The following is a 72089-nucleotide window of genomic DNA, read 5'->3' as shown; positions in this document are numbered from 1 at the left end:
GGCCGCTATACAGCAAAAACTACCGCATGAAATCGAACGAAATTTGGTAAACATATGTGCCCCTATGTGAACTTGTGCCCATTGGTTTTTGGCGCGAATTCCTCTAAGGAGGGTGGGTGGAGCAATGGGACGTTTTTTGAGTTACGCGTGCTTGCTATTCCTCAGGAAGTAACTGGCAGAATCAAACAAAATTTGGTCCATATGTTGTCATTAACAGGAACAGGTGCTGATTCAGTTTTGGTGTCAATAGCTCAAACGGGGGTTTAGCTATAGAATGTTTTTTGTCGTCAATTGTGACTGCTGTACCTCAAGAAATAATGAACGGAATGAAAGAAAAATTAATCGGCAAGTAGCCCTTAGTGGGTATAAGAGCTGATTCTATTTTGGTGTCAACAGCTAAAAAGGGGGTAGCGCAATCGCCCGTTCTTTTTTTTTCCATTGTGAGTGCCCTATCTCAAGAAGTAATGCTACGTTCTGGTTGAAATTTGGAATATATGTGAATCCATATGTAAACAGGCTTTGGTTCAATTTTGGCGCCAATCGCGCCAAGAGGTGCTGATTTATTTTTATTATCAGTATTTTTTAGCGAATAAAAATAGCTTTATTAATGCAACAATAAGAAAGATAAATCGTAATAGATTATCGTCTGCGTATTTCTCGTGATTTTAATTGTATGGAAATGATCGGAAATACTATCTCAATGATTTAAAATTTTTAACTGTTGTCATCTTATGTTTGTTAAAAAATAAAATATTTGTAATTAATTCAAGCAAGGCTTTTAAAATAACTTTCAATTTTCGCTCTTTGCTTTGCTTTTGCAATAATTCAGACATTGGGATTAGAGCCGCTATATAGACAGGCCGACGCATCAGCTTAAGTTTAGCCATTTTGGATCGGATTTTTCATTGTTGCACTTCTTGGGTTACCACAGCACAGTTTCGGATTTCGCCAAATTTGCAGAAAATAATATTTTATTTTATAAACAATTAACGTGCCACTAATAATTGCTTACAGTGAACAATCACCGACGCGATAACTCGCCAGAAAAGACAACCATTCAAACATGCGCTCCGATCCAAAAAGGCTGATCTTAAGCTGAAAGTGTCGGCTCGTCTATATAGGGACCTTAATTGGGATGGTCGTCAAGTTTTTGCATGTGTAATTTTGTTTTTGTTTGGAATATTGTTTCCTCGTCAAGCATGGGGAGGGTTCAGAAAAAAAAAGAAAGAAAAGAAAAATGTAGAAGAAAGTTTCATGATGGCCACAACATACTAGTTTTGCATTGAAAAGGGGTTTCTTTTAACCCCGAAACGTGCCAGTTTCTTTTAAAGTTGAGAATTTCAAACGTTTTTTAGGAAGGTTCGAAACGATTTTTTTGGGAAGTACATATATAAAAAATAAATAAATAGAACTAAATAAAAAATAGTAAAATACAATAAAATGAAGTCGAAATTACATCAAGTAAAAAAAAATATATCTTATGTTTGAGGATTTTTTTTTTTTTTAAACAGTTAATTTTTACAAAAATTTTTTCTTTTTTAATGAATTTTAAACAGATTTTTTTTCTTAATTTTTATAACTTTTGATGCAGTTTTTAGACACTGCAATTATGTTGCGTTGGAGTGCTTGACCACCCTAACCAAACTTCATCCACTTAAAATAACATTCTGCAGCTGTTAATGATATAAAGCCTAATAGGTGCGCCTCATCATGCATAGTTTCAATGGCTGTTTAACTGAAGCATCTTAGTTGCAAATCTTAAGAAATAGTTTACAAGACAATTAAATTGTAATTTATTCCTGAGCGATTTCTGGAAATTTTTATTGAGCGATACGTCTTAATTCAGAGAATTCACTTTCAAAGTGATACATTTTCTATTTGAATAGACAATGCCTAAAACCATCAATAACTGTCGAAGGCCGTTTTATTTATTTATGAGGAATCTCTATATTTTTTTTTTCTCTTCTCAAACAACGGAGAATCTACTCTACCAATCGGATCGATAGATTATTTCCCACAAGCTCCTACTCCCAAACTAAGAAAAAGATGAATCATTTTCACTAAAAAAAATTTTCTTTATGCATTTCCTAAAAGATTTCTCGGAAAAATAGTGGAAAAATTTTAAAATCTAAGACCAAAATTTTAAACAATTTACCTTTACTCAGCGAGATTTTACACAGCGTTTCCCCGTTTAACATCCAAGCCTTCTAATTTCGCAACAGGTAGTCCTAGATACATAATTCCAATCGCAAAAATGGTCAAACTAGGATTCATAGTTAAGATATTGAAAGTCTGAAGCGAAAAACAGATGAAATATGAAACTTAAACTTTTAATAGGCCCCCACATCCTTAGAGATACATTTAGAGAAATCACAATCAAAAAAAGAAAAAAAAACGATATTAACAAAATAAATTGAAGCATTTACGACCAAATTTCAAGGAGATTTCCGTTTAAAATTCTAACGGACCGCAAGAAAATGAGATGGGAATGTATCGCCCTAACAGAAAACCATGAATCATGCAATTGTTGAATTAAAAAAGCAGTAGGGGAGACCGGGACAAGATGACTATGCTAACAACTTTCGTGGTTTGTTAATTTATTTTTAAAGATAGTAAAATTAATTTTACATGAGCTGTTAGAGTAGTCCTTTGTAGTATTAAATATACAGTCGAGTCCCGACTTACGCGAGGGATGCGTTCCAAGACTCTTCGCGTAAGTCGAAATTTCGCGTTGTGGAAAAATGTTTGCATACAAATTTTTTAAAGCATACCAAATACTTATAAGCACACCTCAAACTGCTCTAAAGCATTCCTTATCCATACACTACAGTTTCTTGCATAAAGAACTGAACTTTTACTGTATTCAAAAAATAAAAAAACTGTTATTCAACATAAAATACTTTAAGATGAACAAAATGAATGACCAATGGGAATAAAAGACGTTAAATTAAAATGAAAAACTATAATGGTACAGCAGATACAGTAACAATATTTAAGAGTTAAAAAATGAAGATAGTGATGATTTATGCCCCATGATCAGATCGTTATTCTTATCTAATTCTACACTTTTAAATGCGTTTGCTTCACTTTTATATCGTTTCAATTTGTGGCAACATATCCTCTTCCTGATCTCTTTATTAATCCACAATACAAGAGCAGCTTCCATTTTCATATTCTTTACTTTGCTAGACTACTCTGCAAGCTTCAGTATTTAAACTAAGTTCTGAACTTTTACGGATATCTTTTAATTTTGAATTTTAATTGTACGTATGGAAGATTCACTCATACTTAATGTCGCGCTACCGTCGAAGTTTTGTAGTTGTTCAAGCATATCGAGAATTTTAGTGTTTATATATTTTTTATCAGAAATTTTCTTTTTCTTCCCATCTTCACAAACTTTAGATGAAGGTGCACTAAGGTGCTATTACATTTCAACAACTTTTATATTTGGAATGAAAAAAAAATAAATAAATGAAAGAAGCTGAGAGTGGTTATTTGATGCACTATACTACTTTCGTGTGAGAACTTTGGCTGTTAGTGATGCTGAAAGGGATGCATTAACATTCACAAACTCAATATTTAAAGTTGATACTTAGTAAGATGTAAAAACACATTTATCATTTTTAAAACTAGGTAACATATTCAAAACATAAATATGTTCAACCTTTTTCAACGTTGTCATCTTGCCCCTAGGTCAAAGTCATCTTGCCCCATTACTGGGGCAAGATGACGATTTGTTAAGGTTATGAAAAAATAAAAATATCATTCGTTATTTTTATTTGAAAAATTAAATGATAATACAATCGACTCCCGCTACAACGCGATTCGACTTACGCGAAATGGCTATAACGCGAATTTTTCAGGAGTAACGAATTTTTCGCCCACAACACGAATTTTTTTGGAAGAAAGTATCAACTTCGTTGTTGGGACTAAAATGCATTGTAGCATAATGTTCAAGTGTTAAATTGTGCAGCTAACAATAGACACAAAAAAAAAATACCATTTTCATGATTGGAACATTCCTCATGCCACCACTCTCGGCTTTTACAACTCTGGATCCATTCTTCTGTTGGAGAGTCACAAAACTCCACTTTCCAAGCAAGGCATCTGAGAACACTATTCTTTGAATTTGATGCAAATGCATTGCTTCGCATTAATACGGGCCCACAGTAATAAACTTGGGCCTACAGAAACTTGGTCTGAGTTTTTTTTACTCCCTTTTTAGCTTCACGAGCTTATCTTCCCTGTTTTTTTAAACAATTCTTTTTTTTTCTTCCGCTTTCCTCCTTGTTCTGACATTTCTTTGATGGGTGTGCTTGTAAGAATGTTTGAGTTTCAGTTTTTGTTTTCTCGCATTGTGTTGCTTTAGGCAATGCGTTGATATCAAAAACACTAACATGCTTCTTTGGTGTATCGGAATCAGTATTTTCCATAACTTCTGCTTCGTGTGGAGCAGTGGTTGGAAAAACTACATTTTTTTTGTAGCGAACTACAACTACTTTAGCACAAATGTAGTTAACTACAACCACAACTACTTTTTTCAAAATGTAGCAACTACAAACTACTTTTGAAATGTAGTCGCTATTTCGCTACTTTTTAAATTATAAATAAATAAATAACATACACATACACACTGTTTGCGGATTAAATAATAAAAATTCAAAAAATTGTTTGTATTGATATATAGGCTCATTTAAACATGGAATGTTACTATAAATTATTTATTTTTTCTTTCTTTTACTGAACCGATTCGTCAATCGAAACATTTTTTACGATTTGCAAGAATATTTCCCGCAAGAAAGGGTTTAAAAGTGAAAGGGAAAAGAACATATTTTAAACCTTCAAATTTTTAATCTTTTCCTGGCAAAAAATATTTCATTCAAGAAGTGTAACTCGGCTACTTGAAACTGAGATAAATGCAGTCATAATTTCTTTTAAATTTTACATAGACATACATATGCATAAAATATATTGAGAAGATGAAAAGCGTATTTTAAACAAAAGGGAAAAACTTTAATTTCCATTATATGAGTTAATTTTAAAGGAACTTATATTTCGTAGGAATTAATTGCTTTTGAGCTTCAAGCTAGGGAGGACGGACCTGGACGCCATCTCTTTTTATATGACCCCGATTAAATTAAATTAAAACCATTTTTCAATTTTACCGAATAACCTCAAAAACTCACAACATTCAATAATTGACTTTTAATATGTTAATATATCAACACTCAATCGGTAAAAAAGAAAAAATAAAGAAATAAGAAAAATATCCCAAACGGTACTACTAACTATCCGAAACATAACTAAAAATGCTTATTTTGTAGTAAGTTACCGCACTAAAGCCAGGGCTAAGGCTGAAATACTTAAAATACACCGCCAGCTCAGTTATTCCCGGTCGCTCATCTGGTTTGCTAATTCTGCATTAGCTACCAGTTTGTTTGGCTCTCTGGGCTCCCTTAAAAGATTTTTCGCCTCCAGCTCATGTGGTTCCGGGCTGTTGAGTGCTAAAAAGCACGAAACTGCAGTCCTCGGATGGAATAACTGAGCTGGCAGTGTATCTTAAGTAAAAATGCTTACTTTACTTCAAAGTGCCATTTTTAACAACAGTGGATTCGGGATGCAACGCAATTCGACTAACGTGAAATGGCTATATAGCGAGTTTTACTCGAGAAACGAATTTTGCAGCTGACGCGAATTCCTCACCCGCAACACGAAAATTTTCTTAGCGGAAATGCAGGGTTTCTACTACCTTCTTTCTTGGGTACCTACTAAATATTAGTTTCGTGAATGGAATTTCCCTTTAGCATCATTGAAAGCCAAAATTCCCATACCGTACTAGTCGAAACATCGGATTGTTAACGTACAAATCGCAGCGCTGCATCTTTTTCGTTCTAAATATGAAGTTGATGAAACATAATTTCACATAAGCGTGCTGTTTATCTGAAGTTTGAAAATGGAGGGGAAGACAAAAAATTTCTGACAAATGAAGAAATGCACACAGTTTCGATGTGCTTTGTAGAATAAAATTACTGTATCTACGGTACAACAGTGCTATTGTTGTGCTGCATTTTATTATTGCTACATAGTATACGTAACGTACGTACTGTTTCATTTTATTCCATTCTCTCCCGTTGCTTTTGTTCATCCTAATCGTATTTTTATTCAATAACACAGCTTTTTTTAAGAGTACAACGCGAAATATCAACCTAGAAGTTTTGAAACGATCCCTCGCGTAAGTTGAGATTCGACTGCATATGCATGTATGGCATTGATACTGAAAGCTTTTTTCTTAATGGGCAAAGCTTACATGAAACGGAAAAAATTCTTTTATTTCTTTCTAAGCCATGCACTATTCAAGGCGAATATTGGGAAAATGTGAAAGTTTCTATGCCAAAGAAACTAATAGCGTCAGACAGATAGAACGTATGGCGTCAAAATAATATGTCAGAGGTCAGCTCGTATTTTTCAGTCTTACGAATCGGATTGATGCAAGTTTTACTCGCGTAAGACTTGTACCAGTCAGATTCGTTTGAAAACTTTTTTTTTTTTTTTGAAACTTTATTCAAAAGTAGTTTCCAGCAATCGCTACAAACTACTTTTTTTTGTAGCGAACTACTCGCTACTCTACATTTTTATTTAAAGTAGTGCGCTACACTACAAACTACAAAAAAATGTAGCTACTACAGTAGCGTCGCTACTTGTAGCGCGCTACTTCCAACCACTGGTCTGGAGGGTTTATAATTGGTTTTCTACTCCCAAGGTCTGAAGATTAGCACTATTATTCTCAGTTTCAGAGTCGACAACGTCATAGTCCGCTAAAAACAAGAAAATTATGAGATTTGATACCTCATTCTTTAAACCCTTTATCGGCATTTAAAACTGTAGCTGCTTTGAAGTAAGCGGTGCTCAAAAGCTCACCAATATTTTTTTCCGTGATAGTTTGTCCTTGATGAATGATTATAAAGTTGTTACATGCTTGGCTATATTAGGTTTTTAATGGGCTGAAAAATGACGCATCAGGAGCTAGAGACGATGCGATGTGTGAAATGGCAACCCAACCATGATAATGTTTTTCACTGCAATATAAGACAGCCTGCAAAGCTATGTAAGATTTATGATTGTCAATAATCAGCAAAGCAGGAGATTCTTTGCTTGGTTTAATTCATTCAACCAGCCATTTGGTCAACTAGTGTATAAATAACCCCTGGTCACCCGCTTTCGAACGATGCCTCCCTTGATTCAATGCGTCCTTTAGCCCCAGAGGAGAAGCGCAAGGTCGCGTGGACAAACACACAGCGTTTACAGGAATTTAATAAGGTGGACAACATAATTAGTTTAATAAATTCCGAAACACGAGCAATAGGCAAGCTCGTCATCTTGCCCCGCATTGATATCCGTCATCTTGCCCCAGACTGCCTGTTTCAACGGATTCTTGTCCATTGCCATAAAAAAGGCGATTAATTGACATTCATTCATGGTAATAGGTAGTATTTAAACTAAGTTACTCATAAATACTCAAGAGACACGTTATATCCTATATGTATATGCAGCAGGGCTTATTTACACATGCATAAAAGTTATACCGTGGCAGCGGTAAACAATCAGAGCTTCCGAACTAACACAAATATGGCGACTTCAGCTTCTCTATGCTATTGCTGAACGAACAGCGGATAGGAGAACCAGTAGCATGCAGTTGATGCAGTTACCTAGTTTAAAACGGAAAAATTAAGTCATTCGTCATCTTGTCCGGCTCGTCATCTTGTCCCGGTCTCTCCTATATATTTATACCTTTCACTGCTATTAAAAAAAGGAAATATTACACTTTAATATCTAAAAACACTCTAGCATCATGGCATTCCATTTAGTATCCTGAAAGATGACGGAAAAATTAATTCAAATTTTCAAAATATTGCATTTAACGAAATTTTGATTTTTTTTAAAGATGAAAATGTCATACATTCTAAAAGTTAAAAGTTAATATATTGCCACTATTGCCTTTACTGTTAACGTATATTTCATTCCTCTAAGATGAATTTTACTCCTCTAAAATATCGCAAAAAGCTTTTCCGCACCTTGAAAAAAAGCTAGAAATATCTCTGAGTTCAGGTATAATGTTTCATCACAGTAGAAGTGTCATTAAATAAAGTAAAAACATAATATAATAGCCTAAAAATCCGGCACAAACTTTAAATAATTTTACGCTATGGAACAACATGCTGTTTCCATCTTAGGCTGACGGCGAAACTTTTTCAAAGAAATAAACTTGATTACAAAATGGGTCACACTTGCATATTATTAAGATTGAAGATTAATTAGAATTCGCTAAAGCTTGGTTGATTCTTTACGTTGAACACATGATTCCGTCTTAGAAAATCAATAGTTAATTTGAAAGGAGTACAAAAAAAAAAATGTTCTGGGCAGTTCCACAAAACATGGGAAGTTGCTGTTAAAAAAAATCTTGAAAAAATGCCCCAAATTTTTTTGTATGTTCTCTGTATTAACTGAAGTTTACAAATTAGGATCGGGTAACTAAAGATGAACGATTTTCTTTCCGTAAGAGGGCTTGTTTTATGAGCTTACATTCAAGTGAATTCTCTCTCTGCTACAAGCAATTTTAAACGGGCATGTTTTTATTGTTTTAGCTTGTTTCTGCCAACTATTTACCTTTTTCCTGAGAAATTCGTTTCATACGGAGCCAATTATTGTAGTAGGTTTTAAAATTTCTCCTTAAACTATTTAAAAGGAGTTGATTGTAAAATCATTGAATTATATGTAACGTGAATCACAAAATATTGAATTTTATAATATTTATAAATTTTATAGCTTGTAAATTAAAGCAATCTTACTGTTGCTTCTACTCATTTATGTAAATTATAAACCAATTTTAATTTTTTAATATTATATTTTGAAAATAAGCATATTTATCTTGTAACGTGAGTCACGCGCAATATGCGTCACAGACAATACAAGATAACATTAACTTCCAAATGGTATATTATGTACCCTAATGTTATTTTAGGGGCTAATGGGAGGTTAGCCTTTGTATACACACCTATATATAAGATTAATAATGCTACTTACATTACTTAAATAACATAATTTTAATCGGTCTATTGCTTCATAATGTTTTAATTATTTACGTCGAAGACTAAAGTTGGAAATATAACGTGAGTCACGAAACAGTGTAACGTGAGTCACACTCAAAATATTTATTAACATAATCAACAACTGTAGAATGGATGAAATTTTTGTGTACATCATAACTTAGAAATCTATTTTATTGCATGAAATAATTTTTCCAGACATTATTATTCTGAAAGAGCAAAAATTTTAAATTTTTAGTAATCCACAAAACTTTAGTTCCTTTTTTTTTGTAACGTGAGTTACGGTACTAAACTCAGGTTTAAATACCACCCGTTTGTATTTAAATTTCAAATAATAATATCCCTAGCTTTTTACTGTATCCCAAATGTCCGTAAATGCCTTTATTTAAGTCAGGTATGGTATTCCTTTAATATATATAGCATTTACTTTTGTAAAACTTCGTCAAACGGTAACGTGAGTCACGTGGAATTGCCCTTCTGCTATTTATTGGAGATGTTTTTCAACTGTGTCATTCGTCACTGATTTTCATTATTTAGTTTTAATAGTTTCTTCTGCTACTAACCCTCCGTATAAAAAAATTCCTACTAAAATATATATAGTATACTGCTAACGTAATTGGAACTCTTGTTGGTTGCTGGACTTCTGAGTAAAAAATCTATAGTTGTCAGAAACAGTTGTAGAAAAAGTACAGACATAAAAATATATTAATTTACCTTTCGAAGATAACAATTTCCCTTTTTGAATAGCCCACTGCATTCTTAGCTTATTTTTAGAAATGCCTTGAAACACAAACTTTTACTTTGAATCGTAAAATTAGTTTGCACCTAATTATATATTTAAAAAAAACAGTGAATTCGTAATTAAGGCTTAATACATTCATGCACACACACAAAAAAAAAGTGACCGTTCTGTTTCGAGGTATACGTGGGTGTACTTTAAGAACTTAGAAAAAAAGTTATGCTTTTAATTTTACAAGCGAATACTAGAACTTTTCGGGTGGGGGGGGGGGAATCTACAGAATTTTATTGAAAGCCGTATACGATTTCTAAAATGCTGTGATTAAGACAACATTTTAAATTAAACCTTTTGAAATCACCTTCTGCATAATATTTGCTTGATATTTTATAGTAGTATTGTTTTTGGGTTGCACTTTTTTTTTTTTTTTTTGACACTTAATCTAACGTAGGTTTTGAAAAAAAACGAATAACCAAACAAAACTGATTTGTCTACAACATCAAAAAGCTGTATTTAGAGAGAAAAACTCCATATTCCATTACATATTCCATTAATTCTACATTGTCTTCTATACATGTTTCGGTAGGATCAGAAAGATTTTTAAGCTTTAGAATGTTTGACCAAAAAAAGTAAACAGTGCTTTGAAAAAGGAAATCGATTTTACTTTTCCAAAGATAACAAAGGTTTTCTTTTTGCATACAGAAACAAATGTAGTTTTTCTGCATTACATGTATAAAAGCAATATTCTTAAGAAAAGCTCTCTTTCCAACAAAAGAATTTCGTTAAAAGCATGCTTTTCGCAAACTTTTGTAAACAGCCTACTGTTTAGATTTGCTCCTTACGTTAGAAATCACCAAACATATTTTGCCTAATTTACTTTTATTTGCAAATTACATTCAATTATATAAATTAGTGTCTTTGAGGCGTTGCAGATTAAACAAAGTGTTTTAGGCACAACGCTGGTAATATAAGTCACAATAAAAGGGTGCAGTACGCAAAAACAAAGCTGAATCCAGAAGTAAATACCACAATAAAAAAACAAAGAGTAAACGACTAGATGTTGGCATGTTCAAGGGTTCTTTTTACTTTCTCCTATATCTAATATATAGAAGAAAGTACTGGATTCGTGCAAATTTTCGAATTTCGAATTTTGACGGATTCGAACGTTTTGAGGTGTGCTGAGTCCATTTCGACTATTTTTGGAAAATGTCTGTCTGTGTGTGTGTGTGTCTGTGTGTATGTGTATGTGTGTCCGTGTGTGTGTCCGTGTGTGTGCCCGTGTGTGTGTCACGTCTGTGTGTGACCAGTTTTTTGTGCCAGCACTACAGCAAAAACTACCGCATGAAATCGAACGAAATTTGGTACACATATGTGCCCCTATGTGAACTTGTGCCCATTGGTTTTTTACGCGAATTTCTCCAAGGGGGGGGGGTGGAGCAATGGGACGTTTTTTTGCTTTACGCTTGCTTGCTATTCCCCAGGAAGTAACTGGCAGAATCAAACAAAATTTGGTCCATATTTTGCCATTAACAGGAACAGGCGCTGATTCAATTTTGGTGTCAATAACTCAAACGGCGGTTGAGCTATAGAATGTTTTTTTCGTCAATTGTGACTGCTGTACCTCAAGAAATAATGAACGGAATAAACGAAAAATTTATCGGCAAGTAGCCCTTAGTGGGTATAAGAGCTGATTCTATTTTGGTGTCAACAGCTAAAAAGAGGGCAGCGCAATCGCACGTTCTTTTTTTCCATTGTGAGTGCCCTACCTCAAGAAGTAATGCTACGTTCTGGTTGAAATTTGGAATATATGTGAATCCATAAGAAAATAGGCTTTGGTTCAATTTTGACGCCAATCGCTCCAAGAGGTGTTGATTTTTTTTTTTCGAATAAAAATAGCTTTATTAATGCAACAATAAGAAAGATAAATCGTAATAGATTGTCGTCCTCGTATTTCTCGTGATTTTACTTGTATGGAAATGATCTTAAATATCCATAGACTAATAAGAGTAGACCGAGCTTTCCCAGACTTGTCGATGAAAAAATTGGTTCATGGATATATCATGTGACTGGTGGGAGGCTTGGCGAAAACTTTGGCAGCATGGTTGCTAGATGGCAACATTATTTATAGTTTGACACTCGACATGTATTTTAAGACGTAATGTGTTTTCATTATAATTTTTTTCCAGGTGCAGAGATTGAACTGTTTTTCTTTTAGTTATGCATTATTTGACATTACTAATTAGTTTTTGATCACAATTTTCAGTAACTTTTATTTTATTTGGAACTGCTACGTCAGCGTTGGCGTGAACTCAATGGCGTAAACGTTTTGCGTTGACGCAAAAATGTACTAATCGGTATCTTAAATTGAAATTGCAGTTAAAAATCTTACCGTTTGCCGATTCTTTTTGGGCGCTTGCATCTTTAATTGTTTAGAGAGTTATTGAAATTGACTAAAGAAAATGCACAATATCATCTAAACGAAAAACTCACTATATTAACAAAATACTTACAACTTAGAATAACAAATTTACAAATCGGACTCCGTAAAAGATCATTCTTCCGTGTTCCATCAATTCTATTCATTTTATTTCTCGCGGGCGTTGATCGTCTGCTACGATAAACGCCCGCTGTTGCTAGGTTATCCACCAGTCACATGGTTTGGTTTATGAGTAGCAAAAGGGTTGCCATAGCTCGGTCTATTCTTATTATTAGTATATGTATTTCAATGATTTGAAATTTTTAACTGTTGCCATCTTATGTTTGTTAACAAATAATTAATTTAAGCAAGACTTTTAAAATAACTTTCAATTTTCGCTCTTTGCTTTGCTTTTGCAATAATTCAGACATTCGCAACTCCAACGAACTATAGGGGGCACTGAAGTCACTGTCTAATGGCGGACTTAAAAACTAAAACAAACGCACATAGTAACGAAGAAAATGCTAAAAGTGTTGTGATTTTTGTTCGTACGTATGATTTTTTCGCTTTATTCTTTTTAAATTAATTTTCAAAGTCTTGTGGATATTCTGGCCCACGTAGAAAGAAATGAGAATTAAGAAGCATTACTAAACGTCAAAGATTAATGCAAACTACGTAGTTCGTAGTTCTAAGCAGCTATTTCCACGATGTTGAATTCGATATTTATCAATTCTTGATAAAACTAAATAATAATTGTGGCCTGACAAGAATAACAATTAATGCTAGAAAATTCATTATGACATTACAAATTGTTATCGAAAGAAGATGATACTTTTTTGCCTTGCTTGGCTAGCGCTTATTGTTTTCCATTTGTAGCTGAGTTATTTCTCTCGAATTAACAAATCGGTTAATTTAAAAATTTTCTGTTTCGATTTTTCTAATTTCTGAGTTACGATTTAATTGTGTCATATTATGCAAATCATCAACAAAAATCTCACGGATATATGGTGGTAGTTTTCTTTTCAGTTGATTGACCATTATTTCTTTTCACTTATCGAATTCTGTAATCTTACTACCATTTTATTCCACTCATGATAAAAATTAAAAATGGTTTAACTAAAAACGCGAAATCTCGCCAAGGCTACTTTGCTCGCACTATACTAAAACTATAACCCTAAACAAATTTAGCGAAACCTTTCAGCTGAGAATAAAAGGAATAAAGTAAATTCTTTCTCGGTTAAACATTTTTCATTTTGTTCTACGATAATATATTCAAGAAAATATTTTGCATACTGTCCATTCCAACTAAATGCTGCTGTAAAATATGGTTAGTTTAATTAATTTAAGATTAAAAAAAAAAAACTATATTCTTACAAATTCATACAAAACAATAAAATTTTTTACCTTGTATAACGTTATCCAAGTTTGTTAATCCAGAATTTTCGCTTTCACCAACTATAAGGAAAACTAACATAATTTTGAGAAGCTCGAGAATACTACTAAGGGACGAATTAATTTCTGTAGCTGAAAGCAAACTAAGACACATCGATTGCGTTAATAAATACTCAGAACAAACTGCCTGTGTTTACGTCAACAGACACACGTATGGAACGCAACGTGGCAATGTTTTAGTTTCATTTGCAGTTTTGTAAATCACCGCAAGATAGCGTATTCGAGCGCTGTAGTTCCGAATTGGGACGGTCGTCAAGTTTTTGCACGTGTAATTTTGTTTTTGCTGGGAATATTGCTTCCTCGTCAAGCATGGGGAGGGATCAGAAAAAAAAAAGAAAGAAAAATATAGAAGAAAATTTCGTGATGACCACAACGTACTAGTTTAATTTTGGTGCAAATGTTGCAGTTTTTGTTCATGTAAAAAAAGAAAATAATTTTAATGGTGTTAGAACTTAGAAATTGTTCTTTTATATTTGTGATATTTTCATTGATTTTCAATCATGATGTATATATAATTTTCTGAAATAAATCGGAACTGACTGATTAGATCAGTTATGGTCCTGATCGCTTAGTTATTTTGGTCGTACCAAAAGCTAGTATTGGTCATGCAAGCTGAACTCAATTGTTTTCAGAAAAGGCCCAAAAAAGAGTATTCAATCATAAACGAGCCTACTTTCCCGTATACCAACATCGATTTTTACAGAATCTGGTGTCAATATTCTCTTCATTACCTAAAAGTGCAAATTATGTAAAACATACCGTTTAAATATTTCATGTTGATTTCTGAAACACATAATATACCTCTCTCATCTGATGAAATGGGTGCGTAAAAATTAAATAAACGAACAAATAAAATGCGGCTAGTATTTTTTTTTTTTTTTTTTTTTTGTTGACATTTTTAATATTTTTCTTGAATATACAATGATTTCGTTTTCTCTCTTTCGTGCACAACATCCAAAAATAAACCCTAAGATAAAAAAAAGTATCCACGATATATTCCACTCTGTAATGTCATATGATTCATATTTATTTATTGCGATATGATTTAAAATTTTGCGAAACGTGCAAAAGGAAGAATACAATATTTTTCGAATGAAATGCTTTCTATTTGATTATTTGAAAGATTTTTCATCAAAGGAATGAATAAATAAACGAACGAAAGAATAAATAAAGAAACAATAAATGAATAAATGAATCAATTTATCATTTAATATTTGAGAAAAAGTAAATGAGCAAATAAAATAGTGAATCAAAAAAAAAAAAAAAAAAAAAAAAAACGAAGTGAGTTAATGAATAAATAAGTGAATTAATAAATTAAGGAGTGTAAATGAATGAATGATTTAAATTATACGAAGACAATTTATTAAATGAGTGAATAAATAATATTTACAAAAACTTTACTTTATCGTTTTATACCAACAAAAAATGTTTTTGCTAAGCCACAACATGTGCATCAGTTTTCGAAAATGACTAATATTATAATTTGAGTTGAACTTTAGAGCTATTTCTTTTTTAACTGGATCAAACTATATGCTTAAGATTTTAGTTAAAATATTGGTAGAAAGGTGGCGCTGCAACTTTACCATTTTACTTTGCCTCGCCTATTTCCCTTTTACCAACACTTCCTTACATTAATTCATTAAACATCTTGTTTTGTTAATTAATTAAAACATCTTGAAGCAATCTTATCGTGCTTGTTACAGAAACATTTTGCGCATAAATTCATTTCGGAGACGCGTAATCCACTTTGGATCGCATTTATTATCGAAACTATTTGAACTTCCTTTGCATGGGCCATAAAATTTAGCCTCTACCATGAAGATCAATCGTAGTTTGAAAAATAACATATTTGAGATCAACCCTAAAGAAAGGATCGTTTATTTTATCGATTTTGTCCGCTTTATGAACCATTCCGCATTTTAATTTCCGGTGATTTTTTCTGCAGTGTATTTTCTATCATCTGCACGGTGTAAGAAAACATAAACATCTACCCAGAACACCGAACCAAAAAATATACTTATTTGTAATATGGATAATCAAATAAGTGTAGAATAAATAAATACTTTGATTTTACATTTAAAGCTAATGTATAAAACATATTTCTTGACAATTGGTTAAAAAAATTGAATATAAATAATGCCACGTTATACAAAAATAACTCATAGCACTGAGAACGTTTATTATATTCGAACCCATATTTATATTCTTCTGTTCCAATACTCTTTCTAGGTTCACCAATCCAAACTTGCTTGCTTGCTTGTAATAACAATAAAATCACAATACTTGTTTAAATGAACCGAATAAAACTTTCTACGAATAGCTCTGTTATATTCACTCGTAAACGACACTAGGTTGTTGAATTTTTTTTTCTTTTTTTTTCTGGAGGCGAAGAGTGATTTTTACATGATGAAAATCATACTTCGTAAAAAATGCAACCATCTAATGCTAAATACTTTTTATAATAACTTTAAAAAATAGCACTAATCTCTCTTAATCAAAATCGTTTGACAATCATACAGGTAAAAAGGAATCTTTGTTCCTGTAATCCCCAAAATAATATGTGAGGTTTTGATTGACAGTACTAATAATTTGATCAATACCAGTTTTTTTTATCTAAAATCTTTTAACTATTTAACATATGTTACAAAATATTTTATTTTACGGATATTAATGATTCTCTTTGTTTCCTGAACCTGGCACGTAAAAATGTTTCCAGAATCACAGTCTGTTTGAATTCCAAACTTGTATTAAACTAGAAAAACAATGCTTTTACAAAAATACCGTAATCTCTTTCCGATAATTTGAAATCAAAGTTTCGAAAACTATTTGCTTCAAATTTTCTTTTATCCCTCAAATCGGTTCCTTTCTTAATCTCAAGAAACATATTTACAGCAAGAAATGCTAAGCATTATTACCATTACCATTATAAATCTTACAAAACCCAAAGTATTTAAGAACCACAATAATTTTCTAATTACTCAATGTATTTGCACGGATATGGCATTCTTACGCATATAATTGCAATTTATTCTTGGAATTTCCAACTTTGGCTTTTAAGTGTGATGTATTCGAATATAAGGAGACATTTTGCCTCAAAATATGAAATATCAACACTCTAAAATATTGTGCTTGATGAAAAAAAAATCATTTGTACGAGATGTGGGCGTACCCGCACCGCGCCGCCAGACACAATTTCACAATTTCTTACACGCCTTATTTTTCAGTATTGAGAGATCACCAAACGAAATATTAAAATCAACATAGCTATAAACTTTATGCTTGTAAAATATTTTTTTAAATCATCATAGGAACAGCAAGTCAGACTTTGAGCACAGTTGGGTGAAAAGAAATAATCAAATTCTGATGTCATGAAACCTTATATGTGTTTGTAATATAGAAATTTGAACTACTGCTTGTAAAGCAATTTTTAAAAAAAGCGGCACATATCTGAGGAAAAAAAGTTGTATTTTTTATTACCGTAACTATGTTCGTTATTTTCACTATTATACCTTGCGTCCAGTAAATCCCTTTGGATGTGCATGCTTCATGCTTGTGAGATCTTAAGCAGCAATCCTCTCAAGGGTGCAGATCACAGCAAAGAGCGAGATCTCCTCAAAAGAAAAATATTACCTCTTAAAACACACCCCTAAACTTCAATGGCCTATTCTACGTTTTAATCCCCCCCCCCCCCGTTTAGCTCCGTGATTACGCCCGTTCACTCAAACATAACTGAAAATATATAGATACATATATTTGGATTGAAACTAAATTACCGAAGAATACCCCGTACACCATTCTTTAAGTATCAATTTCATGTAATCATCCGTTTCCGTTATAGAATAGCAAGATGAAATTTGGCATCAATTTTTAAACAGATTTCGTATCAGCTTCATTAAGCTTTTCGTTATTCTGATGTACGTATGATCTTCTTATCGAAATTTTAAGGAAGCTTAAAAGATTTTAATTTGCAAAAGGGAATGACTTCCTAATGTATGCTTGAAAAAATGGTGTTCAAGACTGATGATACAGAAATGGACTCATAAGAATGCAGTAAATTGCACAGACTCCCTTTATTCGTAAATACTTTTTCATCATTTTCTCATTAAGTTTTGCTTTTGATTATGATCAACTCATCATTCTATAACAATTCATTGCACCTTTTCCAACATTTCAAATCTAATTTTTCGCTTGAAATTGTTTAAAAGAGATTTTAATGGGAATATGATGAAAGATAGTTTGTTCGATGAATTGTAATTTTAAATTGAGGGAACAGTTTTGTGTTTCATCTTCATTAAGGTTTAGCAGGTAATTAAGAACTACGAGTATGACCTTTTTGTTTTAGCCTTATTTTTAGCAGAACTTTTAAATAAAACCTTTTCCCAAAAAAGTACAAAAAGGTCGTAAAAATGTATCTTAAAAATACAAATTTTAATTTAAAATTATTAATCATTTCAAGATATTTTTTAAAAAAACTTTAAAATGTAGTAATGAAATACTGAATGTTGCTCCCTAATGCCTTTCGAGGGTTTAGTTAAACTAAAATGACATATTTTTGCTTTGAAAGCACTTGGATCGGACGCCTCATCCCAATGCTTCAGATGGGTTTACTTCCAACCAGTTTTTTCGTAACGTTTTTCTGACGTAGAATAAATAGCCAATGACTTCTTGATTGGTTGTTCTAAGGAGTTTTAAAATATTGTAAAACATTTAACAGCAGGGCATGCAAGAGCAATTAATATTTTTTATCTAAAAAATTTCTTACATTAAAATTTAGTTTTTATCGAAAAAGAAAAACATTAAAAGAAAGGAATAAACCGCAACAAGAAGTTTTGAATATGTATGATTTTTTTTTTCAAGACATAGAAAATAAAGTTATTAATAAAATTAGAAATGCATCTCTAGGCATTTGTACATTAACGAATTTATTAGACTAATTTAATAGTTTCAGAAAATTCTTGATATACTTTTGAAACAAAGTAAATATTTGCAGACAACTTTAGTTTTAACAATTATGATTACTGAGAGAGAAAATGCTTATTTTCACCCGAAGTTGGTCAATATTATTATACTAATTGTTGCTTTATATCTCTTAATAGCAACTAAAAAGTTAAATATTTTACTGTTGAGTTAAATATTTTACTGTTTAATGCCATTTTTCAAAAAAAAAAATGTATCTTTTAAAGTAGAGTTCCAAAATTGTAAAACTTTAAACAGTATTTTTTTTTTTTTTACTTATTGGTGAAATTTTAGGAAAAGGATATTTGTTGTAACTCAATTTTATTTCTGCTTGGACTTTGAACGAACATTTTAGTGCTTGGCTTCAAGAAGCGTTACAAAACAAATGTACTGAAATATATAACAACAAAAAATTATTTTGGGTTATTTTTACATTAACTTAGTTTTCTGTTTGTTCCAAAAAATGTACACTTTTTAAGTAGATAGATAGATAGATAGATAGATAGATAGATAGATAGATAGAAAGAAGGGGGAGAGAGAGAAAGAGAGAAAATAGAGCGAGATTTTTAGAAAAATTCGATATTGCTATCCTGGAAAATAGGTTTATTTCGCTTGGGATCAACTTAATACTTATACATTTTATTTTAAATTATGGTCAATCATTCACAATTATTGAAAATTTAATTTAAAGAAATTTTACATTTCTTTAAACCGACATCAAGAACGTTGTTCAATTAACTTTGAACATTCTGACGATAGTTTGTCTATTGTATTCTCGAAATTTGATTTTGAAAAAAAAGATAGGATTGAAATATATGACACTTGCCTTTTTAATGATAACCAAGAGATACGATAGCTCTCAAACAATAAGTACTTGATATTTTCACTTCGCTAAAAGAAAATAAGCAGATAATACTTTTAATTTGTTTACCTTATTTTTCCACTTGCCATGGAGACAAACAATAGTGGCTAATCATTTTCCAAGCCAATTGGCCTAGCTTTAATGTAACTTGGCGACGAAATATGAAATGACAACTCTTATTTCAGGAACTTGATTCAACTTCAAGCCCGCTTTTGGCTTATCTCTATTTTAGATAAGTAAATTGCCTAAATAAATTAAATTGTGGATTTATTTGTCGGCAAGGAAAAATTGCCTCAAGGCATATTAAAAATGATGCTAAGACTGACATATTTCTTTTCGCTCATATTACTGTGCTATTCTCGAGGTAAGAATAATACTTATGGATTTAAGCGAATTAAAAAATATTTTATCCTAAACATTAGCTCTTTCAGATTTGTATACATTTGAGAAAATTAGAAAAAGACGTGGCCGATAAACACACAAATGTTTTCCGGTCCAACTACATTAACGTAACTTCTTTTCTGTACAAGATAACTTAAACTTAAATTTAAAGTGAGAAATAACAATATTTCTTTGCGCAAATAAAATTTGCGGGTTGTAATTTCTTATTTTATTTCTCAAGCACAAAGGTATTTATTCAATTTTAACATCAAGTTACTTCATTTCATTTTTTCGTGAAAAACCAAAACGAATTCCAATTTCTGATGATCTAAACTGCTTTTTGCATGCTGAAACCAAAGTTTGATGTTTAAATTATTTTTATTCATTCTCTATTCATTTGTGTATAATCAAGTATCAATAACTTGTACAAAAGTAATTTATGAAGGTTTTAAAAATATTTTACACTTTAAAATTATTATCTTTATTTAATAACTTAAACTTGACTGTTTTTTGAACTGATTTTAACTTACACTGACATTAAAAAGCGCTTCAATTAAATTGAAAAAATATTTTGTTTCGTTCTTACTTTTGAAAAAATAAATCTAACAGAAGTTGTGTCCCGTAGTGTACTTTGCTCAGGGGAACTACACGTTTTATAATATTTTCTAATTTCGATTTTTTTCTTCATATCACTTCATACTATAAAAAACCATGGTTATTTACTTCAGAAATATTTTCGCTAATTTTTTCCCCTGCATTTGGGCCATTAATTTCTTCATTTAGAGAAAAAACGCAAATCTTGACTGCTCTTTCTTTTATCCCCCTATTTTCTTGTTAAATGTACGAAACAAAAAAGACTATAAAAGTTAAATAATCTACTTTTCTTATCCTACTGAAATTTAGTGATTTTATCTATGTTCTCTAATACTAAATTTATAAACTTAGATATTTGGTCATGAGAAGGTATTTGTGAAACAGACTGTGGCGTACGAGAAGGGAGTGAACCCTGCGTTTTGATGATGTATCAGCATTTGTTAAATTGGCGGACCTTTGGTATACCAATTCAGTAATTAATCTGTTCCTACTTTGGATCAAAAAATCTGAAATCAACAAAATTCAAAAACATCTACAAATAATATAATCAATATGTAAAGTGGTAGACTGCCTTGGGCAGTCTTAAGAAGCCTTGCACCAACTTGGCCGGCTAACCGGAGTAATTGCAAATCTTTCATTTATAAAATATCTTTTTGATTTGAAAAATTTTCCGTTCAATTTTGAACAGTAAAATCCCTTAACATTAGTGTCTACGGGGAAACTGAGATTCCGTACTTGAAGGCGGATTTACTTCAAACAAAACCGACTCCGACTCCTGTGCCCGACAATTAATCGGACTCCGACTCCCCGACTTCGACTCTGACTTCGTAGCTTTGTCAAAAATTTATACACGGAGGACAAATGACTGACTCCGATTCTTGGATATTCGACTCCGACTCCTTTATCCCAAAATAAGATTGACTCCGACTCCGCAGCTATGGTTTTAACTGTGAAAAACTTATTCTTGATATGACTTGTTTTTATTTTCACGCTAAAGTTTTAATTTAGGTATTCAGTTTTCGGCAAATAAACTCGAAGTCATTTATGTTTCTACATAAAGATATGCGCAGACGATTTTTTTTTTTTTTTTTTTTTTTTTTTGACAATAAAAATTATTTTTTTAAGTTGACATTTTGTTGTTTTTATTTATTTTGGTAAGTGCATTAATTCATTTTAAAAAATATTTTTGGTAACGGGGGAAATAGAAACGATTTTTTTTGTTGATATGATATAATTATTTTAATGAGCTTATTAATTTTCATTATTATTTTTTCGTTTTGAAAGCTGCTAAAGAATTTTTTTAATGTAAAAAAGTGTATTAGCTGCTTTGTTTAAAAGGTACTGTTATGTTATTTGTTCGTTTTTTTTTTTTTTTTTTTTTTTAATAATAGAGGAATATTTAATTCCTAGAAATCAGCTTAAGATATTTAAAAAATAGGTTTGAAACAATTTGCGATTTTAGCTATTTTAGAGAATATTGATCAGGTACTAGAAAGTAGTATGGGTATACGGGAAAGTAGGCTCGTTTAGTTCTAGATGGAACTTCTTGTTAAAGTTAGTTACGTGGTATTCTTTTGAATTTCTGTTTCTAAGTTAAGGTTTTAAAAAAAGAGATAGTTATGAATTTATTCATTGATTCAACTTTTTTTAAATCAAGATAAAAGTACAAAATGAGAGGGTGCTGACTTTTGAATTAAATAGTCTGATGAATGGAAATGTGTATACAACTAAACTTGGCAAATAGCAAAATCCAAATTTTTTCACTTTATTCTTTTCACTTAGTAAAATAAAAACGTAACATTATAAAATCAAGTTTTTTTTTTCTAAAGCAGACATCTTGTTAAGTTGTCGCGACAGAAAATATCTTTAGTTTGTTTTAATTACGAAGGGAAAAATTATTTTTCAAAAACGCAAGCAAATATCTTCAAAGTAAAAATTTGCATAGATAAAATACACCAATAATACATTACTCACTTATATGAAACGATTTAAATTGGAAAAAGTATTTCAATCACGGTGTCATACACTACTGTTTAAAAATCTTTTTTTTTTCCTCCACGCTTCAAAAGATAAATTTGTGATTGAGAATTGTCTTGAAGAAAAATCGGTTGAAGAAATCAATTCTAGTCTTCTGATGAAGTCATGTTGAAACCTTTTCTCCATTATATTGTAATTCAAAAGAAATTCGAAGGGGAAAAAGAGCCGAATAATTTACAGATAAGAAAAAAGTAAACATAAAACACATTTATCAAACTCAGCGTTCATATCAATCTTACTTCTTAAATTTTCCCCTCTTAAGTTTAAGAAACATCAACCAGTTTTGAAAAGCTTTTTAATGCGATTCCTATTTTAATCAGGAAATTTCTCTGCACTTAGGTAAAGTTACAACGATTTTATTACAAACCTCTTCTATTGAAAAAATAGATTTTAGGAGATGATTGATCTACTGGTATTTCTTATTGCTTAATCAACTTGCTCCATTTTTATATACTTCAAGTATAAATTTGTGCGCATTTTGTTACTCCTTGTAATTATCCTAAATCAAAATATCAATAAAATTTGAGGTAAGAACTTTCATCAAAGAAATAGCTCTTAGCTATAGCTTTCATTCTATATAGATTTTAGAAAGCTATAGCTTAGGACAGAAAGGTTGAAAATTAGGGAAATTATCTTTTAGGGGAGAGGGGGGCACATGTGAACAAAAACGATATTTTTCTATATTTTTCATTATTGATTTGAGATAAAAAGGAAAAAGGTGCTAAATATGATAAACCAAACATCTGCTAATATTTTCATGCAGTTATCCCCCTTCTACAAGAGTAAATTCCAACCTAAAAATTAATTCTAAAATATGTTACATTTTGTTCACATCTGCCCCGGTGGGGGGGCAGTTGTAAACACACCTGGGGCACAAGTGAACAGATACATAAATGGTATAAAATGCACCTAAGCATATCTTTAAGTACTTTTTATTACACATTAATAAACACAATGAAAATATAAATATTGAGTACATAATAAATTAACTTGATTCAACGAACATTATAGCCTTCAAGTTTTACAGAAAAAGAAACTGAAGAAGCAGCTCGATATGTGAAACCTAAAATTGTAGGTGGGGTAATTTTAGCAGAATATCATCAGTGTTTACCATCGATGTATCATCTGTTTCTGGAAATACAAAGGTTTCTTTCTTCTGCTTCCTCATGAATTTAACATTCGCTTCATCACTCTCCATTTTCTCGATACGGCCAACATAGTGAATTTTTGTCTTTTTTGTAGTGAATTCTACGAGGACAAAGTCATTCACAGCTAAATTTTCTGGTGCAAGGTTGACTTCAGCACAAATTTCTTGATGGCTACTCTCTTCAAAGCTAATGTCGGACTCGGAGTCACTGGCTACAACCTTTGACTGCTCCTTTTTCAACAGTTCAGCAAGTTCTAACTTTCTTTTCTTTGCAACTCTCTCACATTTTATCTTCATTTTCTCTGCCTTTTCTTCCATAGCTTCGACAACAATGTCTTTTTCGGGGGTGTCTGTTAGAATTCTTGATTTTCTTTTTTGACGCTGCTTACTTTTCCCTAGAGTGGAATCGTGAAATTATATTCTAGGCAATGGTCTCACACATTCTGGGGTACTACTTGAATGTGCATTGCAGCTGGTGGAGGCATCCTCAGGATTAACTGGCATTAAGCTTGTTATTTGAGTTGGGATGAAATCAGCGTCAGTAAAAGCAAGCCGAGATAACGGCCATATTCCTGGTTTAGAAAAACCCGATTAAATATTTTTGGATGTAAAGGCTGCTGTGAAAGCTGGTGAAGAACACTGACCAATTTCATATATAGTTATTCTTTTTCCTGGGTGTAATGTCAACCAGTCATTGAAAGAAGTTTTCAGTGCAGATTTAAAGGGGCTATAAACACCTACATCCAAAAGCTGTAAACGATGTGAACAATGAGGGGGAAATGTAAGGAGTACTATTCCATTCTTACGACAAAATAATATTACATCCAAACTGATATGACTTTCATGATTATCAAGTAGAAGCAAAACAGGATTTGCTGCAGTACAGCGGGAGTACTTTTGGAAGTGTTTTACAACTTCTAGGAAGATATCTGCTGTCATCCATCCAGTTTTGGATACTAACCCTAAGCTTTCTGATGGTGCTCCATTTAAGAAAATATCTTTGTATCTTTTTCTTGGGAATACAAAAACAGGAGGTACAGTGTTTCCCATTGCATTAACTATACCACAAAATGATAACAAGTTCACCTCTCTCGCCTGAAACATTTTGTCCAACTTGTTTCTCTCCACAAACCAGGATCACTTTTGGAGCCTCCAACACAGTCGCGATACAGCTGATACTAACTTCAATTATTAAAATTTTTAATTATTTAATGTTTCTTAATTAGCTTAATCAAATAAAAAAATTAAACAATTTTTGAAATTGAAATAACTAAAAAAAAAATGTGGGGCACATGTAAACAGTTCACACCTGCCCTGACATAGTGTGTTCACATGTGCCCCATATAACAACTTAAGCCTAAACTGATAAAAAGCAATATTTCTTTCAATTTTTTTTAAAAAAATAGAGTACAAAAACTTATTTTATAAATCCCACTACAAAATGAATAAAGTTCAAATCACAATAAAGATAGTGTTGAATGTGTTTTTACTCTGAGAACTGAAACATGAAAGTTTACTGGCACCTTCCAAAACAGAAGTTATTATGATAACTAAAAAACAAAATGGTTGAGATCTTTGAAATTTCAGGCAGCATACAGTACTACTGCTGTCATCTACATGAATTTTTTTCAGATTTTTTCCCTCATGTTATCTGGGTAAAATATGGTTTGTTCACATGTGCCCCATGTTTACATGTGCCCCCCCTCTCCCCTATATGTAATCAATCGAAATAAACTATAGTAGTACCATTTAAAGAAATGAAACGCAATCAAGATTTTAAACGAAACGTCCATACTATAAAAGAAAATAGTTGGTATAACTTTGATATACCCCCCCCCCCCCAAAAAAAAAAAATAAAAAAATTACACGCCAAATCTGGCACTCCCTATGGACTTTTTAGGGTTGCTGTTTCTTATTTTGGTGTTGCCAATTTAGGTTTTTTCAGCTTTTAGGTTTTTGTTGTTGCCAAATTTAGTATTTTCTTGCATTTTGTAGAATTTTTTGAGTTTTTTTCTTAAAGTTTTGTGGCAACAATTTTTGGAAGTCGCCAAATTTCCGATTTGGGAGGTATATCAAAGTAGTTCCAAACAGTTAACTTTTTACGAACCTATTTCATTTGTATTTTACTTACGTTACATTTCTTTGAATGTAATGATAGATTAAATTGGAATAATAATTCCTATGACAAGTAAAGTTACAAATAAAAAAGTAGGAATTGTATTTTTTATTTTGTACATTCTTCTCGACATTATGATAAATCCACAGTAGTTTGCTTTTTTAAAAAAAAGATACATATTGATGTTCATTTTTTAGGTTATATTTCTGTAAACGCAAATGTTGAAAAGTTCAATTTGCACTTATTCAGCAATAATAGCATCATTTGCACACCGTCACGAGCCTTTACAATTTATTTTTGCGCTTCTCAACGGTGATTGGTTAAGATTTATGAGGATTGACGATTTTCGTATCGTACTAGCCACTAACTGTATCAGTTGAAATTAGGCTTAAATAAATTTTAGCAAAGAAACATAGCGCTTGATCAGTCGAGTTTTCCCTTCACAAAAGTGACTGGTTGAGATTGTGAGGACTGGCGATTTCCGAACAGTGGTAGTCAGTAATGGATGAGTTGAAATTATGCTTAAATAAATTGTAGTAAACAAAACATTGCGCTCCATCAATCTAGTTTTACCGTCCCAAATGTGATTAGTTAAGATCTGTAAGAATTGAAGATTTCCGGGTCGTGGCAATCACTAACTGGATAAATTGAAATTAGACAAAAATAAACTGTAGTAAACAAAACATACCCTTGATCATTGAAGTATTTCCTTCCCAAAGATAACTGAGATCTGTGAGGATTGACGATTTCCGGATCGTGGTAGTCACTAACTGGATGAGTTAAAATTAAGCTTTAATAAATTTTAGTAAACAAACATAGCGCTTGACCAGTCGAGTTTTGCTTTCCCAAATATGATTGGTTGAGATCTGTGAAGATTGACGATTTCCGAACAGTGGTAGTCACTTACTGGATGAGTTGAAATTAGGCTTAAACAAAGTGGTGTAACCAAAACATAACGCTTCAATAATCAAGTTTTACCGTCCTAAAGGTGATTGGTTAGGATCTGTGAAGTTTGAAGATTAGTGATCGTAGTAGTCACTAACTGGATGAGTTGAAATTAAGCTTGGATTAACGATTCCGAATAGTGGGGAGGGAGTTCTCTGGATGAGTAGAAGTTAGGCTTAAGTAAACTAGGCTAAATTAAACAAAACACATGGAACTTGGCCATTGAAAATTTACATTCCTGAAGATAATTGTTTGAGTTCTGTCAGAATCATGGCATCTCAGCATCATAGTTGTTATTCACTAGATGTTTGGAAATTATGCTTAAATAAACTAAACTGAACAAAATGTTATTCTTAACTAATGAAATTTTAACAATAACTCCTCTTTCAGAAGTTTATTTTAACAAAATCAATCAAAACTGTTTTTCTTTGCATTGTCTTTCAGATTTTAAAACGCATTTTGAAATCTAGTTTCCCTTACTTTAAAAACTAGTTCGAAAATCATACATAAAAGGAATAGTTCTTGGTATTCTCCCTTTATCATCTCCTCTAAACTACGTTTATCTGTTTCTAAGAGTTACACAACATAAATCTTCTTTCATCTCATTCAGTAAGGCTTTCAAAATATTTCAGACGGCGAATTAAACACAACTAAGAATTCACATTTGCTTGCTGAAATGCACATGACATTTAATTTGCGATTTAGTTGAATATAAACATTATGAGTTTTCATGTCTTTTCATTCACAACTTACCCAAATGCATTTAAATAAATGTTTACTTTGTCAGACTGAGAGGGAATATTCATTCATGTTGTGAGTTTTGTAGAATATAAAGGAACGAATTTCTCCATAATGTAATGTTACCGGAAACTCAAATCCATCTAGAATTTGTATTCAAATACGAAACTGTTATGAAATTTTCATTGCGTGTTGTATCGTATCAAATCTTAAAAATGCTACATTGAAAAGTTTTATCATTATAAACCACATATAATAACAAAACAAACTTGCAAATGTCTCTTTAATTCATATTAATGAAGATTTAAGTTTTTTTGAGTAAATTTTGCATAACTGTTTCGGAATAGTAAGTTGAAATTTCAGACATACTAAGGGATTATAACCTGATAACTAATGCAACAAGAGAAATATTAAATTTAATATTGCATTTGTGATTTTTCATAAATAGTTTTTATTTTGCATGTCTCACAGTTTATATTGCGTTACTCAGAAACGCATGTTTTTTTTAAATACTTTTTGGTGGTTAGAATGTTTCTTTTCATATGGAAATAAAATTCATTTCTGCTAAATGCGAAAGAGTAACTCACAGTTCATTCAAGCTGTCACATTTCATTTCAAACTGCACAAAAATAGTGTAATTTTTCTTTTTTTGGTAAACCACACCTACCTTCCAAAAACTGTCAACGACCAAACTCTATCCTTAACCAAATTTCGAGTTCATTTCGCGTACTTCTCATATCCTCAAATAATTCCTCACAATCTCTTAAAGAGTACTTTTTTATGGTTAAATGTCTGTGCCATTCAGCGAAACATTGAACAAAACCATAAGTTCAAGATTTCAGTCGCATATTTTTATCTGTGGTGGCTGTTGTTGGCCTTCCAGAGTGATTTATATCAATGTCTTCTTCTTCACAGCCTTCAAAAAACGCTACATGGTCATTCAAAATCCTTTGAACGAGATACTTGCCGTTTTGCTAAACAATAATTACCTAGGACTCTTTATCGCAGAACGTTTTTTCACTGTGGGCATGCCGAGTTTCATACCAAATATGATGGCTATCTTTTGTTCAATAAAACGAAGCTTGCTCGGAAGATAAGAACAAGGATCAGTACAGTTGTCCTTACTCTCCGTATGGCCGGAAATCTATATGGAAGTGATAGATTGACTCAGAAAAAGTCTATTTTAAAACCTTTATGTACATTAGCGTTTGAATCAATAAATGTGTTTTAATCCCCTCACTGACGTTATTTTTGGGACAGACCGTGTGTTTTAAAACTCTTTTGGTAAGAGAAAAAGGAAGAAATCGAATAAAAGATGTTTTCCTCTTCTGATTTAAGTCATTCTAAACCAATTACTGTAGAGTCCGCTAATGGACAGCCACTTTTCATGACAAATTATTCTAATAAGCGGGATATTCCATTAAACGAGATTAAAATAAAAGACAGCAACAGTTTGGTACATTGAAAATGCATTACATTAAGCGCGATATTCTTTTAACCGATATTCTAATAAGCGGGATTGACTGTATATGTTTATTTCTAGTTCTTGAGGAAGGATGCACAGACTTGGCAAGTGTACCAGTACAACCTGCTTCACCAAAAATTATTCGAGTTACTGCAACTGGAAATTTTTACAGCCCTGGATTTGAGAAAAACCGAAATTATCCAGACTCAGTACAATGTAGTTATCAACTACAAGCACCAGCAAATATGGTAAGCAAGATCAGCTTTGTCTAAATACATCTTTGAAAATAATTTATTTGGAAACCATTAAGATGAAATTATAATGCAACTATTTAATTTCTATTATTTTACAAACGGTACCCGCACGGATTTTCTCGTTGTAAAAAGTTAAAAATTAATTTGGTATATTCACAGTTATGTCTACTATACGCTAAGATTTTTTTTTCTTTTCAAGATCTCTTCATATTTTTGGCAGATTTGAAAACTTAGCAATTCGACTGCCAGTTGATAAGTCGCTATTTACAACATCTGTATTTTTTAGAAAAGAAATGGCGAAAACAAATTCGAAAACACAGTTGCATGTGCTGAGAGAGAAATGTTTAAAACTTATGCAGAATTCTATACACAATGCTAAATAATTATTCTGTTCATAGAACCAGAAAATTAGTATTTAATGAAACTTTTAATTTTTCTAAAGATTTTCTTTTCGAAATCATAATTATTATAGAGCTGTTCACACTTCGCCAACATTGCCATAAAATATTATTAAACTACATCATCGCGATTGCAATAAATAAACCTCGCGTGTGATATACAACTGATTTGATTTACTACTTTTTGCAAAAAATATCAAGGAATTTGAAATATATGCGACTAACAAGCAAGAAGATAAATTGTTAGTTTCTCTCGCATCAGGCGCGATCTTTCCACATTACAGCAGCGTGTACTAATGAATAAAAGTCTGAAAAAATTAGAAATATATTTAAAAACGTAGACTATAAAGCAATTTAAGAACTATCGTTCGTCAATGAAACAGAATTTTGCCAATCTATTGTGATCCACGAAAACTAATAAAACTGGCAAGAAAGCGCAAACGATTAAGAAAAAAAAAACTGAAAACCAAACCAATTCTTTTTTAATATACCGGGTGTTCCGTTTGAACCTGCAAAACCTCCAGTTTTGAAACCGTTAGTTCTAGATGCAAACGACCAATTGCAAAAATTTTCGAAACCAGATGAAAGGTTAAGAATCGAAATTTTAAAGCAAAAATAAAAATGAGTCAAAAAATACAAAATTTAACTTTCTATACGGATCCCAGGTCCCCTTACTTATATTTCGGGAAATAATCTCCATTGAAAGATATTACTAACATAAAAAATTTTTAAATTTGTGCGGCCAAAACTCAAGGAGATATTCGAGTTCAAAGTTTTAAGAAACCATATAGGAGTTGAGATTAGAATTTATCGTCCTTTCAGATGAATGACAGGTTGTTGAAGTAAAATAACGAAGTGATCATATTTTTCATTGCTATTCAAAAATAAATGCAAATGGAATGCCATATTATAGGCAAAAACACACTACAAAACCTCAAACAATTTGCAAAACCACACTCTATGCACACATATAATTTTAAACCCTTATTAGCTGCTATATTTTCCCTTAAAAGGTGTCATTGACGGCGAGTGTGAAGTGGTGTGAGTCACAAAACGCTGTGTTTCATTTCTCGGTGAATATTGGTCGTACAAATGTCAAGCATTTTGTGTCGGAAATGTTTTTCAATGGAGATTATTTCCCTAAATATAAATTATTTTTTAACTTTATTTAACTGATATCAACTGTCAGCAAACAGTTTTTTCGCCTAACATTTTCTAAGTAATCACTTTCATGTAAAAATAATAATATATTTTTTACCTCGATCTCAGTTATAAAATAGTAAAAGGAATCTATCGCTGGAGCAAGTCGGGAAACTTCTGACGGTGCTTAGTAAATTCAAATAAGTGTTGGCACGAAAGAAAGTGCGAATCCAAAAGATCCAATAAAATATATATATATTTTTTTTTAATCTAATGACTTTATCTAAGAAAGCTTGGTTATCATTAAAAAGTACAAAATAAAATCAGTACATGATTTATTGGTTACAACACTCAATAATTGTAGTTAATCCTAAAATTTTCATATTAAGGTTAATTCTAAAGCTGCCAATAAAATTAAAAGTAAAATTGAGTCAAAAAATGTAGGTATAGTGAAAGCTTTTCGTACAAAGTTATATATTGCAGCATTTTGTGTAAAATTTGCTCCAGACGTACATGTACCCTACCTCTTACTGCAATATAGTGCAATGTTTTCGTAGAACATTTAAGATTTATTATTGGGGAAATTTTTCAGAGTTAAAGTATTTCAATTTTTATAGACTGTGAGATTAAGTTGAGGTGTCACCCACCAGATGAGCTCCACCCAGGAGGCGGGGGGGGGGACGCCCTCTTAAGAAAAGTTTTTTTACTTAGCAAAAAAAATATTTTTTTCCTCTCAAGTTACAGTTTGAAAAATTAAAAGCACTGGATTTTATCAACGTCTATTTGTTAAACATTAAAGGGAAGCATTTTAATCCTTTTGAAATTTTCAGAAACGTTATTTTCATGTAATCTCACTTTGCAACTATTGGATAATTTGATTCTCAAATTCAACTTATAATGTTGTATGCATCTCAGGTTTACAATAAAATACATCGCAAAAATTTAATGAAAAGGAATTAGTATTTGAATCTCTGTTTAGGGATTCCCCCCCCCCCATTCCCTTGAGGAGGGGGTATTTGAAATATATATATATCTTAATCTATAAAAATCTTCTGTGCGGACGTTTGTCACAATAAGGCTTTTAAACGGCTGGACCGATTTTGATCAAATTTTTTGTGTGTAATTAAGTTGTGGCAAGCATGGTTTTGAAGCGCGATGGATCGAATCGGAATCGTTTCTGTTAATTAATTAATTAATTTAAACATTGGATGGTTATATCTTCCAATTGATTAATATTTATTTTAACCTATTGTTGAGCGAGAATTGAAATAAATATTTAACCCGTTGCCAAAGGACAATAAGAAATCCAGTTCTGCTTTTTCTAATGAAATTTCCTACTGTGACATGTCAATTGAGAATAGATAAAACGTAGAGAGAGCGTGTGAAACCTTCATTTCTTGAAAGCAACGATTTTAGGTCCAGTGATATATTTTAAAGTAAAGTACTGGAAGAAATCGGATTTCTTTCAAGAGGTTCACGCAAAACGCGTATTTTTCGTCGTAGTTAAACTATGTGACCGAGTCGGTGTTTTAGGTTTTCCTAGAGCCGCTATATAGACAGGCCGACGCATCAGCTTAAGTTTAGCCATTTTATATCGGATTTTTCATTGATGCACTGTCAGGGTTACCATAATTAAGTTTCGGATTTCGCCAAATTTGCCGAAAATAATACTTTATTTAATAAACAACTCACGTGCCGCTAATAATCGCTCGCAGTGAACAATCACCAAACGCGATTACTCGCCAGAAAAGACAACTACTCAAACACGCGCTGCGATCCAAAAAGGCTGATCTTAAGCTGATGTGTCGGCTCGTATATATAGGTGTCTTAGGTTTTCCTAACCAAATGATCGGATAATATCGTACATAACAAACAACATTTGTTTCTCGGTTCAAATCCATCTGAGTTTTGGCACCAATGGCAAAAATACTTTAAGGATTATCAATTTAATCAGTACATTATTAAAGAAAAAATCAATAGTTCAAAAAACTAAAAAAAAACACGCTTTCGTAGCAAAATGAACTAAAAAGTGAAAAATAATCTTTGGATTATAGTAATTGACCAATCACTTAATTTTAATGTAATACAAAAAAGCGTGGGGTGCTGTCTATTTACATTTTTGCTTGGAAAACAAATAGAAGAAATTCAAGACAACTGATAAGAAGCCCCCCACGCTTTTTTGTATTACATTAAAATTAAGTCATTGGTCAACTACTATAATCCAAAGATTATTTTTCACTTTTTAGTTCATTTTTCTACGAAAGCGTGTTTTTTTTAGTTTTTTGAACTATTAATTAATTTTTTTTTTTTTTGTTTTTTAGTCTTATGTTGGAGAATTATCAGCCAAAGTTTTTCTTTTTTGTGCGGTATATGAAAATTTGAATCAGATCGGGACTTAATTGACAAAATTATTTATAAAACGAGTGCGAGGTAATATCTTAAAGTTAAGACAAGGGCACCCCGATGGGAAGCTACTGTGAGTCATTGATGTATGTTTGCGGGAATCATATTTATATTACTTTGAAAAATTTGAGATGCATTTGAAAAAAAGTTTTGTTTAACCAAGGCTTCACTTGATACGCGTCTTATCAGGCTCAGTCATTTCAATAAAAGTTGTAGTATGAAACCAATCAATCAAACAAAAAACCTGGTCAGACTCCAGTGACATCTGGTGGATTTTGTGGCAAACTTTCAACTGTATAAACAACAGATAAGATTATTCTTAAGGAGAATAGTTATTCAAAATTGAGTTCAAAAGTATTTGAGTTAATTTAAAAGCAGTTTTTTTCTTCCCTAGGAAAAGTGTTTGAAAAGATAGTTTAGACAAAAAGTGAAAAAATATGAAACTTTGTTTTCAAAAAAAATTAAGTTTGAATAACAAAATCAGATGAATATAAGCTGAGGAAGACAAATCAATGTAAATTCCGTGTCTGAAAAAATTTTGTGATTCCAACTTTTCGCAATAAGCATTTTTAAAAGTATTTGAGTAATGTAACTGCAAACCTTCAAAAAATATAAATAGGAGTGAGCATTTATTGCAATTTATACATTGAATAACAATTTCAAACGAGCTTAAAAAGAAGTTTTCAGTTCGAAAACGTATGTGAATAAATGTTTTGGAAATACTGTTATTTTTTCTTTTGGGGAGGGAGGGGGGGGTAATTTCTGCTTCCAATTAATAACAAACGAACATTGGAAATTTGGCTCTGAATGAAATAATGCGTAATATTATATAATTAAACATTACATCTTATGGAAGAAACCATACTGTCTATTAAACGTATGAACAATGCTTAATAATTTGTATCAAGAAAAAGTTTTTTTTTTTTTTTGGTTTTATTATGCAAAAATTAATTACATATGCTTCATCAAGCACAACTGATAAATATATTTATCAGTTAAAACAGAAAACAAATGAAAGTAGCGATTGTTTCTCATAATTATTACTAACCCAGGCAACGCCGGCTATTTTTGTTAGTTGATAAATATATTTATGGAAACATTCAGGGAGCTTTTAGTATATTTTTTTCTTATACTTTAAAGTTTAATTCAAAATTAGTTATTTTTTAAAAACATATTTTGAAAATGGTGAATAGCTCAATTTGATATCTTTAGTTTTTTTTACAACAAGAATTATTCAAATGCATAGAGATACAATTTTTCTAAAGAAAAATAAGTAGAAAAGATCTCAAATAAAAATTTTGCCATAAAACTGATCGTTAGTATCGATCATTATAAATTACAATTTATATCATAAAGGAGTACGTTGTATGTTAAAAAACAAGAAATTTAAATCATTTAAAAGTATACTGAAACAATAATGAATTCACCCGGAAAAACATGCCAATAAAAATTTCAAAAAAGGAAAACATGGCAGCTTTTCAATTTAAAGATTTTTATAAACTTATACATTCCAGCCTTTAAAAAATAATAATAATAATAATTCCTTCTTTTTTTTCTTTTTTTTTTTGAACAAAACTTTTGCTTGTTGAAAAAATAAATAAATAAAAATAATAATAACAGTTAAAAAAATAAAAACAAGCCTGTTAAAAAGTTAAACAGTATTCCAATGTTTACGCATTGTGAGGAAATTTAAAGGGGAGAAAGTTCGCCACATAAATACATTATTGCACAAAAAAACATGAAAAGTTCCACAAATTTTTAAATTATTTGTTAAAAATCAAATTTAAGAAAAAGCCATTAAGTAGCATAAAAAGTTACAGTAAAATGAAAAAAAAATCTAATTTGAATTCCGAAACTTTGAATTCAAATTATGTTTTTCGCAATCACGAGTTGCAACAAGACCCTACTGATTAGAGTTATTGTTTCTAGAAACGGCTCCCCAAGCATGTCCCTCCTCCTGGGTGGTTACGTGTGTATAGTTGTGTGTGTAGGACATGGACGCCACCGCCCAGCAAAAGTGGATTCCGGTGGACAGTGCTCAGGACCAGCCGCGCCGCCGCCGGTGGACGGTGGTGCTGCAGCCCTGGTCCAAGCTGAAAAAGGAACCGTAACGTCAAGGACAGTCAAATGAAAGCAATAAGCAATCGCGATTGCTGAAAAAAAAAAAATTGAATTTTTGGCATCTTGAATTCAATTTATGTTTTTCGCAATCACGAGCGTGTGTGTTTGTGTAGGCGCATGTGTGTGGGTGCATGGGTGCGTAAGTGTATGTATGCATGTGTGTGAGTGAGTGTTGTGTACGTGCGTGTGAGTGTAGGCGTTCGTGTGTGTGTGTGTAGGCGTTCATGTGTGTGTGCAGGCGTTCGTGTGTGTGTGTGCAGGCGTTCGTGTGTGTGTGCAGGCGTTCGTGTGTGTGTGTGCAGGCGTTCGTGTGTGTGTGTGTGTGCAGGCGTTCGTGTGTGTGTAGGCGTTCGTGTGTGTGGGACATGGACGCCACCGCCCAGCAAAAGTGGATTTCGGGGGACAGTGCTCAGGACCAGCCGCGCCGCCGCCGGTGGACGGTGGTGCTGCAGGCCTGGTCCAAGCTGAAAAAGGAACCGTAACGTAAAGGACAGTCAAACGAAAGCAATAAGCAATCGTGATTGCTCAAAAAAAAAGAAAATGGAAAATTAAATTAAGCTATTTCGTAATCCGCCAAATCAAAACTAAACAGTATTAGGAAGCAACCATGTTACTGTATTCAGCCAAGGATCCATTAAAGTGTAAAATATTTCGCCAGATAAATGTATTAATTAATTAAAAAACAATAAAAGTTCCATCAAAGTATCAAAGGAACAAACACTGGCGACAGCAATTTTAGCAATAGAAAAAGTTTTCGCCAATTTCACATGTTCCGCGACTCGATAATTCCCCCATGATTTTAATGTGAATATTAAATGGCAAGAAATATAATGCTGTCAAATTTTGTGACGCCAAAGAATTTCATATATATGCGTCACAATGCATTTTAACTCTTGGCGATAATTTTTCATTTTATTTGTTGTCCCCGTATTCGGTTTTTTGGTTTCAATAAAATGAAGCTTTTATAGTTGTCAAATATAGTCTGTTCAGCATATTTTTTTATATTTTACTGAAATTTTTAGTGTCGTTTCGTGGGTAGTTTCATTTACTGAGAGGATTATTGAAACTTTTAATAAATAAATGGTAATAAAATTATATGTAATAAAACTTTAAATGCTTTCGATCATCGAATTTATTTACTTTTCGAAGTAGTATGTTATTTTTTTTTTCGCGGATTTTTAATCAAAACAAAGTAAAATAATTCGCCACATAAAAACGAGATGTTAAAATAATATGAGAAATCTCGTTAAAATATTTCGCTAAATCAATTTCAATTCTCCATTATTATGTGACATAATCAGCAGAATAAATTAACCTTGTCATAAGTAAAAATTGAAAGTGTGTAAATTTTGTAAAATTAGAAACAGAAGCAAACATACGACAATGTAAGCCTTATTTTTTAATTTTCGCCGACGATGATGTAAGTGCAATTTTTCAGTTTTCGCCAAGTAAAGGTAAAGAGAAAATTCACCAAGCTGAGCGACGTACCTGTAACTAAATAATATCAAAAGAGCAAATATGAAAATAAAACAATTATTGTCGAAATCTTGACGATTACGCCATTAAATACCTCCTTTAAATATGAATAAAATACTATATAATTTATAAGCAACAAGGTTTCCTTCTCAGATATATATTTTTTTTTAATTTAGGGGAAGAGTAATGTTCGAACCCTTCTCGATATCAATTCACATTAAATATCTCAAAAAATGTATACGTAATATCTGGGGCCGACTTACTAAAAGTGAGACCAAGGCTCAAAATACTTTGGAGTTCCCTGTGCTTCAGGGATGCATTTTACCAGAAGTGAACGCCAACGAGAAATAGTTGAATACTAAGTCGGGACCAGCTTTAATCGAAAAGGGAATTTATTTTCCTTGAAAAACAGACCTAGTACGCCGTTCCGGCATCAATTCACCCTCTACTACACTAATACACATCGGTTAACCTTATCAATGAAATTTTACGTTAAAGATTGAAAAAACATCATTTTTTACAGCAGAAATAATACGTTAACTAATGTAAACAAATGATTTCCCCCGGTTATACTACAGCACCATCTTACTGGCAAGGCGGCGCCTTTGATCTTTTGAGAAATGACTGAGCCTGATAAGACACGCATCGAGTGAAGCCTTGGTTTAACAATGGTCTGATCAGCAATGAATTTCCAATTGAAGGCGCACTAAATTTTAGCATGAAATTAGTTAAAAACATTTATATTTCATGTTTTAGTTACCTTGGAACATTGGAACAAATTTTGTCTGATGCAGAAAAATTAAAGGTTTTCGTAGATATTTTTAAATAATTTTTGCGAGCATTTTTTAATGTATTTTTTTTTTAATTTTTCCTTTTTCACATTGTTGGATTGAGGGCAAAATATTGATTAAAATTGGAGGAAACTAACAATTAAAAGACTGAATTAATTAATTTGATTAAAGAATATTGCATTGTCATCGGGTCTGAGGTCGCGTGCCAACTTTCAAAAGAATCCGATCGCAGGAAGTGGGCGAAATTTGAGCTGCAAGATTCCGTTACAAGATACATACATACATTCATACAGGTGAAGCTAATAAAATCGTGTTAAAAATGGTGGAATTTGAAGATGAAATAAATTTTATTTTCGTTCAGATAAATTACAACAGGGTAGTTCTGTACACACAAGATCAGGGCAGTGGAAGATTTTTTATTTTTGGTGGAAAGAACAAATTAGACAAATATATGAAGTTTTCGTTCCAAAGATGGGACCGCTAATCGGTCAGAGTTTGCTTCGCTCATTGATCGGCTGGATTACAGGAACTTGGTGGCTTGGCGACCTTGCCCATTAAATACGGTTGCGTGATTATTTGTTTACTACTGTTAATGTAATTTATTGTATCTTCTGTTCATTTGGAGAAATATTTTAAATTGCAAAGAATTGTTTTTGGTTTTTAAAGAGTGTTTAATCTATTTAATTGAAGAAAGCGTTTATTTTACATCGGGAGGGGGGAGGGGAGTGATTTTCGCTTATTCAGGGAACTGTTTTTACATTTATCATTTTTTAATCGATATCCATTCGTTTTTTTTTTTTTTTTTTTTTTTTCATATGGGGGACGTTGCAGCGGGATTTCTCGTTTTTGCTAAATGGGAAAGTTATTTTTTTATACTTAATATCTGAGGATGATTTTTATCCTTTGATCTTTGAAGTACGCGAGAAAAAATAGTTGATAAAACTGCTCAGTGGGCACTAGATAAATCGAGTTGTAATAAACATGTGCATTTTGACACCAAGCTGCTTAAAAAATTTTCTATTTACTTATTTTTTTCAACAAAACGGTTGAAACACTCGATAGTTTCTTGAAATTTTTCAACTTTTCAATGGACAAAGTTTGTACAGAACTCGGAGTGGGACGTTTCAAAATCCAGGAGTCGGAGTAGGAGTCGGCCATTTTTCTTCAGACTCCGCAGCCCTGGTCTTGCAAGTTAAAACGGAACACCCTGTTTAAAGAAAAAAAAGTTTCATTCATTTTTCATCAAATAACTATGATTACGAAACAGGCGATATTTTGTTTTGAGAGATAACATTCACTCTCTTTTTACTTCCTTTTACAAAAAAGGAAGTATTGTATTCGCGAAAAAAATTTCACTCAAAAACCGACTTTAATTTCCATTTTGCTCACCCCCGAATGAATGTTGAGTTTTTTTCGACTCGACCACACGTGGATAAGTGCCTAAGAACGTGTAGATACGCGAAATATTCATTTTGACGATTCCCGAGTTAGTTACAACGAGTTTTCTCGTGACGTCTGTATGCACGTATGTATGTGCGTATATGCGGATGTGCGTATGTATGTCGCATAACTCAAGAACAGCATGTCTTAGAAACTTAAAATTTGGTACGTAGACTCCTAGTGGGGTCTAGTTGTGCACATACTCGTTTGGTTGCATTCAGGTGTTTTTAAGGCTGTCTTTTGCCCCTTTTTTAGGGGGAAATCATTGTTAATTTCGATTTAAACTCAAGTGGTGTTACAATTTGGCAGACACTTGGCGATATATCGCCAGTCTTTGGTCGCCAAGTTTTGTCGCCAACTTGGCGACATGTTTGCCGTTTTTTTTTTTAAATTTTTTAATTATTTATATATTTATTTATTTTTTTTGATCGGGTTTTAATCTGACCACTGTTGGTGATATTTAGAGAGTAAACTATTGAATCACATTAAAATTACCAATAATGGGGAAATTACTTTAAATTGGAGTAAAAGGAAGTCATGTGAGGCACACATCAGCTCGTTTTTCATTGAGAATCTAAATTTACAGTTACTATATATACAATTTTATAAGTGACTACCAGTACCCGCACAGCGATGCCCGTGCTAAAAATGTAATGGAAGTACTTTGAATAAAAAAAAAATTGACGCCCCTCCACCTCTGATGTAAAATGATATTTTTTCTTTGTATAAAATGCGTACACACCTTTTCAAACCCTGTGGGCATTACCGTATGCTGTGGATCGCTGTAAAATTAAATCTCAACGAAACATAAATGTGGAAAGGAGCCAAGTTCGATCAAAATGAGACCCTGGGTAGATGGTGTCACCAATAAAACAGTTCAGATCTAAACGGTTACCAAGTTTCATTGCAGTTCCTCATAGCAGTTGAACTGTCCAGTGCTTATCAATTCATTCAGAAAACAATTTTTTTATTTTCTTTGATTTGGGATTTTAAACTTGAGGCAAGTTTTGGTCGTCAATAAATAACTTCCAAAACGTTTGATTGCTCCAATTATACAGTAACTTGCTAAGTTTAAATCCGGGATCAAAGAAAGTAAAAACTTATTTTCAAAGTTAATTGAAGAACACGGGGCAGTCCAATTTCCATGAGGAACTGCTATGGAACACTTAATCCGTTGAGATCAGAATCTTGTCGGTGACACCGTCTACCCAGAACCTCATTTTGATCAAACTTGGCTACTTTTCACATTGATATTTTGTTTGGATATCATTAAGTTTTGAAAGCTAAATCATAGTAATGTTCTTCTTTAGAATTAAATGTAAAAGCGCTTACAAATATAACTTTCATCCCCCTTGCTTTTACGATGCACTGGTTTATTTTCATTAGTAATTTCGAAGATATTTCGATAACTGGGGGTTTGGCGCTATCGTTAATTATGGGGTATAATTGTTTGCTTCTGATCAGCAAGGCCATGGCAAGGTCCTTGGTCTTTGGCGACAATTGAGAAAATTGCTAAGACTAAGTTTTCAAACTCTTCTCGCAATTTTTACATTGTCTGAGGGAATTATCTTAACGTAAATCGTAAAATGTGCAGAATTGGCGAAAACATTTCCCCATTGCTTATAATTCCGTGGCGCCAAGTTTGTGGACCTTTAAAAAATTAAAATGAAGCGAAGCTAAAAGACGTAACCATGACAATGCGAAACAAAACATCAGTAATTTTAATGGAGATTAGATTTATTCGAACTTTATTTTCAGCGGATTGTAACTTTTTTCCTTTGGAGATAGAACGTTATTTTTTCGACCGTAGGTCGAGATATTTCTGAAGTAAAAAATGTCGCTTTTTCTAACGGTGTCAAAAAAAAAAAACTGTGGGACAATTCCTTCACTTTTTATTGATAGATTTAATGAAGAAAGTATTGCCAAAATTTCAGCTAAGCTTAAAAAAGTTCGAAATAAAAATGGAATTTGCTCCCGTGGTAATGAAGTTAGAGCATTGAACCAAATTGCTTAGAATGCAGAAAATTCTACCCTTGTCAACGATATAAAATACTAATATGTACAAGTAATTTTTCACCCCTTTAATATAAAAGAATAGGCAATTTACGTGAAATTTGGGCCTTAATTTGAATAAAAAAAATAACTATATTTCGGATTTTTTCGAATAATAGCCTATGGTACTCAGTAAGAAAGCACCTTTCATACAGTGAAAGAATTTTTCAAATAGGAGCAGTGGTTCCGGAGATTACCTCGAACATATAAACATACAAAAATCCGCTCGCTCTCTTTATAATATTAGTAAAGATTATAATTTGAATTGTTGGTGACTTCAGATCAGCGCTATTTGATCAGCTTTTTGGTGTATCTTAATATATAAAAATCATCTGTGCGGACGTTTGTCACCATAAGGCTTTTAAACGGCTGGACCGATTTTGATCAAATTTTTTGTGCGTAATTAAGTTGTGGCAAGCATGGTTTCGAAGCGCGATGGATCGAATCGGAAACGTTTTTGCTAATGAATTAATTAATTTAATTATTGGATGGTAAAATCTCCCAAATGATTAATAGTTGTTTTAACCTATTGTTGAGCGAGAACTGAAATAAATATTTAACCCGTTGCCAAAGGACAATAAGAAAGTCAGTTCTGCTTTCTGTAATGAAATTTCCTACTGTGATATGTCAATTGAGAATAGATAAAACGTAGAGAGAGAGAGAGAGTGAATGAAGCCTTCATTTCTTGAAAGCATCGATTTTAGGTCCCGATATATATTTTAAAGTAAAGTATTGGTAAAGTAAAGTTCACGCAAAACGTGTGTTCTGTCGTCGTAGTTGAACCATGTGACCAGATCGGTGCTTTAGGTTATCCTAACCAAATGATGAGAAAGTACCGTCCCCAGCAACATTTCTTTCTCGGCTCAAATCCATTTGAGGTTTGGCACCAATGTTAAGAATACTTTAATAATAAACTGATTAGTTTGATAATCCTTAAAGGAAAAGATGATGGAATTTAAAGACGAAACAAATTTTATTTTCGTCCAGATAAATTACAACAGGGTAGTTCTATACACAAAAGATAAGTGCAGTGCAAGATCTTTATCTTTGGTGAAAAGAACAAATTAGACAATATTTGAAGTTTTAAAAGTTTTCGTTCAAAAGATCGAACCGCTAATCCATAGCAGTTGGCTTCGCTCACTGATCGGCTGAATTACAGTAACGTGGTGGCTTGGCGATTTCGGCTATAAACAATAGAGTTGCGTGATCATTTGTTTGCATTTTTAAGCTGCTGTTAATGTAATTTATAGTATTTTTTGTTTATTTGGCGAATCATTTCAAATTGCAAAGAATTGCTTTTCGTTTTTAAAGAGTTTTTATTCATTTTAATTGAAGAGTGTGTTTATTTTGCATCGGGAGAGGGGGGGGGATGAGTGATTTTCGCTTATTCAGAGAACTGTTTTCACCTTTATCATTTTTTTAAACGATATCCTTCCGATTGTTTTATTCTTTTTTATATCGGGGATGTTGCAGCGGGATTTCCAGTTTGTTCTAAGTGTATCTCTCTCTCTCTCTCGTCCTTTCCCTGTGTGAATGGTTGCCTACCCTATAAACGGGTCCTTATGGCATCTGTGTACTGTGGAAGTCGGACTTCACACCAAATTACGGTGCAGCTGGAAAAGTGAAGAAGCGCACACCAAATTGCCAGCCTAGCTCGCACACGACAATAACAACATTTATAATTCATCATTTCTGCTTCCTCCACTCCGTCGATTTCTTTTGCATTACACTAATTTCACCATGATTTGTTACTGACCACAAACTGCAACGTGCTTACAAAATTTTTAATGCGACAATAAATGTGGTAAATACTGAATCAACTGCAAAATTATTTCAGTTGTTATAATTTAATCTTTTTCTTTCAGCACGTTCGGATAAAATTTAACCATATGGATATAGCCTTATCAGATGCTTGCCAGGCTGACGCATTGAGCGTTTATGACTTCGACTCAAACGGACGTGGTGTTCTGCAGCACATGCACTGTGGGAAACGAATTCCAAACGATTATGTGTCGAAATCGTATGCCCTCAGTGTCTTGCTCAAAACAGACGACTTTGGAGCAGCTAGAGGATTTAATATTACGTATTCACCTCAGACTACTAGTGGTAAAGGAATTTTCTCTCTTACTCTTTCCCTTTTCTTCCTTTCTTCTTTTTTTTTTATTCTTCTTTTTTCGTTTCTTTTTTCAACTCAAGAAGTGTAATTTTAGCATGCAGCAGAAGTGCAGCAGACCTGTAGTCACGTTGTAAATTGGAACTGTTCGAAAGCGTTTTAACCAATTTGAGGAAAAAAGAACTACAAGAGACTACGTTTCAATATTTGTCATTATACCTTCCTAACAAATGCAGTTTTTATAAGATATTTGCAAAAATTCCCATCCGCATTTTTTCTTGAAGTATTTTTGTTTCAGAAACTCCCATTTGGATTTGAACCTAGGTTGCTATTGTTCTTTGCAATACATTTATCCGTTGTATTATGCGCGCTCCAATAACGCTAAGAATACTTGCTTTCTATTTGTTGCAATCAATCAATGCGATTGTGAAGTCATTACGATAATTCTTTAACCGTGCAAGTTCAATGTTGTTTTATAAATGCAACTACAAGGGACTTTTAAAAGTAAAGTCCGCTTTGAAATAAAAAAAGAACGAGTACAGATTGACCAAAGAAATTTAGTGCACAAAAATCCACCACATATACGCTATATTTCCAAATTGCTCCCGCAATTTTCCAAGAATTTGTCATAGCGTGGTACAGGTTTTTGTAACTCTACTCGATGAAAATTGCCGCCAGTGTAGTCAACCATGGGGTAACATGTTCTCTGAGCTCCTCATTGCTGCTGTGCCACAGACCACCTAGGAAAGACTTTAGATGCCACGAAGCATAAATTTCAGTCCCTTTCCGCATCTTAAATGCTGCCATCTAATGATAGGTTAACAAAATACTTTTCCAGCCCGAAAGAGGTGTAACAGATGAAATGAATTTTTCAATCAAATTCTGTTGATTTCAGCCGGGGGGGCGGGGGAATTGAAAAGTAATTTAAAAAATTAATACAATTTTTCGATTCTTTTTTTTTTTTTTTTTTTGCCATTTTACTTACTTTTATGTTTAACAAGTATAGAAATAAATCACACGCGAAAAAAAACGTGCATACATTAAAATGAAAATAATCATATTTGAGATTGTTCATAAGCTAGAGTTGAAACAATGACAATGCGATGAGAAATATCAAACGTTGCAAATTATCAACAAATAGGGGGACCCGGGGTAAAATGGGTAGCCGGGGTAAAATGGGTATAGTTGCATTTTTCTTGATTTTATTCTACTGGACAACATTTTTTGAAAATAAAAAAATATGATGAAAATGTTTACATATCAGGCAATATTTTGACTTGAGGAAAAAAATTCTAGCAACTCATTTACCAGGCTTAGCAACAGTTTTATTTTTCTGAACACAAAACAATACGTTTGTAGTGAGTGATAAACTTCTTTCTAGAAAAATTTACAGGAAGAGTTTCAGAAGTTTTTTATTTGGATTTGATAGAAAATGAATTTTTCTAACAGAAAACTCAAAAAATATGTAAATTTTAATATTTGCAAAAATTTTATAGTACTTTTAGATGTACGGGGTAAAATGGGTATAGCCAACATTTTCGAGTTAAAGACATTGAATGCATGAAGGTTAAAAAACTTAAATTATCTTTGCAATACAAATGTTAGATATTATTCATCTTTTAAACTAAAAGTATGTTTTTAAAAAGTTTTATAAATAATTACTCTGCATTTATTTGTTTTATTTTAATTACTATAACTTACGCCAATTAGTACTTAAAGGTATTTTTCGATTATTATTGATATAGTTCATGATTACTGTAGGTTAGTAATTTATTGTAAGTTTATTATGTATATGGTTCATTGCTACACTTTATAAGGTGTAGTAAGTATTGATATAGCTAATATGTTGTATTTTTAATTTCCATTTAAAACACCAACACCCATGCCCAGAACATAGTCTAAGTACAACCTCACACCCAATCAGAACAGAATCATTATGTTTCATAGCAAATGAATGATAATGTTATGAATAACTAAATCCTCCTGCTATACCTTTTGGTTCACAGCCATTTTTTAGCACTGGTAAGAAAATGAAAAATTTACAAAAAAAAAAAAAAAAAAGATATAAAAGTCCAAACAAAGGTGAGAGAAGTTTTAATTACAGAGCAGGTGGCTGAAAGATTGTACACAAACAGGCAAGAGACAAACAAAAGCAGAAAAAATAAATAAATACATATGAAATAAATAAATTTAAAAAAAAACATTAACAATAATTGATAAAATAACTAATGAAGTAGAAGTGAAAACTAGTGGTTCTCCTAGTTGTTAATCCCAGCAATTGGCGACAGGGCCGTTGCTAAATTTGTGGAATTCATAGGTTTAATCACTGAAATGTCAGCTGAAGGTGAATATACTGAGAAGTTTGCTACAAAATCATCTGCCAAATTATCCTATGTGCTCCCCAAGAAAGATGACATTGATGTTGTGCAAGCATCACAAGGTTGTAAAAATACTACATCAACCATACTGCAAGTCTTTGCCAATGCGCCTTTTGTTCATAAATTTGTTTCTGTAAATATTTTTTGTGGTTGTTTTGGATTAAAGTTTTTATCCCCCAATGAAATTATACTCAATTTAAAAAAACAAAATTCTCCATTAGTTAGTGTAGTTCAACTTTTAAACAGCATATACCCATTTTACCCCTGTGTATACCCATTTTACCCCGAAGCACGGGGTAAAATGGGTATACACAGGGGTAAAATAGGTATACCCCTTTACACTAAATTTAAAGTAAAAAAATAACACAAACTATGTCCAAATTAGACCTAAGATACACAATGTATAGAATATTGAACAAAAACACAATTATATTTCATGATATTTCTGCTATGGGTCACTGAAATTAAAAATGCTGTTTTTTATACCCATTTTACCCCGGGTGACCCTATCCCCATAACACAATAATAATTTATATTTCGATAATTCAAACTTTTCTCATTACACTACTCAAAAATTAGCATTAATAACACTGTTTTTTTAGAAAAATATGGCGGAAATATAAAGGAATAAATTAGTTTCAATAAAAAGCACAACTTTTAGCAATGTTATGCTTTTATAATGAAAAGTAAAAAGTTTGACAATTTTTCCTGAAAACGAAAATGAATGAATAAATAAATTTGAAAAGATATAAATTTGCAAAAGCTTGTAGTTACGTGCTTCGAAGTTACAAGGAACCCCTTTTTCATTTTAAAAAAAAAAATAGAACTTGCGAATTAAAAATCTCTAAGTCAGTCGATTGTCTCTGCTTACTTCTTATCTGAAATAAAATAATTTTAAAAAAACAGTTCCCCGTGACTCCAAAACACGTGTCAGCGAGGTTTTTTCAAATTTATACTTGGGGGAAAAAAAGAAACAAAATTTTACATGTCCACTTTAGCCCTTATTTTCCACTAAACTATTAGTGAGCTGAAAGTGCATGAAGATTTCCCAGTATTAAAAATAGCAACACACTGAAAAGAAGAAAAATACCTGAAATGTAACTAAACAAATTTTGAATTAGAATTTTTTTCAACAAGTAAAGTGGATGAAAACCGATTGTACAATATTTTGTGTATGTAGAAGAAACGTTTTTACAAAAATGAGGACGTTAATACTCATAACTGCAGGATTTACGTCACATGCCTCGTGTTACATCGTAGTTGCATTCTCTTAAAGGCAATTTTGGTGTGGCATAGCAACTAATGTCATTATTGGACACTTTTTTTTTTTGAGACATCGAAAACATATGTCACATAAGTAAGAGAGCATTACACTGACAACTTGAGACAGATGCTTCCCCATTCCCAGACCACCGCTGCACCATACTTCAGTTTATAAAAAAAATTTCTGTAGGATGACCAAAAACTATGTGATAACATGACAACTTCAAGGAAACTCAAAGACGAGATTTCAGAAACACTCATTTTTTCATGCTAAGGATATAGAGATCTATCGAGAATGAAAATAGGATATAACTTTTTTTAAGAAAAGGGGGAACTTTTAATGTTCCTTTTTAGAAATTATTAAAACATTATAAACCAATGTCTTCACGTCCTATATAATTTAGTATTAATGCAGCATGCTCTACCGGTGGTAAACTTTTGAGCCCTTTTTTATATGAAACTCAAGTTTAGTTTTCCTTATGACGCCATTTAGGTCTGTAGTCAAACAGTTCATGAAAGCAACAGTTTAGAATATATTTATAGTAATTTTTAAACTTTGTAATTTATTTCATCAATTCAAGATAGGATAAAAATTTAAAGATTTTCTTAATTTACAGATGTGTGTTCGTCGGGGCAGAAAATGTGTCGCAATCGGAAATGTATCAGCAGCTCTGCGCTGTGCAATGGTGATGATGATTGTGGTGACGGATCCGATGAAGAAAACTGTAACAGTAACTATACATTACTTGAATTTAAATTTTTTTGAAAATTCTATGCAACTGTTATTATTAACTTCTTTGATTAAATTAGGACGAATTTGAGTGATTGCATTTGAAATGCAACAATAACATGTTCTTATTTTTAAACTATTTACAAGTCAGAAGCTCAAAATCAAATTCATCTAATTGGAATTGATGTACTACTATGCAAATATTGGGTTGGTGCTGCATTTGAGTATCAAGTTGTAGGCCAGCATCGTAAAACTCGAAGAGTGATACAGCTAAAAATAAGTTAAAAGAGGGAGTTCTTTTTTTTTTTTTTAATTTTTCTTCATGCAAGCATTGGAAGAACATAATGCACTGTTAGAATATTTTTAGGCATTTATGCACTAATCAATGCAGAAATTTAAAACACATCATTTATTAACAACATAATGCATACCAGTATGGCTTTTGTGGTAATGGAATGACTGTAAATATTCTATTTGCTTCTGACTGCATATCGGTGCCATAGGTAAAAGTATAAAACAATGATTCAGAGGTCTTGAATCTAGCAATATAAACTTCGATTCTGTTGGTGAAAATATATTACATATATATACTTTGATTAATTATTTTCTAGTGATAATATCAAAAAGATACAAGAAATGGGCCATTACACAAGAAATCAGATATTTTCTCCAACACGTGACCACTCTATACTTTACGCCAAAAGTAATACTTTAAAAATGTACCAACAAAAGATTTTTAGGGAAAAGATAATTGGTTTATTACTTGTTTTAAAATTAAATGTATTTCGCACGTGAATCTCTCACGTGTGGGGCAAAATGTCTGCTTTTTCGTGTAATGGCCCAGAATATGTTTTCATTCAGATATATTCCAGTTTTAAAAAAAAGAGTATGTGTCCTTGGATATTGGTTTTGAAAAAGCAATACTATTTGTGTATAAGTACAGAGAAAACTTTACTATCCCAGAGTTTTAAATTTCAATATCTCTTTCATAATACAGTGAAAACTGTAAGTTGACCACCTGCGGTGCACTACTTTAGTGCCCAACTTAGACAAGAGGCCAACTTACAGAGGTTGATATACCATGATCCTGGACTAATTCAGTTGCTGACAATAGCGGTTAACCTAGATAAGTGATAAACTTACAAGGGTGGTCAAACTGACAGGTTTTACTGTACCTTTATCCTAAACTACTAATTTTTTTTTAAATTATATTTAGAGCCGCTGCCAGTCGCTGAATGTGGTATTTCTGAAATTCAACCGAGCATGTCCACCTTATACGATCGCATTGTAGGCGGTAGAGAAGCTAAAGAAGGAAGCTGGCCTTGGATGGCTGACTTGCAAATCCAGTTGATTGAACCCAATGGTCACAACTGCGGAGGAGCGTTGATTAATGCACAATGGGTTCTTACAGCAGCTCACTGTTTGAAAGAGTAAGAATTTTAACATCTTTAAGTGTTAGAAGGTACATTACATACATACTTACTCTAAAAATGTGCTTTTTAGGGGGCACAACACGGTAATCTCAGAGTAAAGAAGCAAAAAGATTTTAACCACATAATTACCACATAATTTTCTGCAACAAGCTTTTTGTGTTTTGAATCGGTGACGCTTCGCAAAATTTCGGTCATAGTAGTTATTATATGCATGAGAAAGAAATAACCAGATTTTAAGAACTTATATTTATAATAACAATTAAGCGAATACAAAAATAACGGAAATTTTATTTAGACTATGAGAAAATTTAATTTTTTATTGAATTTTCAATATCTCATAAGACAGATTTTTATATACTTTGCTATTCTATATTGGAAAAATACCAGCCTTTAAACTAAGAAAAATCAAATTACCCTTCTCAAATAATGTATTTTTGTATAAAGGTATTTTATCTTTTCATCTCAAATATTTCCCGCCTTATTTATCTTTTTTTTTAAACCTGAGCAATAATTTTCACTTGAAACTCTTAGATGCTGCATCTCTGTTCTTCAATATATACTTGCAAAGGATACTTCTCAACGATGTTTCCCTTATCTCAATTTTAAATATAGTCCAGAAACTACTCACCATTTGTCTTAGCGAAAATGTCCCTTTGCCAAAATTAATCGATCAATATCTTCCACTATAACTCATAGTTGTAGGTTGGCCTGATTGAACATGCCAAGCTAGAACATTATATCTTCATGCTCATGTGCGCTGAGATGTTGATGCTAAACAAAAGTTGTCAAATGAAGATATTTTGCATGTGCCCAACTGAAGCGTGTAGCTTCCAAAGTAGGTACTCGATATACTCCACATCCCATTTTTGAGCAAATGCGGTTTTTTTAGATGGGAGTTGGTTGTTTTTATTTATTTATTTACTTTATTTTTCTTATTTTTTAACCGACGAAAAAACGGAGGAGGTTCTCAATTCGACACGTATATTTTTTTTTAATGTATGACCACGCATAACTTTTTACAGAACAGTCTGATTTTGATAATTCTTTTTTTATTGGAAAGGGTATACCCCAAAGGTGGTCCCATAAAAATTTTGAAAAAAAATTCCTACCCTAAGGGTGGGAAAAGGGGGTTGATTTGTTGTTCACTCACAGATTTTTAATGTATGACCACACATAACTTTTTACAAAATAGTCCGATTTTGATTTTTTTTTTATTGGAAAGGTTATACCCTGAAGTTGGTCTCATATAAATTTGGAGAAAAAAATTCCTACCCTAAGGGTGGGAAAAGGGGGAGATTTGTTGTTTACTCACAGATTTTTTTTATATATGACCACACATAACTTTTTACAGAATAGTCCGATTTAGAATATTCTTTTTTTTTTTTTTTTTTTGGAAAGGGTATAAGCCTGAAGTTGTTCCTATATAAATTTGAGGGAAAAAATCCTACCCTAAGGGTGGGGAAAGGGGGGCGATTAGTAGTTCACTCTAAGATTTTTTGATGCTGAATTGGGTATATCAAAAAAAAACCTCACGATGAATGAGATGCAGACTTGTATGTCTCTCGTGTGTACTGTCTTGAGCAGGTAAACGACAGTATCTGCAGAAATGAGTTTTCGATATATTTGAAGAATTGTGCGCTGGATTCAGTAATATCAACTGGGAAATGTTGGAATTATATTTTTTTAGCGGAAACCAAATAAGTTAGTTTGTACAACAAAGCTAACGTACAAACAATGATGACAAACTGCAAAAAAAAAAAAAAGATAAAATTGCAGTTATAGCCCTTTACCTGCACACGGCAGTGTAGACCTCTCAATCTCTGGTACTTGTGATTAGGGTTAGTTTTCAGTGCCAGTCGTCAAACATTTTTTATATTCAGGATTTGTATGAAAAAATAGGGCGAAGTTTAGTGATGGTGACATACTATTTTTAACCGACGAAAAAACGGAGGAGGTTCTCAAGTCGACACGTATATATATATATTTTTTTAATGTATGACCACACATAACTTTTTACAGAATAGTCCGATTTTGAATATTCTTTTTTTATTAGAAAGGGTATAGCCTGAAGTAATTCCCCTATAAATTTGAGGGAAAAATTCCTACTCTAAGGGGGGGGGGAGAGGGGGTGATTAGTTGTTCACTCCGAGATTTTTTGATTCTGAGTTGGGTATTACAAAAAAAAAAAAAGCTCAAAATGAATGAGCTTCAGACCTGTATGTCTCTTGTGTGTACTGCCGTGGGCAGGTAAGCGGCAATATCTGCAGAAATGAGTTTTCGAGATATTTGAAGAAATATGTGTTGGATTCAGTAGTACTAACAATAAGAACATGTTGGAGTTATATATTTTTTTCAGCGGAAACCAAATAAGTTAGTTTGTACAACAAAGCTAACGTACAAAGCTAACGTAACGATGACAAAATGCAAATTCGTCAGCAATTTGTGTTATCGTAGAAATATCGATCACAGTAGGAAAATGCACACGAACATCTTTATACAGTGCATTATTCTTTAGGAGCCACTGCAATTCCACTTGAAGTTTACCTATATCAATTTGAAACTCCCTAGAATGTTCTAAATTTTCACGACTTTCTACTATGAGCACTAATCCAGTTTGATTAGGTTCAAGCGGAAGTTGTTCCGCCAGCTCTACCACATCCTGAGCAAAAAGGATTGCCTGCCCTTTGCAGGAGTCTTGGCTCAAACGATTTTGAACTTTTATTATTTTAAGAGAAATGGCACTACTCTGCAAATAAAACGTTTCTCAATTTCCGATAACTCATCAATTTCTGTAGGTATTGCAGCTACCGACATTTTGTTCCAAAAGGCCTGGGGTGGAGTTTTATGTTTTTTAATATTGTTTGAGCATCGTGAACAAGTAATTATATTACCTAAAGCTACAAATTCGTTAGGCAAAATAGAACCTAAATTTTTAGTTTGCAATTTCCAACGTTGCTGAGGATACAATTTTTTTTTTTTGTTTTGCATATTGAACACGACAAGTCAGCATAAACATTAATTGATTTCTTAAAGTTTTCTGCGTTACACTGGTTTCTTCGCTCGCGAGCTGCTTGTCGCATGGCGCTCAGACGATTAGTTCTCTCCTCGAAAGATTCGTGAAGTACCACCATTGCTGAACGGTTACGAGCAGCATCCAAACGCAGCATACGTTCGTCCTCAATTTCATTTGAAACTCGCTCTCTTATCAGATCTAAACGATGAGCGCGTTGCTCTTCACTCTCATTTGAAAGTCGCTCTCTTATCATATCTAAACGACGAGCGCGCTGCTTATCACCTTCTTGCAATAACCTATCGTTATTGTAGCTTCTCATTCTCGACAGTCTTTCCTCACGCTGACCTAAACTCTCCTGTGAACGTGTTAATGTAATTCTCTTTCTGTTTGCTTCCAACCTTTTTTCTTTCTCATTAATAGATTCTTCTAAACATCTTTTCCTCATCCGAGAAGCATTTTTTGTAGGCCTACCCATGTTAGCATATAAAGCCTGCTTTTTTAAAATTATTTATTTAACACAACAGATAATTGTTAAAATACGATTTTATATATATATATATATATATATATATATATATATATATATATTATATATATGTTAATAGCTAAAGTAAGGTAGGTAGCTATTTTAAAAGTAATCAAAAATATAAGCATACAGATTATAGCCACATTAGTAGCTATTGGCACCGACTCAAAACTACTTAGGTATACTTACATTAATTTAAGAACTGAGTTATTAAGGTTAATTAAAAACTCTAAATTATTACAAAAATATATACTTAGGTATACTTACATCAGTTTAAGAACTTAGTTATTAAGGTTTATTTAAAATGGTTTATTATTTTTTGCTTTTCAGTTTTTTCGGCGGTTCAATTTTTTTGTTAAAAAGTTTTTATTTATTTATTTTTATTTATTTATTTTGCTTTGCTTACTTTTCCATTGCAATACTTAGGTGCGCAAACAACCTGTCACAGTCAAAGAGTTTCTAAATGAATCCCTAAAGGGATTAAATAAAACTAGAAAAGTTATTTTAACATTCCTTTAGTATAGCTTGACCACCGAGAGATGGCGAATGAACTGGAAGCGGAAACAGACCAATTATTTTTGTAAAACGTAGTATCAGCACAAATGGGCTCTGTCAAGTTTAAACTGTTGGCCTGATCTCGCTAATCCTACCTATTACAAATTAAAGTGTTCCTTTCCCGCTTCCAGTTCATTCTCCAACTCTCCGTGGTCAAGCTATAGCTTCTCATAGATTTGGGAGGGGGGCAGAGTCTTGCTCTTTCAGCCATACGTTTCAATTATTTACCTGCATTCCATGGTGTTAATCATTATTTATTTTGAATAGTTTGAACACTTTTTTTTCAATTAGAATCTGCACAATTTTTTCTAAGGTCAAGAGTATCAAAGGGCTTAGGAAACAAAAATAATAATATCTTGGTTTTTGAGACAAAGTTTTACAAAGAAAGAGCTCTGGGGTTGAGTTGGGTCCAAAACTATGGCGAGTCTTTTTTTTTTTTTTTATAAAAATGAAAAGCCAGATACTAATATAAAATACATATTTTTTTTCTTTCAGTTACCGAAAGCCAGAATACATCAGAGTTCATCTGGGGAACCATAAGAAGTTCGAAAAAGACATAGGAGAGCAAGTTAGATACGCATCGCGCATAGTCATCTACGACGATATTTCGCCAGATGTCGTAAGTATAATTGTAGTACAATCCTTGCTTTTATATTTCGTTGCTGATATATATCAAAAATTACACCTGAAAATCATCCCATAATTGTTTTTGTAACATAAATAATCATATACTGACTGATCATCGATTACATGGAAAGACTTATATCCGGTTTATAGGCGGAAATGGACGTATCTATTAGTTTATAGGTGTGTTTGTTTGTTTCAGATGTGCCCTTTTGTCTCTCTATTATTTAGCCTTAGTTATTTAAAAACGAAAATTTGCTCACTGCAACATTATTTTAATCTAAATATATTCGATTTATATTCTCAAGTCAAAAATTAATTGATTTATTTATTCACAACAAAATTTTGAGCCTACCATTTTGCTTTTACGTTCCTGAACGAAATGAAAATACTTTATTTTCTTTTAATTGGTTCCATGGTAACTATTTTTGTTTCCCCTTATTTTATTTTTGAGAATGCAATAAATGAATAAGGCACTAGTGACATTATAAAACGCGTGCATCGAAATCCCATCGTTATTCTCCCTTCTCCCCTGTTAGATTCATTCAGATGATATCGTCTTTACTTGGCAGATTGCCAAATTATATAGTAATTACCAAACCAAATTACATTATTGCCAAATTATATACAATCCATGGTCATACAGTACCGTGGCATTAATTACATTTGGCACTGTACTTAAAGCTAATTAAGAACCTTTCAAAGTTTTTTACCATGAAATGATATTACCTTTAAGTTCCGCTATCAAAATATTTTTAATTTGTTTTCCTAATATAGCTTTATATTGCTCAGTTTGGAAGGGATTCTATGCAGCTTCAAAACATTTCTATCTGCAAGGCAGGGAACATTTTTACTTTATTTCCATGTTCGTCTTTCAATAAGAAGAATAAAGTTCAAGCGGAGACAACTCTCCACCTGATTTTAAGAAATATATATGTATATGTGTTTATATGTTTTTTGCGTGTACGCATTTTACTGCTTCTTAAATTTAATACACTTACGGAAATTTAATATCAAATTGGTTTTCTACAGATACTAAAATTGCGAATAATTATACAAAATATCTTCTCGTCTGTAAACTTCTGGAAATATTTTATTTATACACTGTTAAAACTACAGGTTGCGTTTGGCACCTTTCAGTGGTGAAACGCTTGTTCACCAGCGACACCCGATAGAGAGCCGAAATTGCACCCTTAGCAAGGGTGAAAAACTGGCTCCCTTCACCCAATGTGCACCGTAGGTGAAAGATGGTACTCTAGATGAGAAAAATGGCACCTTTATTGCTTCCTAGAGAGATTCCCCCCCCCCCTGTGTTGTTTGCGTTTTTTAATACAATTGTGTTTTATTTATTTTGATTTATATATACGAAGGCATTTGATCACATTTCAACTTTCGAACATAGTTTAGAAGTGTTCATGACTTTTAATTTGTTTGTTCGTGCACTAACTTTCTTATATTCACACTTGGATTGCTCAGTAATTAATATGTTGTTGACAACTTTTACTGCATGATCCGTACTGAAAATGAATAGGGAAGGTAGTTATCAATCATTTGTCGGAACAACCAGAAATATTAGGTAACATTAGATTAGAATCATGGGAAAATAAAAGCGTTCATAAACGTTTAAAATTTTAATCGAGCGTAACATATCAATACTTAGTAAAAGATTCGATATTTGAGTATCCTTATGCGTACAAGATAAATACTGATTTAAAAGCCCTTCTTTCCAATGTCAAGTTTTCCGTCAGAACGAGTAGATAATTACATTCGCTTCATGCAATAACGCCTAAGAAAGATACGTTAACCAAAACACGATGTGAAACTCATGAGTCAAACGCTGAGTGAGAAAGATTTCTTTTCAGGCGGTTTTTTTCCCCCCGCCTTTGCTGCTTAGTTCGTTTTCACTACGTAGTTATTTCATTTGAGAAGAAATAGATATTGGTATATTGGCTGCTCACGTCGATGCATTTTTATTCCGGAATTAGCAATTCAATTATCAGCTGATTTAAACGTTTTTATTTTTAATGTTGTTGTTGTTCAAGATAGTACTGATAGATAGTTTTAGGTAACAGTTTTGCAGGATATAAATAGCAAGATATTAAATATTTAATAAGGTAAACGGAACAATAAGCAGTTGTCAACATACTTTAAACACTTTAAATATGTTCGAAAGCTCTAAGTGCTACAATATGATCAAATGCCTTTACTTACGTGATATTTCGAAGATTAATCCACGAAATTTTCAGTTTTGTACTTCATTCAATGTGAAAGCAAATTTCGTTGCAACTTCCTTCGTTCGCCATTCAAACTGAAGTTGTCGTTGGATGATTAGTCAGAGCGCATGCGCAATGAGTCGCTCTCCTATTGAATCAGTTTTGTTAACGTCGTTCACCCACTGAGGAACCAAAAGCACCTTGACGACACTTCCTAGCCTCCGTTTCACCCCGCGGCACTGTTTTTTCACCCTAGGGTGAAATTCTTTACCCCTGTGGCACTCCTGGTTTTAACAGTGTATAGCTTTTGAAGATTAATTAAACACAGTAAATGTGTTTTTCAAAAAAAAAAAAAAAAAACATTAGGACGATAATATGTGCTATCAAAAATTAGTCATTTCTTTTAATTGTTCATATATGTGTATCATTTCATATTTCAATTATTTATTTCCGGTTCAAACTATTTTATCAATGAATATCACAAAGTATTGTTAAAGGTCTGAGAGAAAGAGATAGAAGGGAAATAATTCCGTACCTATATTTTAAGTCTGTTAATTTTGAAAATATTTCACAATTTTAATTAAAACTATAATGTTGAATAGTTAGCGAATCTTAGAATGGTCAATAAAGTAATGTCTAAATAAACGTATGAACTCTTTATTTACGACGGCAAATATACACCGGTGTGCAAAACTTAAGCAACAAGTGGTTTTTCGGCCACAGCTCCCCAACAAAGTATAAGATAGCCATGAAATTGCAGTATAATATGCACGTAATTCAATAGAAAGACTATTTGTATGCAAATTTTAGAAATAAAACGTCGTAGGTGATGTAAGTGTACGTAAACCTTGTGGGTCGGCGCGTGCAGGTCAGAGCTGTGATAAAAGGATGAAGAGTACCGTAGTTAAAGACATTCGCTGCAAGTGCAAGTGATTTGTTTTGTGAAAAATGTCTTCAAGAAATCATTTAGACGCCTTTACTCGAGGAAGAATGATTGGGAAGCTTGAGGAGGGGCGTAGAGTGATCAGTGTCGGCGAAGAGTTCAGGATCAACAAAAGTGTTGTTTCTCGTGCTTGGAATGTCTTTAAAACTACTGGTACAGCTGTTTGGAAGGTTGGTGGTGGCCGTCCAAGGAAAACAACACCAAGAGATGACCGTTACATTGTCGTACAGCGAAAACAAACCATTTTCAGTCAGCGAGCGCTATATCTCAGCAACTGTGCACAGCCATAGGGCGACAAGTATCAAGATTTACAGTGGCCAGACGCCTCCACAAAAGTGGCTTATTTGCTAGACGTCCTGAACGCTGCATACCTTTAAAAGTTAGCCATCGGCGGCACTGTTTAGAGTGGTGCGGAGAACATGAAACCTGGACACCTCATCAATGATGGAGTCGTGTCCTCTTCACAGATGAGAGTCGTTTTAGTGCTACAAGCGATTCTCAACGTCAGTTAATCTGGAGAGAGGTTGGAGCTCGATTTCAAACCAATAACAACGCAGAAAGAAATCGTTACGGTGGTCCTGGAGTTCTCGTCTGGGGTGGCATTATGTTGAACAGGCGGACTGAGCTTCAGATCTTCGACTGAGGTTCTGTAACTGGAGATCACTACTGCAGTGAGGTAATCCTACTCCATGTGCGTCTGTTCCGAGGGGCCATTGAATCAGAATTCATTTTTATGGATGACAATGCCAAGCCACACCGTACTGCTAATGTTCAAGAGCTACTGGAAAGTGAAGATATCAGACGAATGGATTGGCCGCCTTACTCTCCAGATCTAAATCCCATAGAGCATGTGTGAGATGCATTAGGGAGACGTCTTGCGACACGACAGTATCCTCCTGGTAACACCCATCAGCTGAAAGATGCGTTAAAGGAGGAATGGAGACGTTTACCCCAAGAACTGGATAATCTGGTGCTTAGCATAGAGAGACGATGCCAAGCAACAATTGCAGCAAGGGGAGGACATATCCCATACTAGGGAACATCTGCCAGTTGTACTTACGCTTCCTCAGGCGATCACGTGTAACGCCACTATATGTCAAATAAAGCCTTTTTTTTTTGTTCTATATCCTTCTTTAAGCTTTATATTCATTTCTGCGCCATTATTCTTTCACTTTTTTAAAGTACAAAATAATGTACATCATATTCAAATTCCATGCCAATCGGATGATTTCTTGTAGAGTTATGTCAAAAAACGAACTTGTTGCTTAAGTTTTGCACTCCAGTGTACATGTGACAAGGATAGGTCAAAATGTCATAAGTTCAGCAAATTATTCTGGACTTCTTGCAAACCAAATTTAACTCTTTTGGCATCAATTGAAAGTTGTAATAAAAGTTGAACTTACATTATACTATTTTGACTTCCAGTTTGAAAGTAATGGACAGTTTGACATAGTGAATGATGTTGCCCTAATAAAGTTGAATGCTCCAGTTAAATACACGAAATACGTGAAGCCTATTTGCTTGCCAACAAAATTGAGCTCCAGCAGTGACTGCTATGCTATCGGATGGGGTAATACTAGAGGTAAGCTTGAATTTCAGGTGTAATTCCGGTTCTGTGTTTGAATATTACTATGTACATTTTGAAGTGGAACTTTTTATGAAAGGGCTTTAAAATTCTGCTCTGCAAACTTTTGTGTGACGGAAGTGACAGTTTTTTTTAATTGTTTCCAAAAACAAAGATAAATAATAATTAGTTTTGTTAATGAATTTAACAAATTAATTTCAAGCCTGAGATGAAGCAAGCATATTTTTGTCGCTTTCGCGCATTTTTAAACTTTTCATGTAATGCAGGTTTTTGGAGATTTCCTTGACTCAGTTAAATCATCATTTTTTAAGCGTAATCAACATTGCTTAAGTCCAGCGTGGAATTTAGTTTGTTAGCTTTTATCATTAATTGCTATTATTTCTCATTGTTTGTGTGTGTGTGTGTGTTTTTCTTTTTGGCAACAATTTAAAAACTGATTTCGGGTATTTTTTTAGTTTTCTCGTTGTTTATGATCTATTTTCTGCACTAAAATATACAATTTTGTCTGTGCCTAAGTCGGGCGCAGAAAAAACAGGGGCGTGGCGCGAGAGAAAACGTGCGGATGAAGTGACACTTCAGAATATAAAAAAAAGAGAAGATAAAAGTTTTACTTCTATTGTATGTCTTTATCACCCACAACTTTTTTGTTGTTAGTTGTGTCCTGTGTCACAGACTACAGTAGTCATCATCAAACTACATTAAACAAAAACATGTTAGTTATTGTCAAGAATAAATACAAATTTCATGGTTACCTTTGACAATGACTAATAATTATTAAAATGTCATCTACTTGGAACATGTCAAACGAACAATAAGCTGACTGATGTTGTTGTAAAAGTCAGTAACTTTAATTAAAAGATTAATTCTGCTGCTATAGCTATCATTCATGTTATTACTTAAAGCTCTGAATCGTAGAGTAAGTAGCGACACGTCCGCCATCTTGGGGCTAAACGATGCTTTCGTCCTATGTTTACTATAGGTTAATAGTGTGTTTTGCTTCTTATTTGTGGTTTCTTATTAATTTTATGTTAGTTAAATTAAGAGAAGTATTTTTAATTGATTCGTTTCTACTCAGGCTCTGGAAGTTCTCATTCTTTAAAGCAAGCACTGCATCCGATTCAGAATGCTATTCATTGTCAAAAATTGGTAGGGAACCAATTCGTACCTCAGACCATGATTTGTGCTGGCAGTCTGGAACGACTTAACGGAGTTTGCCACGTAAGAAACTTTATTTATTTATTTATTGTTTATACACTTTTTATCGGTTTCTTTCTCTGTTCAACAATTAAGTGAACTATCTGTAGACGATTTGAAAATATAAACAGATATTAAACTCGAAAAGAAATAAACGAATCCGTTTTGATAAGCGTTTCATCTACGTTACAAAATGAAAGAGTTTTGTGCTTTGGTATTTGACCTGCATTGTATTTGAAAATACTGTTTGTACCAACTATAGACGGTATGCAGTCTTGAACAGTTTGCAATTTTGTGGATGTAGATTCAAATACCGTTGACATTAGGTATTACAGATCGATTGAGAGTATATACTGCCACCACATCATCTGCCAAAATGAGCTTTTGATACATTTGAAGAAAGTTTTCGATTCTCCACAAACACTAGTAAAATGTTGAAATTCGATGTTGGTTTTGTGCTTTATTTTCAGTGGAAACTAAATAAGCAAGTCTGTACAGTAAAGCTAAAGTAAAGCATAATACAAAAATGCAAAAAAAAAAAAATATATATATATATATATAAATGCACCAGTAGTGGCCACTGCTTCAGTAGTACCCACTTTAAGGTTTATATTTTAAAAATAAGAATTCTAGGGATTCCAGTGGATTCAAACTTGCAGGAGGTAGACCTCAGGCTATAGTGTAGTGGGCAGTTCAAGGAGGAGTAAGTAGAGCATCATGGAAAATTGTTATCAACTATTTAATACGGTCGCCTGGATTGTCGATGTTTTTTCAGCTGTCTTCTAACACTTCTCCGCAACGAGGTATATAAACATTGTGTTGCATTATGAATAGAACAATGCTCAAAAACAATATTTTTCGAGAGTTATGAAAATTAACCATGTTATGAAATGTGAAAGATCATGTTTGGAACGTTTTCAACTCCAAATAGTTGTTTTCTTGGCTGACAGTTCATGTGGCCACTACTGGTACCAAAAATGTTAGGAAATTCAAAAGTGGCCACCGAGTGGCCACTACTGAATCAGGAAGGTTTTTCATAAATCATCTCGATTTTCCTTTTAATAAGTTGTAATACCTTAACATAATAACCTATTTCATTTCTGACATAATATTATTGTGTGATATAGTAGTGGCCCATATAATAGATAGTGGCCACCGGGTGGCCACTTCTAAACGGCAATATGGCCACTACTGACTCATGTACATTATATAATGGCCACTGATGGATCAAATTTGAGATTTGAAAAAAATCGAACAAATTGACATTCTGGCATTTTTAAAAAATGGGACGATTAAGGAAGAGAAGGGCTATAATATGCTCATTGAGTTTCAAATATGGTAATTGATAGTGTAAGCCCACAGTCTAAAAAAGCCTGAAAAATATGCCTCACTGTGGCGACTACTAGTGCGTTTCCCTTTTTATGGACAGGCCCGGATTACTCAACAGGTCATCCCCTAGGCCCATACGGCCTGGCCTAGGGGCGCATATCACGGGGAGAGGGGGAATTATTAAATAGCTTGTTGGTAAAAAAAAAAAAAAATAAAATAAAATAAAACAGGAATTTGGCGCTTTATTACAAAAAGAGGAGAAACATTCCACTAGAACCGAGAGAGAGAGATTGCAACCTGAGTGCTAAGCAGGTAAAAAATGAAGGGGGAAGGGCATAATGCTTGATCGAAGTTATCCCTTTTCTAAGAAAAGCAGATAATTTTTAATTTCTTAGATTTAAGCAATCATTTCTTGAAAATACAGATTCTTTTTAAGGTAAAACATTTATTAGAAGTAAGTCACACACAGTAAAATTAGAAAAAGCCATGATATATAAAATTCCCAGTTATAACGCTTATTTATGGAACCATTTTTCTCTTTGGTAGTCTAAATCACGTCAGTAAGTATGTGCTTTGCAATTTATAATCTATTGATTCAAATTTATTTATGACTGCTAATAGCCAGGGACGCCCAAAACTCAAGTTTTGGGGAAGTAGGAAATTATCAGTTTACCGGATAAAACTTCAAAGCTTACCGAATAAAAAATAGGAACATGGTACTGCTAGTAGTTTTCTAAATTATCTGTGACTAGCAATAATTTAGTAGTTACTAAAATTATGTTTACAGTAAACAGCATAAATAATCAGAAAAAAAATATTAAACTGCTTAAAAAATAATTTACCAGACAATACCAGATATTTACCGCCAAAGCTTTATAATAGGTTACAAATGTTGTAAAATTTCCGAATTTGTGAAATATGTAACATTTACGGACTTTTTAAAAATTGTACCTTCGAAAATTCCCCGATTTCTGTATTTTATCGATGTACAAAACGTCCGTAATTAATTCTTCAGACACATTTTATTTTCTAAAATCTTCATTAACTTAAGACATAGCTGAAAATTAATGATAATTCTTATGAGTCTCTTGAATCAACACGGATGACTTAAAATTTTTGCATCGAATGTGATCGGCAAAATTAGAAATCTAAAACTCCTCAACTACAAAATAAGACACATAAGGATGGTTGAAAATAATGCTAAATACATAAATATAAATGTCAAAAAGGTAAAATCAGAAGGAAAAGAAAAATGAACGAGTATTAAACAAGCAGATGCAATCGGATTTAGAAATGTGTGAAAAATTTGGATTAACACATAATAGCGTAAAAAATGGCCAAGATGCGTAAATTTAAGCTAATGTGTAGAATTCGATAAATATGCATATTCTTGAACTCAAAATACATGAACAATTTTCTATTTCCACGATTTTTAAGCACTTTTTGCCGAAAATCGTGACTTTAAATGACCATTTTTGATCATAGCCGAAATCCATTACTTTCTAGGTGCATGGACACCCTGCCTTTAGTAGTATTGAAAACTTATGCTACCATTTCCTATATCCATTGATATACCTTGGTAAGATGTAGGAAACAATTTGTCCTAGAATTACATTGAATTATGTACTTACTATTTTCTTATGAACTAGTGGTACCCGCACGTCTTTGCCCGTAGTAGAAAAATTGAAAGATCATTTGGTTCGCCTATGTATTTACAAATATTGTATGGTGACTTTCTCACACATTGGCTTGCCCATGTTGCGGTTCCACGTTATGATAACATGGTAATTTACTCGTCCATTTTATAATTTTGCTCGGGAAAACGTTCTTAAAATTGGAATAGAAAATAGAAAACGAACAAAATCGAATTGTCAAATAATCGCTCCGAGGTGCACACCCCCATGCTACAAACTAACTTTGTGCCAAATTTCATGAAAATCGGCCGAACGGTCTAATGTATGATGAATCTTCTCGCCAATTGGCTTGTACCCATGCTACGGTTCCACGTTATGATAATTTCGTATCTCGCCAATTGGCTTATGCCCATGTTACAGTTCCACGTTATGATAATTTCGTAATTTACTCGTCCATCTTATGATATTTTTGTTTTTAAAAGTGGAATAGAAAAAGAACCACGTCGAATTTTCGAAAAATCGCTTCGAGGTGCACACCACCATGCTACAAACTAACTTTGTGCCAAATTTCATGAAAATCGGCCGAACGGTCTAGGCGCTATACGCGTCACAGAGATCCAGACATCCAGACATCCTACAGACATCCTAAAGACATCCTCCGGACAGAGAGACTTTCAGCTTTATTATTAGTAAAGAAGATGATTTCGTAGTGATAATAATTATTCAGTTCATACTTAGCAAAGTTTATATGTAGAATACTTATATAAGCACATTTATTTTCTTTTACTTTATTTTGTACATTAGCGTACAAAAAATAAATACAACTTTTCTACTAAAAACTTTTTATTTTATTCTAAGAACGTATGTACTTTGAAGAAAGAAATGTACAATAAAAATGTGATCATTATATTGGTACTTAATGTAACTATCATATTGAATCAATTTTATCCATCAGTTATTTGAATTTAAAGTGAGTAATGTGAATTCTAAGGAAAGGATGTCAGATGGCCACTACTGAAAATCTCAGATTTTGCAGTGGCCACTATTGGATCAAATTCGAAATTTGGGAAAAAATGGATGAAAAATTGAAAAACCTGAAATTCTGGCATTTCCAGAAAATGGGACAATTCAGGAGTACTTGTGCTATAATACGTTCATTGAGCTAAAAAATTGGAATTACTATTGTAGACCCACAGTTTAAAAAAGACATAAAATATGCTTAACTGTGACCACTACTAGTGCGTTACCTTATATATATATATATATATATATATATATATATATTAGGGTGCATCATTTGCCCAACTAGTCTAAAATTGTTTTGTCCCTAATTTAAAAATGTTCTCATACCACTAGATAGCATTCCTGTGAAATTTTATGAAAATAAAAATTAATTTAGGTATCCCACCTCAAGCAAGAAGTTTCGTTTTTAAGGTAAATGAACAATTATAACATCAAAAGTGACTCAAAGTGCAATACTGGGAAATAATTTTTTAATTATTTAATTTACATTGTACCTGTGTTAACTTTAACTATTACCATATTTTCAGTAACTTTACATAACATCTTTTGTAACTGTTCACTGTTCAAGTTCACTATTTGTTTTCAACTTTCTACCATTTTCTTCTATCATACAACTATTAATGCTAGTTCTTTAAGTTTTCTTGTTTTTCTATGCATATGTGTGTCGTAAACCACTTAAACAAGTTAATCTATTCTGTTTTAATTCATAAGGTGCATGAATTTTTGAAGTAACACATTTTGAAAACTTTTAATAAACATGAGTGAATCAGCTGCTGTTGAATCAGTGACATTTTCTCCACAAAGAAAGCCTTGTTCATCTGTATAAAAGGTAAAAGTCAAAACCAGACAATCTTCAATGGTATTTGGACTTGGAAGTGGAATAACTCAAGAGGACTCAGAATTTAAGGGTTCATATTTATCCACTAGCATGCAAGTGCTTCGCTGCTTGATGTATCATATTGAGAAAGGTGCCGATCTTACCAAATGGGAGTCTTCAAAACTTGTCTTGTCAAAAATATCTGATTTCTATGCAAAAGCAAACATTCCAATGATTACTGAATGTAAATCCTGTGAGAAAATACTAAAACTTCATGAAGACAACACAAAATTAAAAGCAATTCCTCTTCGAAGAAGAAATAAAACAAATTCCATTAATAACGAAAAGAAAGTGGAAGAAAAAGCTAAAACATTTTCATTATGGTTTAAAAATGTAGAATGCCTTATAAAAAATCCAGAAGATTTAGCTTTTCTTCAATCTATGAAAAGTTATCGTCTAGCAACCTTTGGCTCACATGATAAAATATTACATCAAAAAATTAAGCATCGGGAAATGCATGAAATATTGAAAGCAGCATTTTATGAAAAAATAGCCAAGGAAACAAGCAACTTCAATACAAGTTTTCATTCAGCTATTATTGATGAAATTGAAAGAGATGAAAATAGTGATGTAAGTGATATAAGTGATGAGACAGATCTGAGAGACCACATTTATAATGCTCATAATACCAGAAATCATCGTACAATACGAACTGGTACATATGCTTTTATTCCACATGATATTATAAAACAACATGATGTTATATCATTAGCAACATGTTTAAAAATGACACCAGCAAGCAAGCTTCATACACTAAAGTTTTAATAACAGAAGCTGGTGGTGATTCATCCAAAATTTCAGCATCATATGCAACAACAGACAGAGCAAGATGATCAAGTGTCAGAGACATTGCCAAAGCTTGTAAGGATCAATGGAATGGTTATGATTTTGCAATTTTGCACTGGGGTTCTAAACTCTTACCAACTTTAACAAATTATAATATTGCAGAAGAAAGGCTTGAAGTTATATTGGGTAATTCATATGAAGTTAAGCTTCTTGGTATACCAGCATATCCACCAGGAACAGACAAAAAAGGAGATATCATTGCTAATTAACAACTAATTTGCTAAATTCATGAAACTGCTCTGACTCAACAGTTACTATGTCGTTTGACACAATTGCTTCTAATACAGGACATATAACTGCAGCATGTGTAGTTATTCAAGAGCATTTGGGTAAAGCTCTCCTATGGTCAGCTTGCCGTCACCACATTGGAGAAATTATTGTCACATGTGTTTGACGATTTAAAAATTGAAGTATCGAAGTCACTACACATACCTGTTTAAAAGATTTCTCAAACATTTTACATTACTGCAGTTTGTGGAAGAGAGTGACGCTGATATACCTATAAATTTATTCAAATTTGATAACAGTTCATTCACCGAGTCCGCAAAAAGATTAATTGACGAGTGCAAAAACAATGTTATCAAATTAGCTAAATCAAATGTTGTGTTTTGCAGAGGTGACTACTTAGAATTTGTTCAACTTTGTCTTTTATTCTTAGTAAACAATCAAAATGAGATAACTGCAGTCGGCTATAAACGCCCAGGAGCTTTACACAAAGCACGATGGATGGCAAAATTAATTTATTCAATCAAAATTTGCTTATTTTAACATCAAATCCAAGAACTGCAAAGGAACAATAACTACACATTAACAAGTTTTAAAATTTAGAAATTTTGTTAATTTCGTCACTTTGGTATATAGTTCATGGTGGATGACGTGCACTTCTGTCTTCGATGCACCATGGAATGACTTGAATTCTTTCATTTACTTATAAAATATAGTATTATAAATTCAGAAATTTCTGGAAGTGCAATTAATGCTTTTAAAAATCACCTTTGGTATCTGACAGAAGAAACTGTACCTCTAGCACAATAAAGTGATAAAGCAAACCGGCGTGCTCCTGCTGACAGTATGTTAGCCATTAGAACAGCTAATCTTTCTAATCCAAAACACAGATTTGGTATGGGATTTGGAAAGCCAAAGTTTCCACAGAAATTCGTTCATCATCAACACTGTCTGATTTTGTTGGCATTGATTCCTGGTTTTTATTTTTAATTTTGAAGTTAGATTCAGAAGTCATGGTGGAAGATGTTAAACAGCTGCCAAATTGTACTTCATTTCAGACTTCAAAAACTAATTTGAAAGGAATAAATGTAGTAAACGATTGTGCTGAGCGAGGAATAAAGCTGAACAATGACTTTTTAATATCAGCCAAAACTGAAGATCATTACCAGAATATATTACAAGTAGTTGAGCATGATCGAAAACAACTCCCAAATCTTCTCAAAAGGAGGAAAATTGATTAAAAACTAACTTTCAAGCCAAACTTTAATAATTAACAAAGTAACATTATGAAATATACTGTAAATTTGCTTCAATAAGTAAAATAATTCTTTCAGTAATTAAACAAATGTAAAAAATTGCTTAATGTGTTATTTTTCTGAGTTTTCATAACTTTCAGTTGGCAGGTGACACACATAGATATTGTCCAAAGTGTGAAAAATTCCACACAAATTATTAATTTTGCATGTAGAATAAAAATAGCTTAGGGACAAAGCATTTGTAAACAAAAAAAAAATTTGATGGGGCGTATGATGCACCCTAATATATATATATATATATATATATATATATATATATATATATATATATATATATATATATATATATATATATATATATATATATATATACAAAATTTGCAACTCTTGCTGTTTACCTTTTCATTGCTCCCTGCAGAATAGATGCTGGCAAAATTCCTTGGATTGGAAATGAATTCGTTTAGTTGTAGATACTTGTATCATATATTGGGTTCTGGCTATCACCTACTGATGAAAGTATTCCCTTTTTATATCAGAACAGATAAATTTTCTTATAAGTAGTATTTTAGAAATAGGGATCCAACATAAAAAAAACAACGTCATTTTTAATTGCATTCTGATGCGGGCCATTCCATTTAGTGGAACGGGACATTTTTCAGTATATTTTGTTTTATAAAAATAAATAAAACAAGCTAGAAATTTTAATTTTGATAGCAACAGAGTGGATTTGTCATACAAATTTCGAAGAACATTAAACTTATCGTTTTGAAATAAAATAATTGATGAATACGCAATGAAATGCCCGTGACGAAACGGGACGCGTATGGGTCCCGTTCCATCACGGGCATTTTATTGTATATTGTTCAAATATGTTTTTTAAACTGACTAACTTTTGATGTTCTACATAGTTCTTATTATGACAAATCTTTACTGCCGTCTATCAAAAATAAAATTTCTAACTTGTATTATTTGTATTTATGGAACAAAATCTTGTGATAAAACTATTCAAAATGTCTCGTTACGTCCCATGGGTAATAAGTTCATTTGAAACTCAATGCCGATGAGGTTTACCCAAACAGCTTCAACAAAATTTTGAATGCAGACTGTGTTTTTTCGTTTAAAATAGACATAGCTACTAAATCCACACCAAAGAGCTTCCACACCAGACATGTTCAACAAACAGAAAACCATTAAATGATTCAAATTTGGTGCTTCCAAAATGAACATTCTTTTCCCATAATAAATCTGATGTACTTTATTCCTCACCTATTTTCCTTTTCATAAATCAAGAAATTTGACCACATTCTATTTCATAAAGGATGTTTTTTTTAAAAGGTATAGAACTTTAAGTTGGCAAACTGTTTGATATGTGTGCCATTTTGATAGCTGTCACTTGTTTTGTGTTCAGTTCGGTTTGCCATTTCATCATGAATAGACAACAAGACTGTGCAACATGCCACAGAGCGCGTGTCACAATTGATTTATTGAAAGAAACGTTCGGTGAACGAATAATTTCGCGTAATGGACCCGTGAATTGGCCTGCAATATCATGCGATTTAACACCGCTGGACTACTTTTTGTGGGGCTTTGTGGAGTCTCTGGTCTGCACCGATAAGCCACAGACGATTGACGCCTTGGAAGAGAACATTCGCCGCATTATTACTGACATACGGCCTCTATTGCTGCAAAAAGTGAGAAAATTAGACTTTCCAATTGGACTTTCTCCGAGCCGGCCGAGGTGCCCATATTCCAGAAATTATATTTAAATAAAAATGGCAAAAAATCATCTTTCGAATAAAGCAACATTCCTGGCAATTAACAACATTTAACTGTGTTTTATTTGAACCTAAAATTCTTGACCTCCAAAAAAAACCCTTCAGCTTTATAACCTACAATAAAGTCAATATCTTTTTTTAACATTTTAGGGAGACAGCGGGGGTCCATTGCTGTGCAAAGAAAACAACAAATGGACAGTGGCTGGTGTTGCCAGTTACGTCACAGCAGGCACGGGAACTATGGGATTGTGTGGCTTAAAGGAGAATCCCAGTGTCTTCAATAGAATTGACGTGAAACTTGCTTGGATTCAGAGAATGATCAATAAATACAGTTAATGAGGAGTTTGTTGGTTCTGAATAACATGAAAAAGGAGATAAGACATGGAAAGTTTTCTTTTTTCAAATGTTTTTTCTTAAAATATTACCAATTTCTCACAGCAAGAATGTCTATTGCTATCTTCTTTGCTTGCAGAATTTCCTAATAAAACATTTCTTTACTTAAAGCGCACATATGAACAAAATCCAAAAAACAAAAGTCACCATATTTAAACGAAGAACACATAGCTTATTATAATAAGGAGATTATACTATGTGGATTTAAATTCTACCCACATATAGTGCCAATAAGGAATTATTTTTCCCAAAATAATACCAATACTACTACATTTATTATACTTACAGTTAAATCAAAATGTCTAACACGATATTCTGATCTGCACAAAACAAATTTTACCCTAATCAAAATTGAGACACACTTTATCGATCTAACTTGATAGAAATCGGCTGCGAGGAAATTGTTAGAGGTGTCTCTTATATGTGAATCGTCGGGGCTATTTCATTATCATACCCTGCCTTGAACTATTGTTGTATCAATATTTTCAGGAAAAACGATGGTTTCATTTGATTGTTTTCGCATAAATGTCACATATGCTCCATTCGATTATAATTATTAGATTTCAGCAATTTTTTGCAACGATTAAAATAGGGTTGTTTCTGAAATTTTTAAATTTTTTTTTCTTAAAGAGCATGTTTAAAAACATAGGATTTGATCATTTAAAAAATAATTTGGCAAAGTTTAATATTAAAAAAAAAATAGTTTAATCAGTGCGCAGATTTAATTTCATTTTTTACGCTTCTGCACATGACATCACAAGTGATGAAATGTCATCACTGATGCCATTAACGCAGAGCGCAATAATTAATTCGCTTCTTTACTCACATGGACTGACAACGATATGGGTGATTGCAAGCGTAGAGCGCAATATTTAATTCACTTCTGAGTTATCATAACCTGGAAACAGGGTTGCTATTTTGTACAATTTTTTTGTAAAAAGTCTGGGACGCTGGGAGAAATTGGACAAAATGGATAAAAATTGGACGAAACGGACAAAATGGACGAAATGAAAAATCAACTGATTATCCATACATAAATTTATTGTTATGGTGTAATAAAATTAGTATATACTTCAAATACATTATCTATTATGAATTAATCATTTAATTAAAATAGAATGATTGTTAACTTTAGAATTTATTAAATCCAAAGAAAAAATTAATTACACATTAGTGCAACTAATTCCAGATCATAATTTACTTTCAAGTAATAAAATTTAACAATGTGAGTAATCTATTGGTCGTGATTACACTATTATATATTGCAATAGTAGAAATTAAACTCAATGTTGTTGCTGTTGTCCTGTTTAGTGAAGTGCAGAATGTGAAAGGTTTACATGACTCCAAAAGTCTTGATGACAAGATCTGCTAATTCTGTAGCCCGATGACTGTAGAGGATTTCAATCGATGGTGCTCCAAGTTGGAGAGGGAGCGAGTAATGGCCTGGCAATTAAAAACATGAACTGGGGTTAGTTGTGAATGGGGACAGTGCTCGTAGATGGGAAGGATTTAATATTAGTTGTTAATATCTTCATGTCCTTGAAATGTACAGCACATAGCCTAGCTATTGTAGAAAAGAGGTTTCTTGGGCAGTGAAGATCAGGGATTGTTGCCTAGCTGAAAGGCTGAATGTAGATTGTCGATCCTTCGCCTGGCAACATAACATCACTCACGTCTGTGAAGGTGGCTGTTAGCGGTTGATCTTAGTCACGAGCTTCCTTTGCAAGAGCATCTACACACTCGTTTCCCTCAATTCCAACATGAGCATTAAACTCAATGAAAAAGTCAAATGAAATGTTTGGAGACGTACATACAAAACGAAGATTTATAGACTAAAAACATTTTGCAGTTAAATTTTTCAAGTTTTTATTGATGTCACCCGACAGTAAAATATTTATGTACTCAGCATGTTTTTAAGGATATGTTAATTTCATACAAATTACTACTTTATTCGGATTGAGGGTACTCAGAACAGTGTACCGGAAGAGACTACAATGAGCAAGGGAGTAGATAGCTTTAAAATGGCCATTAATCTTCATTGGGGACTAATAAAATGACTAGGAACAGCCTAGGTGGGTTCAGAGCCTGTTGTTGATCACCACATTTGTACTTGTATTACAAGGACAGATTTCACTTCATGTCAACATTTCCTTTATTAATATCAAGTAGTTTTTTTAACATGATTTTGAATTTTTTGCGACTCCAACCTTTAAAAACTTTTTATTCCTATTTTTTAATTTTATAGATGCATTTATTATGGGCAATAAACCTCCACATCACATATAAACATCTTAAAATGCACAGCTGATGTGTTTGTTTTTATATATGCTATTACATGCATTATAACTTATTAACATTAATTTGATTTATATACACACTTAAGGGGAGGTGGGGCACGTTGGTCCGCTTTTTTACTTATTTTTTATTTCATGAAAAATTTTTATGAGCAGTCCGATTTTTTACAATAAGTTTCACTAAACAATTCTCATCACCACAGATTTTTTTTTTGGAAATGTTGAATTGATAAACCTTTTTTACATTAAATTTTAACGGTACCTCGTAATGTGCCCCACCCACGGGTGGGGCACATTGAACCGCATAACTTAAACACGTTTAGTTTAAAGATCAGTATAACATATTAAATTGATTTTAATTGATAAATCATCTTTATTTAAAAAGACCAATAAGCATTCACCATTAGTACACATTTTTTATTTTTTTTTAAATCAAAAGAAAAATCAATTATTGACTGTTTATGAGATAATTAATTCAGATTAAAGTTAACTAAAGATGTGTTAAATGAGATCTGAGAATATAAAAGTGCTACTTCTTGAGCTTTGGAAGCAGCACTTTTATTAGCCTGGGTTTTGGAAGGATAAGTCATATGTTACTTTAATGAAAAACTACATCAATATTTGCTATGGGGGGGGAAGCTTTTTTTCTTCATTACATTGCATGAAACAACTCCAAAAAGAAAAGAATCATGTTATACTATTACCATATAATACAAAGAAAAAGTACAATAAAACTGACAGCTTTAACCCATTAAGCGCCGCCATATGAACCACATTGAAAATACTTAAGTTTTCATATGTTTTGATGTTCAATACATATCTCTAATCATATGTAGCTGAAAT

General features: G+C 32.6%; 1 protein-coding gene across 1 annotated transcript; it reads left to right on the top strand.

The window, feature by feature from the left end:
• Positions 1 to 19743: 19743 nt before the first annotated feature.
• On the top strand, positions 19744 to 69316 carry LOC129226080 (transmembrane protease serine 12-like). Its single transcript, XM_054860668.1, has 9 exons — positions 19744 to 19890; positions 29028 to 29197; positions 42890 to 43130; positions 47396 to 47509; positions 48725 to 48938; positions 53531 to 53654; positions 58241 to 58397; positions 59476 to 59618; positions 68710 to 69316. Exons 1-9 carry the CDS (start codon positions 19836 to 19838, stop codon positions 68893 to 68895), a joined length of 1404 nt encoding a protein of 467 aa, XP_054716643.1. The 5' UTR covers positions 19744 to 19835; the 3' UTR covers positions 68896 to 69316.
• The last annotated feature ends 2773 nt before the right edge of the window (positions 69317 to 72089 follow it).

Source organism: Uloborus diversus, chromosome 7 (assembly GCF_026930045.1).
Source record: "Uloborus diversus isolate 005 chromosome 7, Udiv.v.3.1, whole genome shotgun sequence".
Lineage (NCBI taxonomy): Eukaryota > Metazoa > Arthropoda > Arachnida > Araneae > Uloboridae > Uloborus > Uloborus diversus.
This window is presented reverse-complemented; position numbering and strand designations above follow the sequence as displayed.

Coding starts and splice junctions, on each gene's coding strand:
- LOC129226080 (XM_054860668.1), top strand. CDS start 19,836: ATGATGCTAAGACTGACATATTTCTTTTCGCTCATATTACTGTGCTAT. Junction 43,131..47,395: donor TTCACCTCAGACTACTAGTG/GTAAAGGAATTT, acceptor CTTAATTTACAG/ATGTGTGTTCGTCGGGGCAG. Junction 53,655..58,240: donor ACGATATTTCGCCAGATGTC/GTAAGTATAATT, acceptor TTTGACTTCCAG/TTTGAAAGTAATGGACAGTT.